The 59,624-nt window shown below is 35.2% G+C and overlaps 5 protein-coding genes and 1 pseudogene across 6 annotated transcripts; 4 read left to right on the plus strand and 2 right to left on the minus strand.

The window, feature by feature from the left end:
- Nucleotides 1-457: 457 nt before the first annotated feature.
- On the minus strand, nucleotides 458-7,552 carry LOC114745596 (glutamine-dependent NAD(+) synthetase-like; annotated as a pseudogene).
- A 1,477-nt stretch (nucleotides 7,553-9,029) lies between these two features.
- Nucleotides 9,030-17,368, plus strand: LOC114745597 (ABC transporter F family member 3). The gene is made up of 18 exons (XM_028933752.1): nucleotides 9,030-9,296; nucleotides 9,530-9,745; nucleotides 9,929-10,118; nucleotides 11,129-11,337; nucleotides 11,702-11,833; nucleotides 12,576-12,704; nucleotides 12,790-12,891; nucleotides 13,008-13,154; nucleotides 13,543-13,605; nucleotides 13,794-13,840; nucleotides 13,942-14,001; nucleotides 14,136-14,218; nucleotides 14,480-14,574; nucleotides 15,005-15,091; nucleotides 15,470-15,557; nucleotides 15,737-15,822; nucleotides 16,737-16,799; nucleotides 16,923-17,368. Exons 1-18 carry the CDS (start codon nucleotides 9,093-9,095, stop codon nucleotides 17,043-17,045), a joined length of 2,124 nt encoding a protein of 707 aa, XP_028789585.1. The 5' UTR covers nucleotides 9,030-9,092; the 3' UTR covers nucleotides 17,046-17,368.
- A 9,563-nt stretch (nucleotides 17,369-26,931) lies between these two features.
- Nucleotides 26,932-31,389, plus strand: LOC114745598 (probable trehalase). Its single transcript, XM_028933753.1, has 11 exons — nucleotides 26,932-27,540; nucleotides 27,936-28,055; nucleotides 28,522-28,637; nucleotides 28,773-28,873; nucleotides 28,959-29,068; nucleotides 29,527-29,599; nucleotides 29,679-29,843; nucleotides 29,928-30,015; nucleotides 30,380-30,479; nucleotides 30,555-30,768; nucleotides 30,963-31,389. The coding sequence occupies exons 1-11, from the start codon at nucleotides 26,939-26,941 to the stop codon at nucleotides 31,050-31,052; spliced, it is 1,779 nt and encodes a 592-aa protein (XP_028789586.1). The 5' UTR covers nucleotides 26,932-26,938; the 3' UTR covers nucleotides 31,053-31,389.
- Nucleotides 31,390-33,126: 1,737 nt separating this feature from the next.
- LOC114745600 (uncharacterized) lies at nucleotides 33,127-37,887 on the minus strand. Its single transcript, XM_028933756.1, has 2 exons — nucleotides 36,333-37,887; nucleotides 33,127-33,307 (listed from the first exon to the last, which is right to left on the minus strand). The coding sequence occupies exons 1-2, from the start codon at nucleotides 36,972-36,974 to the stop codon at nucleotides 33,170-33,172; spliced, it is 780 nt and encodes a 259-aa protein (XP_028789589.1). The 5' UTR covers nucleotides 36,975-37,887; the 3' UTR covers nucleotides 33,127-33,169.
- Nucleotides 37,888-39,967: 2,080 nt separating this feature from the next.
- Nucleotides 39,968-44,194, plus strand: LOC114745599 (probable trehalase). 2 transcript variants are annotated; one of them, XM_028933754.1, is made up of 12 exons: nucleotides 39,968-40,251; nucleotides 40,358-40,874; nucleotides 41,103-41,222; nucleotides 41,607-41,722; nucleotides 41,866-41,966; nucleotides 42,045-42,154; nucleotides 42,289-42,361; nucleotides 42,448-42,612; nucleotides 42,709-42,796; nucleotides 43,379-43,478; nucleotides 43,564-43,777; nucleotides 43,881-44,194. In XM_028933754.1, the coding sequence occupies exons 1-12, from the start codon at nucleotides 40,230-40,232 to the stop codon at nucleotides 43,998-44,000; spliced, it is 1,746 nt and encodes a 581-aa protein (XP_028789587.1). In that variant the 5' UTR covers nucleotides 39,968-40,229; the 3' UTR covers nucleotides 44,001-44,194. The 2 variants fall into 2 exon arrangements, with proteins under 2 accessions (XP_028789587.1, XP_028789588.1); XM_028933755.1 differs by having other exon boundaries at nucleotides 39,968-40,242.
- A 3,608-nt stretch (nucleotides 44,195-47,802) lies between these two features.
- LOC114745601 (short-chain dehydrogenase TIC 32, chloroplastic-like) lies at nucleotides 47,803-50,108 on the plus strand. The gene is made up of 8 exons (XM_028933757.1): nucleotides 47,803-47,988; nucleotides 48,070-48,301; nucleotides 48,398-48,477; nucleotides 48,563-48,719; nucleotides 48,872-48,953; nucleotides 49,131-49,218; nucleotides 49,317-49,363; nucleotides 49,540-50,108. The coding sequence occupies exons 1-8, from the start codon at nucleotides 47,862-47,864 to the stop codon at nucleotides 49,738-49,740; spliced, it is 1,014 nt and encodes a 337-aa protein (XP_028789590.1). The 5' UTR covers nucleotides 47,803-47,861; the 3' UTR covers nucleotides 49,741-50,108.
- Nucleotides 50,109-59,624: the final 9,516 nt, after the last annotated feature.

Raw genomic sequence — 59,624 nt, forward strand, 5'->3', positions numbered from 1 at the left:
TTTGCAGGATGGGAAAAATCGCCATTTCAGTTTTATTACTACGTCTCGGCGGCAAGTCGAAGTTCAAAATGAAATTTTCATTGAAAAGTTAAAGAAGAATTTCTCACCTGTACCGCAATCGGGTTTATTTCTTGTTTTGAAAATGAAATAAAGAGTAAAAATTGAAAATGACTCCAAACGATCCAAATTCGTATAAGAAAACTTAATAATCACTAACTCCCAGTTCCAACACGGTCTATACGCAAGTCACATAGATCTATTACCAAGAATATCATCAAATTGATTTGATGAGTACAATTGCCTTTTTGAGGATTAAATTCACGAAATAAATACAAGAATTGACATAGAAGAGTAGGATCCGTTCTTTATTCAACCCCAGCTTCCCCACCACCAAAACAATCTCAGAGATTTTTGTTCTTCCAATTTAATGGAAGATGAATGATATCATTATTATACATATAAACGTTAAAGACAAAATCTCTGCACCTAATTTGTAGCCGAATGCTCTTGTATTTGAGCGGAGGGTTAAGTATTTGATCAAATCCCAACACTGGGATTGCCTGAACCTGCTGCTATAACTCCCATCCCACCCACACCATCTGATGCAATTGCCATAGCTTCATGGTCTCTGGGTTCTTGAACAGCAACCTTGTCACCATCCAACTCACGAACAATTTCATCAATTTGCGAAATTGATATGGCCATCTTGCATTATACAGAAATTGGCGAAGATCAAACCTGTTATCCTCTGGCGAATAACTCTGCCAGTTAAATGTAGCGTTATATACTTCATACTTAGCCAACAGTTAAAATAAATAACTTGGGGCAATCAGATTATAAGAGGGAAACTGGATTCTTTTTACCCGTTTAATAGATAATAACAGCATACCTCAGCATGATAGGAGGGCGTCAATACAGTCATTTTGTGTCGATTTATAGAATAATACTTGAAAAAGTGTTTTACTTTCTCAGCCACTTGTGATGGAGTCAGTCTGGCACCCCATCTATAGCATAGATTCTGAAACAGATTAAAGAACCAGTAAGTTATGGCTGAATCATCAGATGGGCAACACTAGACCCCCCCACAATCTTTATTGATATTCTAATTTTATAGCCACCAGTTATTACTATCCATTAGGGTAAATCAAGCAAGCAGTGAAGTTATGACAATTTAGATATTGATCACAAGGGACTTGAGATAAATGGTGTGAATCTCACTTTACCTAGTAGGATTTTAGGGATGCTTCACTCACAAATTGCATTGTCTTGTCACTAGCTGTCTATCCTAAGGTAAACAATCATATCCTTCGACTTGCATTGAAGATTTAGTCTGTCAGCATAATTGTATTACAGATAGAATGTGCACACACTGTTGAGTTTAATTGCAGATCAAGTGAACTGCACTTTGGATTAAATAACTAGTCTGCTTGTAAGAGTCTATAGTAGGTGAGCAATATTTTTTCCTTAAAATAAAAAAATTTGACCATTAAAAAGTATTTTAATTCTGACTAGAAGTTAATAAAGCAAGCCTTTGCAGTTTGCACCTAGATTTTGGTTATGTCAAACTTTCATAGAATTTCAAGGTCAAGAAATTTCTGACCATGAAGTAACTTAACCAATTCGGAAGAGCTTCTGAAAGACTAGTAAGTGAAAAACCACTTACCTGCAGTCTTAGTGTATTGTCCAGAAGTCTAAATATCGAAAACACATTGTTGGCCCCAAAAAAATAAAAAATCCAAAATACATTGGGCTTGCCATCTACTCAAATAAATGGGACAGTAATCGGTCGAAAACTCAAATATCACCTGTTCATATATTTTTGGTTCCTTATCACATTTATTTAGGTGGTAAACTAAACAACTGACAGCTTATTATCTTATACCAGATCAAAAGCGAGACAAAAAAGGAGAAATACAAATTATACCTGAAACATGGAAACTGGACCACAGCGGAAAATTTTCCGTAGCCTTCCATAACAGAGAGTTCCTCGTAAGTCATTCCCATATCCACTTCATCAAGCTATTAAACAACCAATCAGGTGTTAACAATGACATATTCCCAAATATTGACCAAGTGAACATGAACAATCAATCATTTATCTTTCAATAAATATGCATAAAAACAAATGAAGAAAAGAAGTACGGTTAAGTCCAATTATTCCTCAAACAAGCCAATGCTTCACTAATTATAGTGCTTGCATTTGTTGAAATCAATAATAGAAGTATAGAAATGTTAGATTAAACGGGCAAAAGTCTCTACCAGAAATGTCAGGTCGGGTAAAGTGTTTTTGCTCTTTATATATATATATATATATATATATATATATATATAAAATCTCCCCCTATTTTTTGCATACACGATAATAATTGACCAAACAAGGCACTGCAAACTTTTGTTATGAAAAATTTGAATTTCAAATTGGTCAAGAGATTCAAGATCAAGACCAAGAGGTGCAACAGAACATTACCTGACTGTAGTTTGAACGTATAGGCTCCAGTTCAGCTGTGGGCGGAGCTGCTTCAATATCTTTCAAAGATGAATAACCAAGATGGATGGATGCCCAACGCAAGAACGTCCGCAGATCCTGTTTGCTTATACTTCCAATGGGGTTTATATCTGCTGAGCTGCAATCGTACTGTATGAATAAATAAGATTTTGATAACTAAGATGTGATTGATCACAGACGTGAGGAATTTAAGTGTAGTATTAACAAACTTAAAAGTCTTTAGATTGTGAGATTGTGGAGATACCTTTGTTAAGTAACCACACGCAACCCCTCATCCACATTGGAGCTTCCCAAAACAAGATAAAAATCCAGGTTTGCTGTGAACCCAAGGCAACAGAGACGCTAGCATGAAAGCTAGCACCATTCTGATTCGAGCTTGGATGTTTTGTAAGCTTAAATTCTCTATATTAGATCCACCATCTACCTGCAGAAACAAAACGAATGTAATTATTTATAGCTATACAATGCAACAAAAAATATGTTAAAGGCTTCCCAACTGTAATCAGTATAAACAGCAACATTCCTTAAAAAAAACGTCAGTAAGAGCTACTTTACTAGTCTGACTGAAGCTATGTTTGGATGCAGAAATCAATTATTTGACATACCACCCACACACCATACATGGTTCTGTCATTGCAAAGTCAGCCTACTACTTAAAATAAAATTTATAAAGAAGAAGCAGAAGCCAAAAGATCAAAGTAAAAAGAATGATTTGGTCAAAGACTTGTAGCCGTATTTCATGGCAACATATTTTGCAAAGATCAATAATTTCATTCCTGCAGTTTCTTCTTGTGCTAGCTATTCAGGAAATATTACTGTTATAATCAATCGTTTCATGCTTCATTTACCTTATAACGTGGTCTCTTTCCTGTAAGTGTTTGAAACAATGATAAAAAGGCAGATACAACCCCATCAATGTTAACATCAAGGTGCCATGAGCCAATTTCATCAGCCAGCATCTTGGCCCGCAATCTGGTGGCGTCAGAACTGTAAGGAGGAAATCTCTTAGTGCAGCACATATTGGGAGGGAAATACTCCTCAAATGAACTCAATAGATCATTAGAAGGCAGCCTTCTGTTGACAACAAGATGATAGAGAAGAGAAGGAACTCGTATGATGTAATTAATGTGAAACAAGTCCTAGCATTTGCAGCTAGATTTCTTTTTACTCTACCTTTCGCTGCAAAGTTGTATATATGTATGAATATACTACTCCTTAGAAGTGCTGAAAAAATCCCTTTCCACTGTGAGAACATAAATTGTTTCTCCTTTCAAGTAATGAATTGCCATATAACATGCTCAAATTTCAACTCAGGATCTTTAAACTGAAAAAGTTTATGCTTTTAAGCATCCTTCAAAATAAAAAAACGTTTTCAAATATTGAAAAGAAGATCCCAGCAGTATAGTAGCTCAACTTCTGTAATTCTATAAATATGCATCAACACTTTTTAACAGTTCGTTCAAACTCAACCTCATGAAAAACTAAATGAGAATGATGGAAAAAGAAAAGGAAAAAAAAAACCAACAAAAGGAAAATAATACCAAAACCATAAATGGGGGTAACTGGCCTTTATATAAATATTGATGGAATATTTAGTGAAGAAAATGGATGGTAATTTGTTCAAAGGATGCCAGAGTGCGAAACATAAAATTTATGCACATGCACTTACCTATTTTCAGATCCCATAAATACAGTATAGAATACTCGTTTAGCAAATTCTCTGCTGTCAGTAGGAAATTGCCCATCTTTATAATTTCCTATTCGTATAGCATCAGCTTTAACCTGTTCATCCCCATTTGCAATTTCTGCACAAAAATATGAACCACTTACCAATAACGTTCCAACAATATAATTTGACATTTTAAAGTGAAAACTAGTTTTATATTCCACCTCTGCTGTGCTTATTAAAAAAGAAGCCGTACATTATAATAGGCCATGAAATGACATTTAAGTTCCTTGCATGAAGCTGAATATTCAGCAGGAATACAAAAGGCATCCTATTATCTTCTGTGCTCAAGCAATTTTTAAGGATTCCAATATAGGAAATCACAATAAGCAGGCCTACTACTACAACTATTGCACCGTCAGCTAATTGCAAATGACCTATTAGTGGTCATGCCCTGAAGCGAGACTACTGTTTGAAGCATTTCTTCAGACCAATATAAGCAGTCATATGACATTACATATGCAATATACAGCAACTTATACAATCACAAGTTAATTGGTAGCAGAAAGGTGAAAGGTAAGCCATAATTTGATTGCAGCTGTCATTTCATTAGATCTAACCTTTCACTACAAGTTGGCACATGCAACCAACAATAGCAGCAACAGAGGAACTATCTGCCCCACCAGATAGAGGAAGCAGGAAACCAGACGCTCCACTTCTTCTCAAGTAGTCCCATAACCAGCAACCAGGCCCAAATGCTATTTCCTCTTCTGGAGAGTGATACTTGATCTATTGAACATAAATTCCATACAGTTAAGAGGCTGACTGCCTAAATTACAATGTTCCTAAGAGATGCCGGATTCGGCATTAAATAAAATAGATAACTGACTAACTCATTGAATGAAAGCAGAATATAAGACATCTACAGTTTATAAGTTTCAGGAAAGCTCGCTTCTGAACTATCAAAATTTATTGCTTTTGACAAGATACAGACCTTATGTGGAATGGAAAGCGTCACTTTCAGGTTGAAAGGCCGACAAAGATTGTATGCTACTGCCACTGAAGGAACCCTGGTTTTACAACTTGCTTGCTCTTGAAAGGTACTGATAGACCCTCTAAGGCTGGCAACCTACCAATAAACAAACAAGTTAAGCGATCAAATCTACTGTCCATAATGGAAACCTAAATTGCCCACCTATGCATTTGTACATGGAAACACAACATATAGAATAAATTCATGATTATATACCGCATCAAGATCTATTTGAGCAGCCACAATCTCAACGTCCTTCAAAGAAAATTGTGAACCCTGAGCAACAACATCTCCATTCACCACAACACAAGCACATCCATCTGTTACAAATAAATCAGAGATACAGATTGACCATCAAGTTCTTCGTTTGAAAAGTTAAATTTTATGCAACTGACAGTATACGAGTGCAACTCCCCAAAGAATTCAACAAACCAACTGCTAAGTTAAGCAAGTATTTACACTGACAAAATGTTTTAGGTATTTCACTCTAATAAACCAAGGGCAGAAGCACAGAAAAAGAGAAATATTTTCTACCATAATAAAGGCGACCACCGTCACATCCTTGGTGGTTGCTATACATGTAAACCCCTCCACGTGTATGAGTGGCACCTATAAAAGCACGGAGGCGGACATCAAGCTTTCTGAGTTGGTGGTGACTTCCACTTGCATTCAGAAATACTTCAACACCATTTAATGCAAGCTCAGCATGAGGGGCAATTGGAGAAAAGAGTTCCTCACAAATTTCAGCTGCTATTGCCCTGTGAAGTAAATTGTAGCACTGGTAAGCATTTGACTAGACGTTGGACGAAGCCAAAACATGAAGGAATGCTATAATCGATATCTGCTGCCCCAACATTGATCTAAAAGCTTATTAGCTTATAAGTGTATTAAAGTGTAGATAAGTATGGAGCTTGCATGGTTGCTTTGTTGATTTACACGCCAGATTAAAAAGCCAAAAAAAGTGAAAGAAAGTAATATACAGAGACAAAATTCTTATGAGGATCAAAGCAAACCAAATACAGGTCTCGTGCATTACAGAGAATAATGAGTTGCACTATTCTTGACTATATTTTGCCATTAGTTTTATTTTTCATATTGATTAGAGTCCAACCAGAGTTGGGAAGGTGCATCTCAAACCCCATTTAATACTCATTTATCAATCACTCAATACTTCCACATTAGCTGCCGATTGGCCTTTACATAAAAACGACAAGCATGATTTCACTAGCTCCGACAACTGCGTATCTTTTTAAAACATATAAAAACAATGGAGGAGGAGAACGAGAGAAAACAGGAGTTGTTCAAAATTTTTGACAGAAATATATGTAACTAAACTAATGGAAATAGAGCTTGTGACTTGCTAAAACTTACGTGTCTTTAAACTGAATGAATCCGTAGCCAAAAGGAACTGACTCTTGACCCAATGCCTCAGCAATTTCGTTGGGAAGCTGAAATTCCTCAAGTTGATCTCTTCGCTTCCATGCCGTAAACCATCTAAGCTCTCTATAGTTGCCATCATTTGCGAGGGACATCTTTGGTCGTATCATAATAATCTTTCGATTCAAACATAAAACCTGACAATTGTACCGCTCCGACCCTTTGATGATCGGCATACCAATGCTACAAAATATGTCATCTGTCCAATCACCGAGCAAGATGTCTTTTAAGCATTCCCATCTGCAACCAAATCAAATTCACTCCCGGCATTAATAAAGACAGACGTAAAAGCTTTCCGTGGGACAAAAGTTTGAGATTTTCTTGCATAATCCTTGAGGATTAAGGGTAAGAGTGGGTGGAATTTCAGCCATTGCAGTTCAGACCCAATAAGCAGTACTTATACTGTAATAACGGAAGAAACATACGCAGTGACCTCAAAATTTCAATAATTTCGGAGCAAATTTCAGTAAAGGAATCACTTACGCATGGGTGACAGTGTCGAGCTCCAAGAAATGATCTTCACAGCCATAACCAGTAACCTCCAGCTCAGGTCCGAGCCTAATGACAGCGCCGGCTTCTTTAGCCTTGGCTATGGACTCTTTAATGTGCTTAGTGTTACAGTCGAAGTCCATAGCCCATTGATTGAGATTGCAAGTTGCCACCTTCAACAGCCTCATCCTCGATGGAAACGAGATATCTGAAATGGTGAAAGATATGGTTTTCTCAAAAGAATTGGAGCACGCGAGACGGATGAATATTGCGATGTAAAGGATTAGTTTGGATTCCTTATATATCGTTTTCTTTCTCCTTTGCTTTCATCCCACGAAGTTCTAATGGAACCAAAGCCTTTTGGAGCTCCTGGACCCTTGGACGGGTTTTGATTCATGTCGTTCCACACGCGCGCCCTTGGACTTTGACACTGGTGATCATACACTTGACACGTGTCCATGACCGGATCTCGGTCGTGTGCCCGTGTCAATAACGGATTAAGCGTATAGGTCTCTTCGCTGATTTTTTTTTTTTTGGTGAAGGAGGGCTGATTTTTTCCAAAAGATAAATGACTTTTAGTCTTTTAGATTAAAAAATGATTTGTACATAATCTAAAAATTGCATGAAGGGTAATTTCTTGCTTACAATTTTATAAAATTAAAAACTGTTTTATATTTGTTTGTCATTATAAAAGTAATTTATTATCTACTTACTCGGAACTTTATGATATATTTATGCATTTTAATATTAAAATTATCTAATATTTTGCATTAGATGAATTTTCTCCAAATTTTTTCATATAGAATTAAGGGAATGGAGGTGAGGGATTAAAGATAAACATAATCAACACGAAGATACGGTTTAATGAAGATAATTTTAAGATGTCCCCATAATTTTTAAAGTAAAAAAATTTCAATAATTTTGGGAAAATTTTTTAGTGGGCCTAAAGCGTATTAAAATGGAGGATACATACAATTTAGAATATAAACAGTAGTCAAGATTCAAATCATCGTATGATTCACGCATTGCTGTGGTGGTAAAAATATTTTGGGTATGGAGAAGGTCGTAGTCTCCTCGTGCAAACTGGTTTACACCCATTTTTAATTAAAAAAACTTTAAATCATTCTCAAATATATATAAAAAAAACTCTTGCAAGATATACAAGAATGCGTGAAATTAATATCACTAATAAAAAAAACTCTTGCAAGGTACATATGAAATTGTGGGAATTATATTTATTATAAGGAAAGACTCAATGCATTTCTTGGCACCGTTTCTTACTTCTCTCTTCTCATCTCTTATCAGAAAGAGAAATGCATTGAAATTTCGATGTAACTGTTTGGGCGACAAATTTGAATTCACACCTAATTTCCGTGGAAATAGTTAATATTGTTGTAATTTTTCATTCAATCAAATGAACGATATAAATTTGAAATTTTATTAATTTTAATTTTTATTCTAGAAAGTGAACATGAATTCAAATAAAGTTCATTAAAAATTACCACATTTCTTCTATAAAAATTAAAAAATTATTCTAGTTTAACATCACCCAAACCAATCAAACCAACTCCAAAACCAAATCAAACTTTTTTTGCGAAAACATACGTATCTTCTTATTAGAGTAATACTATTCGAGTTATTGTCGGTCACTAAATATGAGCACTTCTCTCAGCGGGGATTCAAACCTTGATTCGTCACATTGTGAGGGACTAGTCCCTTCCGCTAGACCTAACTCCCGTTAGTTAAACCAAACCAAACTAACTTCATCTTAAACTGAATAGGCCTAAAGGCCCATCATGCACTATCGTTAGAGAAGCCCAAAACATGGGAGAGAACTTTACCCAAAAAAAAGAAAATCCCCCACACCGGGAGAGAGTGGCTCATAGTCGTACCCGCGCATTGCCTCCGAAACCGTTGGCGCTGTGGGCGTGGTAGCGGGACATCTCGAACCGCCTAAGAAGATGACAGAAGTAGCGAGCTCAGTGGTGCACGAGGTGCTGGGACGACGGGTTCAGGATGTGGATCAGCCGATTGTTGATTACATTATCAACGTCCTCGCAGATGATGACTTTGATTTTGGAGATGATGGAGAAGGCGTCTTCGATTTTCTTGGGGAGCTACTTGTGGGTGCCGGCTGTGTCGACGACTTCTCTGAGTGTCGCACTGTAATTTCTGCACTCACATACACTCCATTTAGTTGCTTATAAATTGTAGCATGATATATTATCTTGAAAACTTCGAGCCGGGGCGGTGAGCTAATGGGCTATTATTGAGAAATTTAAAGCGTTTTGGCCTCTCTGCTTTATCTTTGAAGCTGGGTTGCGCTAGCCTTATTACTTCTTTTACCTGGCCGTCTTCCGGTTTCTTAGTTCCCCTACAAATTGCTGAATTGCTCTAGGTATGTAGCAAAATGTCTGAAAAATTTGGAAAGCATGGGTTGGTCAAAGCCAAACCAACCGTGCGAAGCCTTGCAGCACCCTTCAGAATGAATGACGGAATGGATGATGGGGTAGCTCCTAAGAAGAAGCGTGAGCCTACTGATGGTCCTTTGCTAACTGAACGTGACCGTGTGAAGCTAGAAAGAAGAAAGAGGAAGGAGGAACGCCAAAGGGAGGTAAACTTTTAAATTAGAACCTGGCCTATTAGCATTGTTTGGCATTTTTTGGTATAATCATAGACAATTAGAGAAGCAGATTTTGACTGAAATTGAACTGGATCACTTTATAAACTGATGCTATAGATTACCTCTATTGTTGGCTAATTCTGCTGTTGTTTATAATGTCGTTTACTTACACAGGCACAGTACCAAATGCATCTAGCAGAAATGGAAGCAGCACGAGAAGGGATGCCCGTTGTATGTGTTAGGCATGATAACAGTGGTGGACCCGCTGTCAAGGACATTCACATGGAGAACTTCAATATTTCTGTTGGTGGCCGTGATCTCATTGAGGAGGGTTCAATCACACTCTCATTCGGAAGACATTATGGTAAATTTTTCAGCCTTCCTTGCGTCAATAATTGTGTACTAAGAACAACAAGAAATAGATATGCTTTACAGTCTACACGGAAAGTTTAAATACCTGGTTTCTGCTTTCTGAGTTTTATTTACACTTTGATATCTACAGTTTCTTATGTATGTAAGGTTTACCTTTTTCTTCTTGCTGTCGACTTAATTATGCAGATTAGTTTCATTATATATCCCTTGCTGGCAGTGACAAAGTCTTACCAACTACACCTTTTGATGTTATTTCTTTAATGTTTAAGTCTAAATATCTGGTTAAAACTGGCGTGTTCAATTGGACTATCTATTTAATTGCAGCATGTTGAAGTCTACAGTGATTTTCAAACTAAATTAGATTGAAGCAAACATAAAAAATTTCTTGTGAATGTCAATAATTATACGGAGTTATTTGGGATTTAATCACAAGAGTTCTTTTTTTTTTTTGAGTATAACTCCTCCGGTGTCCAGCACCTTTTGGGTAACTGACTAATCCGGAGTCGCCCTAGTGAAGGGACTTCCCAGGATTCAAGCCCTAGACCTGGTGGGTACGCGGCGCCTTGCCCTCCCCTTATCGAACCAGTCGGACCAACCCTCCTGGGCTCACAAGAGTTCATTTGTCTCAACGTGTATACTCAGAGATACATTCATTTAGGTCTTTTAAGTATTAATAGCCATTTAAAATTTAAACTTATGAAATTTTCTTTGTATCAAACATTGCACAGAACTTCCATAGGTACTTGGACACTTCAGGACTTTTACTGTATTGCCAATTTGCCATGTTCATATCCATGTAAATTGTCTGTGCTTCTTGGCTATCTATCATCTCTGCCAGAGCCAGACTTGAAAGAATTTTATTATTGGCGTAATATCATTCCCAAGTCCCAGCTAACTTGATGTATGCAAGTTGACAAATGCATAACTACTTTTCATTGTTATGTGATTGAGTGACTATGAAGACTTGCTTTTGTTTTTTTTATACGCTGCTCAAATATGCAGGTCTTATTGGAAGAAACGGTACTGGGAAAACAACATTCCTCAGGCATATGGCTATGCATGCCATTGATGGCATACCTTATAATTGTCAGATATTGCATGTGGAACAAGAGGTAGTTGGTGATGATACAACAGCGTTGCAGTGTGTTCTCAATTCTGATATTGAGAGAACTCAACTTCTGGAAGAAGAAGCTCGATTACTTGCCCAACAGGTTGTGTACATTCTTTTCCTTCTTGGTATGAGCTATGAAGACTCTACATAAACATTGCTCAATAGAAATTCATTGGAGAGATTCGGCAGCAGCCTTCTGAACTCTTCTGGCTCATACTTAAACCAATCTGAAATAATAGAGGGACTCTCAGTAACATGCAGTTAAACTTCTAACTGAAGCCTGACCAACTAAATCCTAAAGCAATGGCTAAGTAACTAGTAACAGCAAACAAGCAATTACTTATTTATTATTACTCCTAAAAGCACATAAATCATCAGTTGAGCTTTTTTTTAAAAATAATTTAAAACTTCCGTATGCCCTGAAAATTGCAGCAACTGACAACGTTGTGTTTTTTCCCTGCCAGAGAGAGTTGGAATCCGGGGATGTGGCTGTCAAGAGCAATGATGCCATTTCACAGAGACTTGAGGAAATCTACAAGAGGCTTGAGTTAATTGATGCTTACTCTGCAGAGTCACGTGCAGCTTCAATACTTGCAGTGAGTTCTTAAATGGCTTGATTTATTAATTGGTTGAAGTTTCCAATTCAACTACTGACCAGCTCTGCTTATCAGCAACTAAGAAATTGATATTTTTTAAAAATATTGTTGCAAAAAGTATGATTTCAATATAAAGGAAACAAGAATCAAAGGGCAACAAAAAGAAATGGGCGTGATATTTCAAGCAATTAACAAGGACTGATCAATCTCTCCACTTGTCTGGAAGAGACATTAGCTTAACTGTTATGTGCCATACATCAAAGATTAAGATTGATCACATTTCAAAGTATGTATCCTTTTTGTTGATTTTATATAAAACTAGATTTATTGTTGTTACTTTGCGCATGCACAATCCCAGACTAATTAATGGATGATCCACAGTTATTTGGAATGATGCGGATTATGATAATAGGCATCGTATTACTAATTCTCTTCTATGCAATAAAATCTGTCCTGTCTTCATTGATTAGGATTATGTGATTAGAAGAAGTGGCAGTGTTTGGTCATGTTATTACCATTTGTAATGCTAATCTTCCTGCATGAAACTGTAAATGTTCACCTTCCTTTGGTTTTCATAATTACTGAAGCAAAATAATTGGTATTGTGCCTCTCAAGTACAAAATGAAATACCAGGGTTATGGAGAAGTGCATACGTACAGTTGAAATGAAAAATTAATATTTATGTTTATCTGCCTTTTGTGTTGCTTGAATTTATTATCTCGCTGATGAAGAATATTGTTAGGGCCTAAGCTTCTCTCCTGAGATGCAAAAGAGGGCGACAAAAACTTTCTCTGGAGGATGGCGGATGCGAATAGCTCTTGCTCGTGCACTATTTATAGAACCTGACTTGTTGCTTCTTGATGAACCTACGGTGAACTCTGCCATCTGTATATACTGCTTCATGCCATAATTAATTGATCTTGAGAAAAATTTAATATAATTCAATTTTATTTCAGAACCATCTTGATCTTCATGCTGTCTTATGGCTGGAGTCTTACTTGGTTAAGTGGCCAAAAACGTTCATAGTTGTTTCTCATGCTAGAGAATTTTTGAACACGGTAATATGCTTCTGCATCTTACTTTGATCATTTGTTGCTTGGTTGATCAATGTATTTTCTCTGGACTTGACTAGATCAATCGTTTTGCATTTCTTGTGATCAAAACTGTATCTTAGGTGGTGACTGACATAATTCACCTACAAGCTAAGAAGTTGACTACTTATAAAGGGGATTATGATAACTTTGAGAAGACTCGAGAAGAACAGCTTAAAAACCAGCAAAAAGCAGTGGAGGCAAATGAACGTGCAAGATCTCATATGCAGGTTTCCCTCTCCCTCTCTCTCTCCATATTCTTTTTCCTTCTAGTATTTGTCCTTAAAAAAATTTGTGAAACCAAGTCGTTATATCTGTTAGACAGCTTGTGATTTAGAAGTTAAAATTTGTTTTTGTGCAGCAGTAATGTTGGAATATATAATTCTGCGGTGATGGCGTGATTGCCTTTCTGATTTCTTCTGTCCATTATTGTTTATTCATAGAATAGAAGAATGTGATATTGCATTAGGTTCTCTTTCTATGATCTTAACTAAAGGTTGCTTAACCTTTGTATGCAGAACAATTTTTTTTTGGGTGATATGCAGCAGAACTTGTTGTGCATGCCTGTCATTTTTTTCTAGTTTGTATTTGACATGTGGTATTTTGCTTTGCTGCCAGTCTTTCATTGACAAGTTCCGTTATAATGCCAAGAGAGCATCGCTTGTTCAATCAAGAATCAAGGTAACATTTTGTTATTATCTGTTTAACTACCTATAGTATAAAAATAAAATGCTAGAAAGTCATAAGTTGATGTCTCTCCCATGCCTCATTTTCCCCAGCTTCATGGTTTAGTTTATTCTAAGTTTTTAATTAGACAATCATTTATATTCAAGCATCTGAAATGCTTTCTCTTTTTACAACTTTTGCAGGCTTTAGACCGGATGGGTCGTGTGGATGAAATTATCAATGATCCTGAGTATGAACTGCCATTATTTTCTTGCTCATTGTAGCAAAACATGCTTCCTTATTATCTTTCTTTCAGTTTTATTACAACGTTCTTTGTCTGGTGGGTTGCAGCTACAAGTTTGAGTTCCCAACGCCAGATGATAGACCTGGTGCACCAATAATAAGTTTTAGGTAGGATGTAATTCCCTTCCTCTCTCTCACTTATGCGTATGCATGACATGAATCCAGCTGTAATGTTTGACAATGCTTTTTGCCTTATTAATTTCCAATGGAAACTTATTTTCAACTTTCACATGTAATTGCAGTGATGCATCATTTGGTTACCCTGGGGGCCCAATTCTATTTAAGAATTTGAATTTTGGGATTGATCTTGACAGCCGTATTGCAAGTAAGATAGCTTATCCTAGGAAAGCTTTAGCGCTATGAAATTTTGAATACTCTGTTCATTTGAGATATTCTATGCTATTCATATTAGCACTTGCCAGTGTTCATGTTTATGATTGCATGACTTCATATGCTGTATTGTATTTCTTGACAAACTAGTAGTAAGTAGATTTGTGGTATAGGAGAATGTTTCTATATAATAATAGGACAGCTTCTTCATTTTGTTTTTTCAATATTATAGATTGTGTTCTATTTGCTTATGCAGTGGTTGGGCCCAATGGTATTGGAAAATCTACCATACTCAAGTTAATTGCAGGGGAACTACAACCCATTTCTGGGACAGTTTTTCGCTCTGCCAAGGTATTATATGACATGGGCAATTGTTAGCGCATATCTTTTCTAGTGATAAATATTGCTTATTTATATCATGTCCAAAAAATTGCAACACTCCCATTAGACATTGTTGGCTTAACTTTCATTTTGGCTCTGAGCAAGTCAGCATGAAGTTCAAGTCTATATTTGGTTTATAACAATCAGACATAAGTTGTGTATAATGATCCAAGAAGAGGTAAATTTGAGGAAAATTAATAATCTAGTGATTTTGTCTTTTCCTATTTCTCTCTTTTGATTGGGCAGGACCATATTGTACTGTTCTCACTTCTCAATTTTTATAGTAAAAAGAGTTGCTGAACGTTTGTCTGGACAGCAAGAGTCTCTTCTTGCTCTGCTAAGCTGTCTTTTCTTCCCTTAAACTTATTTATTGGCATTCACATGCTTTTCCTGGCCACAGGTTCGCATAGCAGTCTTCAGTCAGCATCACGTTGATGGACTAGACTTGTCTTCAAATCCCCTTCTGTATATGATGCGCTGCTATCCTGTAAGTTCTTGCCGTATGGAATAATTAAATCTAAGATTGTTTCTTTGGGCATCTCTTCTATGTTCTAGAAGTTGACTACAGCCGCAGCCTCTTCTCTTCTAATCAGTATTTATTTCATGGGACAAGCACAAAGATGGTTGAAATAATTTGGTTAGAGCAATAGAAAACATCATTCTCTCAATTTTTCCCATAAAGAAATGCATAAGTGCCTATTTTGGTTGCATATTTTGTTGTTTTGTAGACAGTTTACCTATTTGTAGGGCTCAGATCAAATCTACATGGCCTTTGGGCTGATAAAATGGCGGTTTTTATGCTACGTAGTACCTGCGCTTCTGACTTGAGGGTGTCAATGAATTCTTTTATATGGACTTTCTCCAGGGTGTTCCTGAACAGAAGCTTCGAGCTCACTTGGGCTCTTTTGGTGTAACTGGAAATCTTGCGCTTCAGCCAATGTATACACTGTCAGGTCCTGCGTGCATAGGACTAGTCTTGTATCATGATTCTTTCTCCTTTGAAATGTTCTATTGATATTTGATAATTGTGATAAGTGTTAGGGCAGCTGAATTAATTGTTGCAGGGCATTACTGATATTCGGAGGTGTCATTTTGTTTTTATTGCTGAGTATATTTCTTAATGCTATACTAGGGGGACAAAAAAGCAGGGTTGCATTTGCAAAGATAACTTTCAAGAAACCACACATAATATTGCTTGATGAACCTTCCAATCACCTGGTACGTTACAGCCTCTCCAATCTTCCCTTGTTTGTTTGCTTCTTGGTAGGTCACTTTTTCAGCTAAGATAAAAAGGCAACTAGTTGTCTCTTACGTCTTGTTGGAGCGAAATTTACGGATTCTAGAGTGAGTTTTCAGGCTTTTTCCCATTTAGCGTCATTATTATTCAGCTTGATCGGGTTGAATTTAAGAGATGGAACGAGCAGAATGTTGTCTATTGGAAGTGTTTAATGCCAGAATCTGGAAAAAAATCAGTTACTCGAATAAACCATTGGAGGAAGTCCTGCAAAAAGACAAATGTATCAAAAGGTCACCCACTATTACAACACCCTACATCTATTTATACGGGAAATGTATAGCTGAACCAAATAAACTCCTAAGCACTATCTGAAATAACTACCCATTACGTAATTGTGGAATAAGAGGTGATCACCTCATTCTCCCACCATGTCCACTATTGCTTGGACCATTGTCTTCCGCTCACTCACTCTATATCTTCTATCCTTGTTCTTCTCTGTTGCTGTTTGTGTTTAATGTTTGTTGGGGTTGTGTGACATGTGGAAATCCCATGTAAATGTTATATGTTTATAAGATCCATGCGCTCTTGTCAAGGAGGATCTACTCGGCTGCCTTTGAAAACTTAGGTTGAACTTGAGATTAGACTGATGAACTGAAGCGATCATGAAACCATATAGTTATGATACCGTTAATAAGTATTGTAAACAATTTTTTTCAATCTTTAAAGTACTTGATTGTGACGGTGGGGTGCTGTGGCACCTCATCAGATGACAAGATAAAAATACTATTAAGATATTGATTCTTGGAAAGAAACTAATAAAATCCGGATTGCGACTTCTGTATTAAGAAAACATAACTTGTACAACCCACAAATTGACTGAAAATGTGTTATGTAGGACTTGGATGCTGTTGAGGCGCTAATTCAAGGTCTTGTGATGTTCCAAGGAGGCATTCTAATGGTATGTATATGGTCGTCAGTTCTCCTCAGACTCCCAATTGTGTTAATTGCAATCGATGATTCACTATCATTTAGACTGCCACTGACAATTTTGCCGCGCAAATCAATGTCTGCTTTTTGGCAGGTGAGTCACGATGAGCACCTAATATCGGGAAGTGTGGAGGAGCTATGGGCTGTCTCCCAAGGAAGAGTTAGCCCATTCCAAGGCACTTTCCAAGATTATAAGAGGATACTCCAGTCATCATAGGAGAGTGAGTTGGTAAACAATTTTTGTGGCGTGCAGCCATTTACAAATATTTATGGTGTGATCTCACATTGCCGTAGATGGGAAATGGTAACATGACACATTCAGTTGAGTTTCCCATTTTATATATTTTTGTCATTACCTTTTCACTTTTGATAATGTTCACAGCCATAGGTTGAGTTTTGAACAGCTGCAACCTATTCATCCCAGGAAGAAAAGTTTTTGTAATACTGTAATTTTGCTCTGTTTGGCGTTACGACGATGATAATGGGTGGTGATTTGCCAGATAAAATTCATATTAGTGGAAACTTTAAATTAACTGTTGAGCTGACGGATGTTGGTATTATAATTTATGGCGACATGCTTAATAATCGATGTGATGTGACTTAATTCCTCCGTGAGGATTGAAAGATGAAAGGCATGTCTTGTTCTCAAATTTAATGGCTGCTTATCTCCAATGCTATGAAAATCAGACTAAGAATAGACAGTCTGTTTGGCATGGCATTTTGGAGGGAAAAATTAAGTTACAAGTGTAATAAGTCAGTCTGTAAACTTGAGAGTTGTTTGTTATAGCATTTGGCCAATGTGACTTATGGGTTAAAAGCTGTTTTTTAAAACACTATTATGAAAGCACCTAAAACTTATTTAAGACTTGTGTAAAAATAGTTTTTTGAAATTAAAAGACATTTTTGTCCTTATTGTTCTTATACTTTTTATATGTTCTTTGTTTAGTTATTTTTTTCAATATTCTAAAATTAACGGTTGTTATAATATTTTTAATTTTTAATATTATTTTTCATTTTATATTTACATAAATTATATAGAATATATCATCCAATTAATTATGTAATATTATTTGGTTAAAAATTTTCACATTAATATTATTTCTAATTTAAATATATTTTATTAATTGAATATAACCTTTTCATTTATCCATTTTGATCGTTTTGTAAAATAAACTTACTTATTTAATTATAATCCAAATAATTTTTTTACTTTACAAACTATTTTTTATAAAAGTCAATTCATCTATAAATCACATTATCCAATGTAATTTTTACCTAATCTTATTTGTTTAAAAGTCAGATTAGAAATAAATTATTTTTTCTATTGCTAATTTAAAAGAGCCAGAATTGGTCAAACTACTAATTATGATTAGATCATGATAGAGCTGTGATCATGCTAGTTGTTAATATATTAATTCATATATTTTAAATATTATGTCCTCAAAATGAAACAAATAATCTTCCATAATCATAAAAAATCACTAATAAATATAAATAAAGATATATAATAAAAAGGAATATTAATAATTACCTCAGACTATTGATGTATGAGCTTAGGGGAAATCTTGATTCTAAGTTATATTTATTAATTATTTTTAAAATTACTCTTATTGATACCTTTTTAACAAAGGAAAGTGAGGATATTAAAAAAGATAATTAGAGTATTTTATAAAAATAATATCATATTTATTCTAATTAAATAACTTATCTAAATTTTTTAATCTATTTAACTAAATAGGTCTTATATTAAATATCAGAAGAATATTTATGATTTTAGAATATACATATACGCATATCACTTGCCTATTGGTCTATTGTTCCTTGTTTGCCATTGCTTGTTAGCTGTAAATATGTACTAGTTCTTAATATAAAAACTAGTTGACTAATTTAAGTAAATTAATTAAATTAGTTATTTGTAATAAATATATACTGTCTTTCCTTAAAATATTCTTATTAATCAAGTGCATTCACTATAACTACTATTATTACAAGGACTATTTTAAAAAAAAATAGATAAATATAAAAGACAAAGTGAATTGAGATCTTTTATTTAAAACCAAAATAAAAGTCAAACGAGGTCTTATATTAATAATACGAGGTAGTATAAATTATCTTCGGTTTTCTCAGCGTTCCAAACCCGACATGTGACCCCCTTCTCTTTTTTTTTCAGTCGAACTTCTTGGTCGAGTCTGTTCCTCGTAACAGCTCTAAATTGTTTACTCCATTAAATTAAGTAGAAGGAATCAAATTAAGACAGGCGTGATGGGTGTCTTCCTTTCTAGCTAAGAATGCTATTATGGCGTGCAGGGTTTTTTTTTTCCATATCTTTTCTCGAGAAAAGTTTCAGGAGGGAGGTTGAAGTCTTGAAGATGAGGGATGGTGACTTGGCAGCCAAAAGATGACTGAGTTATGAGTTGGAGAAGGATTATTTTCTGAAAAATGAGAAAAAAAATAAGGGTTGAATTTTAATTAAGTAAAAAATTTAAGAATTGAATTGCACTAAGTTAGCTTATAAATGGTTAAAAGTTAAAAGACTAAAAAGATTAAAAGATTAATTTTTAAAAAAATGCAGGAAGCGGACGCCAATATGGGACGAGATGAATGAGTAGTTGGTTGGTGAGGCAGGAATGAGGGGAAAAAAAAAAGAAAGAGTTGGGAAAGATAAAATGGAATGAATGAGTACGACAGGCCTGGGCAAAGGAGTAATTTACTAATTTAGTACACACCAGATCTTGCTTCATTTTCGGCCGACACAAGAAAACTTAGCTTCGAAGAAGATTGGATCAATTTCGATCTGATTCCGTGGCGAAGGATGGAGAATACCAACAACAGCATCATGTCGAGGGAGAAGATCGATCAGATGACTCTCTGGTTGGGTTCCACACTTTCGTCGGCTTTCTTCTCCTCCCTGGAACGCTTCTCCTGCGTCAACGTCTCCACCCATGATGCCGACTGTGATGCCGATGATGACGATGCTGTTGAGATCCAAAATTCCGCCTCCGCCGCCAAATCTACTGGTCCTCAGGTCAAGGACGTTTCTGACCTTCCCGTTTGAGACAACCTCCTCCTTCCTGTATACGTCTTTCCCTTTTATGTAGAAGTAAGGGGTCCATTCATTCTAAGCTCATCTTCTGGTGGAGTGTGAATTATAGTTATAAATACATGCATATATCCAATTCTGTGTTGTCATGTGATTATGAAGTCGATATTCCTGATTTTCGTCGTATTACCGCTGCGGATCATCATCTTGTATCTTTAATGAATCAATCGTTTATTTCATGATTGTTGCTGCTATGTACATTCATGACTATCATTCGATTCGTTCTCCATTATAGTTAATACATTTGATTTCATGATTGTTTCTGAACCTTTCCTTCCTGATCCAGCCTTGGGTTGGAACCAATGTCATGAGCCAGCGCAAGGAACTTCTATATCATTAATTTTTTTTCTTTATACTTTTTTGTGGGGTCTGTGTCTCATGAATCTAATTCTAGAACTTTACGCGTTTTAATCTATCTTCAAATGTGGACGTGGACATATGTTACGTAATTTGGGGAGTCTTTTCGCTAGGCTAGGTCACTAGAATAGAATGATATGACATGATTTATTTATTTGAATTGGACTTGTGTAATTTGCGAAGTTTGAATTTGACTAGGGATGACGAACACCAGTCTGGTAGGAATTTATTAACGAGAAATATGAAAAGCTGTTTTTCCCTCTTATATTTGTCCCCTGAAGCCATTGGGTCTGGTTTTCAAATGGTGATACTAACCATGGTGAGAATTATAGTAGAACTGGGGCGAGAAGTTTGGCTGGAGTTGCTTCAAAAGTGTGGTGGGAAAATAAACTAACTTCAAATTATTGGGCCAGCAATTTGACTCTGGTGATTGAATATCCTTTTATGATAGGAACATATCTATCTTATGATTAGTTAGCTTCACTTTGCTCGCAACAACATATTGAAAAGTGAGTAACCTGGTAAAAATGGTTTTAGTTAGAGGCTCAGGATGTTAGATCATGTACTTTTTTATATATTTGTGCTAAGTGTGCATATGAAACAGTTGGAGGCTGAAAAAGAAGTGGGCAAAAACTCAGTTCCCAAAATAGACTAAAGTTTCAGAATATGCCCTGAGATTGAAAGTTAATTCTTGGAGAAGTTGACTTTTATTCTGATTATTAGCCTAGGAAAAGTAGTCGGGCAAAATAACCTTTACTCTGGTTATGGAGTTGCTGAATTTTGGAAGCGAATGTCTCTGATGAGAGGAGGTATTTCTCTAAGATGTTGCAAATTTAGAGCATGCAATATGATTGTATTATGAGTTGATATCTTTATCCCCTTTGCTTTTTTAGGATTCATTCTAAGCCTCTTTCCTTGCTTAACCTATTACATGTGTTTAAGTGTGTGAATCACTCGATATTGTACCTTTGAATGTGTAGTTTGCTTTGCTAGGTAGGAAATCGTCACTTACTGAAACAGAAAGAGTTAGAGGAGATAAAAGATGCTACCATGCACTTGCTATTGCTAGGTGTAAATTCTTCCTTCATATTCGTCATTTAGAGCTTCTCTGGCAGGTGTAATTCCAGCGTCCTAGTTTTTTAGACAGAACTATTTTACAGCTTTATAACTACTATTAGACCCTTGAATATAACACTAGATGAAGAGTAGAAACGTAAGTGGGCGTTTTACCGGTTTGCTTAATCTCCATTCTCCTTCCAACAGAGAAGCATGACTATGCACCGTCGGATAATATAAAGCTTTGCTCTCTTCTCCTTCAAAACTCTACCCTTGGGCTCCTGAAGATGTTTGGCTTGCTTTCTTGAAGACGTAGGAGTTTCCATGATCTAGTTTCACTTGCTCAACTTCATACTCACGGAGAATTCTTCTTTCGCACGGATTATAAGAGGTTTCTCGGTAGTGGGAGGGAGGTAGGATTTGCCGGAGTTAAGTTTGAGTTTGCTTTGAAATCAGCAAAATAGTGAGAGTGAATGGGAATATTAATTCGAGTTAGCTTTTTCGGTCAACCAGGAAGCTGAATTTCTGCTTTTAGTCGCTGTCTTGGGCTTCCCTGGTCCCTACTCCTGCGTCCGGAATCCCAGGACTGCTGTTGTCTGTGCTCTGCTTCTTTATTTACTGCCTAAAGACAAATAAACCACTTAGGTCCTGTTTGTCATGAAACATTGAAAATGAGAGATAAGAATTATGATTAGGATTAAAAATATCATTAAAGAGTATTTAGTATAAGTAATTTCTTGTTATATGGGATTAAGAAATCCCATATAGGTGGAATTGAAGAATACTACTTCCTCTTATGGTATTCCTCAATCCCACGTGTATGAATTTGTCCAATCTCAAGTAATAAGCAATTATTTATACTAAAAACTCTTTTAACATACTTCTTTCAATCTCAATCATAATTTCTACTTTTTTTTCTAATGTTTCGTACTAAACATAACATTAGGCACTTAACCGAATAACTTTATGAAAACTCATTTGCCTCTACTAGAATTATAATCTTTCACTGCCACGCCATTTCTAGTCTATCTTGGTTTCTTGAACTTTTCTTGTTTTTTTTTCCCCCCCTTTTTAATTAAATATATTATCCCCATTTCGGACACTTGTGTTTTATTTGATGCCTAACTTCCAAACATTCTATACTAAGGATACACACGCATGCATGTGTATATGTATATTCGGTGAGAGGGCAAGGATATGCCTTTAGATTTGGATATCTTGGTGAGCGAGTCTGTGTTGTGGGGATGCATTTTACCACCAGTAAAACAGAGTACCCCCCGCGAGTAATATAACCTGTCTTCTATTAGGGCAAACCTGCCAGTGAGCTCCATTGTGGTAGAAAATAAAATTATTCTGGCTTCAAGTTTGAATGAGGCTGAGTAACAACACATCTCAACACCTGTTTTGCTCATCGTGCCATTGTGCTTTGTGTTTTTCCTATGAAGTTCAGTTTTATTATTCTAGTCTAGAGCGTTGGAATCTTCTTATATTATTTTATGAGGATTATATGTATCAAATATTCCGATGAGCCTAAGATTTTTTTTCCCCCAGTTTTGTTAGATTTACGTTTTTTTTTGGGAAAAAGACACTAAAATACCCTCAGAATTGCTAAATGACAAAAGATGGTAGGTAAATTTTAAAATTGCAATTCAGACCCCAAATACCATTTTGAAATTTTCAAATTTTATAAAATTACACAAATGCCCTTTATTTTTTTTTTAAATACTGCCACATCAGTAATTTCGGCCGCTGGAGCTCCGACGCCGGTGACCCTGCCGGCGACCAACCACCGGAGCTCCGGTGACCGGTTGCTGGAGTTCCGATGACTACTCTTTTTTATATATTGACTATTCTTTTTTAGCTATTGACTACATGTATTTTTAAACTCTAATGACACATTACCAGAACTCCGGTGACTGGTCAGGGGAGTTCTAGTGACTACTTTTTCTTATGTATTGACTACTCTTTTTTAGCTATTGACTACATTTATTTTGAAATTCTGATGACTACTCTTGCTAAACTATTGATTACTCTAGTAATGCGATTTACTACGCTTGTGTAGTCAATAGCTATATGGAAGTAGTCACTAACAGTAAGGACAATGTTGTCATTTTACAAGATTTAAAAATTCCAAAATGGTACCTGGGGTCTAAATTGGGATTTTAAAATTTACCTACCATAAGTTGTCATTTAGTAATTTTGAGGGTATTTTATTGTCTTTTTTTCTTCTTTTTTTTACCAGAGAGTTAGATTTACTTGGTTATTATTGCGACTGCATATATACATAAAATTAACTAATTAATTAGGTAGTCGGTGTCAATGGTATTTTAGGGAATTGAAATTTTTTAAGAATCCTTTTAATATGTGAATTGGGTTAGGTCCAAAAAACACAATAGAAAAATCTGCCAACATAACGAGAAAAGGATTCGCAAATTCTGCAGGAAAGTCTGACATACAACCAGACGGAGGGTCACTAGCAGGTTGGGTCAAAGAAATTAGTTTTCATAACGTAATAAATCAAAATTCAAATTCTGACTCGAAGATATTCTCCAATATATCTAAAAAAAATTACATGTACCTGAAAAAAATCAGGCGGAGGGTTTGGCATGTTTTGCACTTGTAGATAGTATGTCTCATAATGGATCCGGAATAATCGGGCATCCCATGGCCCTTGACGAACTGACCCGACCCATAAATCTTGTGGATTCAGAAGATTAACTTAGGTGTTCTCTGGTAAAAAAAAAAAAAAACTTCGTTGTTTTTTTCCCCTTGCAAGTGATTTTTTTTTATAACTCACATGTCACTCTTGTATTATTTTGCTCCAAAATCAATATAAAATCAAGAGTAAAATGCACTTTAGCCAATGTTTAACACTAAGAATATTTCGTTAGAAATTCTAAAATACTTAATTTATTATTTGTCATTATGTTGAAAATTTAAAAATTATCAGTTTACCCTCCTAATCGAATTCTGTTCTCTCCCCCAAAATTTAAAGAAATTTGAATAATTAAGTAGGGCGATATTTAAATAAATATGTTTTTCAAAAATTATTGTATAAAAATTAATAAGATTTAAAAAAAAGCATTAATTATATTGATTAATTTATGTCTTATTACATTAAATCCTATTTTTTTGAAATATTAGTTTAGCTGAATTATATATTTAAACATTAAAAAATAAAGATTACAAAATAAATAAGCTTAAATGAATTGGAAATTTAAGTTATCATTAAAAAATTTAAAACACAGAAATTAAAATATTTTTTTAATAAATGAATCTTAAATAATAGTATCTATGTTTAAATTGGGATATTGTAGTTTAAAATATGTAACTTAGCAATTAATTAAAGGTTAGGGTGGAGGAGAGTGGAATCTGAAAAACATAATAGGTTTTAAAAATAAAAATAAAAATCCATGGTGAAGATAAAATATAGGAGCATCTGTATATTTTACTCTAAAACCAAACATGCACGTGGTTAGTGAAAATATAGGGAATACAATGATGACTTTCATAAATTATTAATCATAAATATAAAAAAGTTGATACTACCTCCGGTCCTTAATATAAGATCCCGTTTGACTTTTTGTTTGGTCCTAATTATAAGACCCCAATCCATTTTGTCTCTCATATTTATGTATTTTTTTTCCAAGATAGTTCTTCTAATAATGATAGTTCTAGCCAATACACTTAATTAGCAAGAATATTTTAGGAATGACAATACTTATTTATTACAAATAACTAACTTAACGTACTTCCTTAATCTCCTCAAATAAGTCAACTGAGTCTTATAATTAGGAACGGAGGTAGTATTACTGTACAGTTCATAAGTTATAACAAACAGTGTAATTTGACTAGAATGCTGACCCTGTGCATTGCATAGGTGTATATTCGGTAACTAGCTTGTGCATTACGCGGACGTCTCCTGAATATTAGCTTATGTGATTTCACATGGGATATGTGACAAGTTACAATTACTTGTAAAATAAACATTTCGAAAAACTAATACAAAAAAAAAACATGCAGTGTAAGTTAAGTTATTGCCATCAAATCTCTCCAATATTTTTTTGGTAAATAAAAAATTTAGATAAATTGACTCTCGGCACTTCACCAAAACTAGAATATATCTCTAAAATTTCACCAATACTTATTTAAGAGAGTATCTCATTCAAGGTCCTTCAATACAGTTAACAAAATGAGGGGCTCCAACAACCACCGGCCGTTTAGCCTAGTGGTATGGGTGTGTGTGGGGTGTGTGTACGGGTTCGATCCCGTTTCTTGTAACCAAAAAAAAAAAAGAAGGGTCCCAACAATTCTCAAATGTCATTGCAAATCCAAGATCCTCGATCAAAATAAAATTTTGCAATGTAATCACCAAAATGGCCTTGTTTTTGTGAAAACAAAAACAAAAACAAGAGTACAAAACACTTCACAGTCGCCACCGTCACCACTGAAACCACTGTTGAAGGAGGCCGCCATCGGGCCGGGTCAACTGTGGTCGACAATGCTAAAGTGGTAAAGGGTATTTGAATTTGTGATCCATTGGCTTGCCAAAAACACTTTTCACCATTCAATAAACAAAACCACTTGGTTATCTTATAAAATAATACACACACATATTATAATTTAGTTTCCAAGTCTTTCTATGGAAGTTGTTGGTTGCGAAAGAATTTTTGTCAATTTTTCATAGTAAAGTTGTCAAAATTCAAAGAACAATTTGTCAATATTCAATGAATGAGTTGTGAATAGTGTTGTCTAAAAGTCCCTTGAGAAATTTTATCAAAATCCAAATTGCTAAAATCCGAATTTCAACTCGTCAATATTTAAAAATCACTCAAATGATCTTGTTAGAATCTGAATAATAACTTATCAATATTCAGAGAATAAGTTGTAAAATCAAATCAAAATTTAAATTACAACTTGTTAATATTCTAGAAACTAGTTGTATAATCAAATGCTTGAATTTTTATTGAAAGAAATGTTTAAATTTAGTATTCAATAATATGTTAAATATGATTGTTTTTAGTTAAAAAAAATGACTATACATAGGAAAAGTAAAAAGCCTTGCTTGTTTAATAGCAAAAAATATTTTGGGGGAACAAATGTTCATTTTCAAACCCATGACCACAGTTACCCTCATCTTTGACGACATTCGTGAGTTTCTTTCCTTTTTTTTTTAAAAAAAGGTTATTTTAGTAATTGCACGGAAGAATTTAATTTCAATTAATTAAAGACATAACTAACGCGTACCAATCCCTTTGCACGAATGCGATTCTCCCATTATTTAACCTGGCCTCCTCAAAAGAGTCATTAAACAATAATGCACTTAACTGGTCTTGCATGCGTGAAGAACCATCTGCTGCAAGCGCCAAGGCAAAAGCTTTTTCATTCGGAAATAAAGAGCAGTAGCCAATGAACATTAGACAAATGGAAGGAAACAGACAGTAAGGACACGACACACGGACACAGCATTGAAGAGAGGGACGTTGGGAGTTTTCAAGGAAGAAGCCAATTGGCGGCTTCGCAGAATTGAGACGCTTCTCTGACTCTTCAAGTCGTTAAACATGCCTGCTCCTCGCATCGCAGGTTTGCCCCCAACAATGGCTGACCTTCTATTCTTTTTTCGCAGACAAAATTTTCAACTTCATCTACTATGCTCACTAGCAATCATTGTGGCTGTCGCAGAATCTTCACCCGCTTGTTCTTTGGACCCTGACCTCGTGAAGCCCTCAACCCCACTTGTCTCCTTCCTCGAACGCGTACAGGAAACCGCTTTAGCCACTGTGGGAAAATCTAAATTCGATCCGAAAACATACGTGGATTTGCCCTTGAAGTTCAGCTTGTCGGAGACCGAGGAGGCATTTGATAAACTTGCTAGGTCTGCTAATGGCTCCGTACCAGCCGACGAGTTGAATGGTTTTATAGAAAGATACTTTGATGGTGCAGGGGACGACGTGGTATACTACGAACCAGAGGATTATGTAGAAGAGCCAGAGGGATTCCTGCCAAAAGTTGATGATCCAGAGGTGAGGGCATGGGCACTGAAGGTCCATTCCCTTTGGAAAAACCTGAGTCGCAGAGTGTCGAGTGGGGTCAAAAGCCATCCCCATTTGCATACTCTTCTTCCTCTGCCTGCTTCTTTCATCATTCCTGGCTCACGCTTTCACGAGGTTTATTACTGGGATTCCTACTGGATAATCAGGTTTCTTTATCGTCTAAGTTTTTATTCTGTAAGGATTTGCCCTCCTAATTCAATCCCAGGAAAAAAAAAAACCTTGGGAATCTGTAAAAACTAAAAAGTGAGATCAAATCAAATATTAAACGAAATACTCTGGGAAAAATGAATTACCATCACTGTATTTTGAACTATGTTACTTAAATTTTCTGAAAATTGGATCCCGAAGAAAACTATTTATCTTTCCAAGTCTACTTTCCCGAGGAGCTTGGAGAAATCTCCATTTCATACCAAGCGTAACTATATAAATTTCGCTAGTTTCTTTTAAGTAAAAAGGTATTCATTTTGTTCATTACTTTCTTATCTCATCAACATTTGGTTGAAATTGTCTCAAGGATCATTGCTTATGCTCTGAGATGCAGGGGCTTACTGGCTAGCAAAATGTACAAGACAGCCACGGGAATCGTCACTAATCTTATTTCTTTAATAGAGGAATATGGATTTGTGCTTAATGGTGCAAGAGCCTACTACACCAACAGAAGGTATTGTTATCCCATTTACTCTTCTTGCTGTTCTTGTTTGTTGTTGATCTGGAAAGTAATTTCAGAGGATTGCAAATTTCTATGTAGTTAAATTTTTTTCATATTCGCTTTCGAAATCATTATATGTTGTTGAGTGGTAAAAATCCAAACCTGGAGTTCATTTTAGGATGTTGTAGATGCTGAACATGTATTTGCATGCTAATTTTTAATGGGTTTATTCTACCATTCGTTCAATTATACGCTAATAGTTAAGTAAAGTAAATAATGATAATTATTTTACTGGTTCATTATGTAGTCTTGTAATCTTAAAATAATTCGGTGGATAAGTTGGGTAATGATTTTTACTGTGCATTCATTTTACCTAATGTTATTTTCAGATTGTATGTATCGAAACGTATTCGTTTTCTTATAATTCTTTCCCCACAAGAGGAAATAACAACTACAAGCTTCATTATGATTTTTGCAGCCAACCTCCCCTTTTAAGTTCTATGATTTATGAGATTTACAATAGCACCGATGATATAGAATTGGTCAAGAGATCGCTTCCTGCGCTATTGAAGGAATATGAATTTTGGAATTCAGGTATCATAGCACAACTGGTGCTTCAGCTCCTGGACTTGATAGTTTATTATCTGTGATTGGATTATAGTTTGTGATATAAATTTTTCTTTTTTTATCCAAAATTCATGGTTTTTTTTCTTTTTAATTATCTTGCAGACATACATAGGGTGACCATTGTGGATGTCCAAGGTTGTGCTCACACCTTAAATCGTTATTATGCAATGTGGAATAAACCTAGGCCAGAGTCTTCAACAAACGTACATGACATGCGTTACTTTATTTTGAACTGGATTATCAGTGAAATGGAATTGGTGCGTAACTGTTGGAAATCCCTTGGTGCAGGACAAGGCATTTGCTTCCAAGCTTTTGAATGTTTCAGAAAAGCAGCACTTTTACCGTGAAGTGGCTTCAGCTGCTGAATCAGGATGGGATTTTAGTACGAGATGGATGAGGTAGAATATTTGTCAGAATACATCTGTCACAAAAAGTCAGCCTGATACAAGCCTAGATTCTGAGATGTATGTAGTGATGGCACCTCATAATGCTAGTTGCAACATGTTACTACAACTAGTTCTTAATATAAGAACTAATTGGAGATTGAATTTGATCCTAGATACAAGATCTCGATCTATTCTATCTCCTAAATCTATAATTTTTCTTCAAAATATCTTTATTAATTGTAAGAGGTTCCCACCAAAGGATAGTTCCAATATACAAGATTAAAGATGATAGTTTAGGAGGGCCAACGCACATTTGTTACAAATAACCAACTTAACTAATTTTCTTAATGTTTTCAAATTAGTTTTATTTCTCTTATATTAAGCATCAAAGGTAATACCTTCTTCAAATAGTTGTTACCGGTGATAAATGACACAAACAATCATGTGAACATGATGCTGTTTTGGTGCAGAGATCCGTCAGATTTTACCACATTGGCTACAACAGCAGTAATACCTGTTGACCTAAATGCTTATATACTTGGGGTATGTTTTAGACCAATGACTAAATTGAACGAAAACTTTGGTCTGGGCCTGATTTGTGTTGTGATGCATGGTTGTTCAGATGGAACTTAATATTGCATATTTTGCTAAAGTTACCGGAGATAATAGTACTGCTCAGCACTTCCTGCAACTAGCTGATTCTAGAAAGAAGGCTTTCAACTCTGTTTTTTGGAACACAAACATGAAACAGTGGCTTGATTACTGGCTCACAAGTACTACATGTCAGGTATGTTCTATCTACTGCTGCATATACACGTTTGTCATTATGCTTACTGCAACTCTGCTGACTCATCCTTTTTTATCCTTGTAGGAAGCTCAAGTCTGGGATGCTCGCCAGCAGAATCACAATGTGTTTGCTTCCAATTTTGTCCCATTGTGGATGGAACCATTTTACTCAGGTAAATTTGATTCGTCGACTGGATGTTTAGGCCATTGTTATCATTTTAAACTTTGAGACAGGACCCAGTTGAATTTTCTACTTTGCAAGACTGTGACTCTTAGCTATGCTCCCCTTTGTTCATTCTCACCAACGGTTGTCATCAATTGCTGGGACATGTCAAAACAAACTATCAAATGGTTCCGAATGCTAACAATAAATGCTCAAGAGAAAGAAAGACAGGCTAGTAATATGTTTGGAGAAATAGTAAATTAGTGGAGACTGTAGGTTAGGCTTTAGATGTTTATTTTAGCTGGGCTTTGGAAATATACAACTACAAGACACTGTGCTTAAGTTGCTGCTTACGATGTTTCATATTTCTGAAGACTCTTCAGTTGCGAGTAGCGTTGTTGAAAGCCTCAAAACTAGTGGGCTGCTTCGTGCTGCCGGAATTGCAACCTCTTTGACGAATTCTGGCCAACAATGGTATGCTATAACTTGGGACAGCACTAGAGATTAAGGTTCGTGTTAATGTTCTGACTGGTTGGACTTTGTTTGCAGGGATTTCCCAAATGGCTGGCCCCCACTTCAACATATGATGGTACAGGGTCTGATGAAATCTGGGTTGAAAGAAGCAGCCTCGTTAGCTGAAGAAATTGCAAGGAGATGGATCACAACCAACTATATTGCCTATAAGAAATCAGGGCTGATGCATGAAAAATATAATGTGGAGCATTGTGGGAAGTTTGGAGGTGGGGGTGAATATGTGCCTCAGGTATGTGTAATATGGGATTTTAGGTCTCAGATTGAGACTGTGGGATGTCCAATAAGATATTTAATTGGGTTGGTTATCCCTTGTTTATATCTAAGTTTTGAAGCTAAGTTCTAGCCCACTTAGTCACCCACGAACTTTGCTTTTGATTTGATGGAGAGTTTTGAAATGTTTGATTGGGATTTATTGCAATGCAGACTGGTTTTGGATGGTCCAACGGAGTGGTGCTTGCTCTCTTGGAGGATTTTGGATGGCCTCGAGATCTTAATATTGACTGCTCAGATTAAAAGTACTGGCAATGGCAATTGAAGATAAGCGCGCATTAAAGCAGGCTTCATTGAGTCACTAGAACATAAGTTATGTTAATAATTATTTTTTATTTTAAAGGAAAATGGAGGCAATAAGAAGTTTTGAGTGACTCCCTGCCTTCTTCACTTGCCAATTTTTATTCCATTATAAGTTGTTATTATATCTAAATTTCTTCTTTCTTTGTTTGGTTATTGTACAAGGTTTCCACAATGCAGAGGTTAGTGCATAAACAAATTGTAATCAAAATAAAAGCATGCTCTTTCAGTTTGTTTAAAAGTTTACATTGATAAATGATATATGTTATCATTCTTCTCATTTGAGTTTTAAACATAAAAAAAATATTATTTTTCATACAAAGAGAAAACAAAAAATATTAATAATGTAACATATGAAGAAGATGATAGGATCAATTGATCATGCGATAGTAGTGAACTTGCTTGAGCTGCTTCAGTCGAGCATTAAATGAGGGGGGGGGGGGGGAGTTAACTGCAAGTGGTTTAATGTTAAATTTTAAAATGTCAGGGATTATATGTAAGTAACCTAAAATTTAGTGAAATTTTGGATATTATAGCTTAAATTTCTTAATTCATATCAGATGTCGTGTCATTCCCATTAATCTCATGTAATAGTTTTGTCAAACTTAATAACAAAATGCCAAAAATAAAGATAGAGGGTTTGGCGGAAAAAAATTAAAATTTCAAGAAGGTTAGCTGTAAATTTCAAAACGTTAGACAAGTTATATATAATTGACCTAAAGTTTAGAAAAATTTTATAGATTTTAGCCATAAGTAAATAAAAGTGTCATTGTGGAGAACTAGGTTGAGAAATCCAAACCGAATTTTGCCTGTGATTGTGGTTTGAGTGCAGAGTTAGAAAGTGATGATTAGTGGTGGATGCGCATCCTTGCATACCTTGGAAAGTTTCGTCATGTTTGGATTGGGTTGTAATGATGAATTATTAAGTGGTAGTATGATGTGTGTGTTTGTGGCATACCTATTCCTTGGAATACATCAAAGTCCTCGTGCTCCCTCCAGTTTTTATTATAAATTTTAAATAACTAATTCACAAATAACGAACTAGTATTAGTTAAAATTAGTTAGAAATAATAAATCAGTTAGAAATATAGTTTTTTGTTCAAATATGCTTTTATAATAAATGAGAAAAAAGATAAAAGAGAATGTGTGACGAAATATGATAAAAGAGAATATAATAATTATGTTTTTTTTAATCATATAGTGACTTTTTCAAAAAAAAAAAAAAGAAGAAAAAGTATACTTAGTATTATAGAATAACATTAATTTATATATAAGTGAAAGAATTATAAAAAAAGTTAAGATGTAAATTTGTTCTAAAAGTTTTTACTCAAGAGTCAAGACTAATAATATTATCCCGAAAGTTCTTTTTTTTTTGGATTCAATGTATCTAGAAGTTTTAAAATACAGCAATGATGTTTAATCCAGTTTAAAAACTAACATTAACCATTAAAATATTAACATTGATTATTAATGTTTTTAATAATAAAGGGTACTATTATTCTATTTTAACACTTTCTAAGTAATATTAGATCTTTAAAAAAAAACTCAAAAGACATTGGAACAATATATTATTCCTAAATGAAAATTTTTAAAACAAATTTATACCTCACCCGTTATAAAAATGGTGCACTTAAACTTTAACAGACAACATAAATTTATTCCTTCTGACGTCCATACAACGGTAAGATGCTAGTTTTTTTTTTGGACGGAAATATTATACTTGTATATACAACTTCAAAAGTCAAAGCAAGGTTAACCTATACCCTGCTTACAATGTTTAGTGTCAGAAAGTAACACACCCAAAAAAGGGGATGGGGGATTTAAATCCCAACCTAAAGGGCGCATCCCCTTGCATCCAGTTTTGGCCAGCCAATCTGCTGCCAAGTTACAAGATTTAGGAGCAAAAGTAAGGGACAAGGAAAGGTCATTACTAAAAAACAATCTTAAATCCTCAACAATCCTTGTGGCTTGCCATTCAGGACAAGAATTCTGGCCTTTCACAGGATAAACAAATGGCTGGCAATCAGATTCAAAAATCACTGGTCCCAGGTCTCTATCTTTTACCTTAAAAGCTGCTTCATGAAGTGCATGTGCTTCTGCTTGGAATGCTGAAGACACCGCACAAGGTTTGCAATAGAGATCCACCACTTGCCCATTTGAATTGCGTAGGATGTAACCAGTTCCGCCACTACCATTATCTGCATTAAACGCACCATCAGTATTCATTTTCAAAGAATCAGAATTGGGTGGAGTCCAATGGTTGATGGGAGCAGCTTGATCAATATTTCTATTATTGCAATTAAACAGATTCCTAGAAGTCCAAAATTCATGCACACTATTAGTTGCAGAATTAATGAGCCAAACAATGTCAGGAGCTTTGAAAGCAAAGACTTCATTGCATCTAGTTTTCCATATATACCAGCAAAGGTAACCAAGAAGGGATTGAGCTAAATCATCCATCTTTAGGTTTTTTAACATTTGAAACAACCAATTCACAAAACTAGTCACATTCAGATCATGCACTGTTAAAGAAAGAGGAGAAGCAAACCACACACGCTTAGCCCAATCACAAAGAAGCAAACAATGTTCAATAGTTTCAGGATGAGAATCACAATGGGCACAAAAAGGCGTCACCCCACAATGCCTCTTCCAAAGTGCTGCTTTAGTTGGGAGAGCTTTGGAGCAAGCTCTCCAAAGAAAATGTTTCACTTTTGGTTGCACCTTTAAGGACCAGATCATTAGCCAAAGATCCTTATCAAGAGGTTGTGAAATGCTGGGTCCCATTTCCAATTTTTGCAGCTCTAATTGTTGCAACCATTGGTACCCATGCTTAACAGAATATTTGCCACTTGCATTTCTTAACCAAATCAGATTATCCCTCACACGAAAATAAGGTAAGTCAACAGCAGAAATGCAGTCTTTAATTTGTTCAAGGAGAATGATTGTATCCAAGCACCATTTACCATCCACAATTAGATTAGAAACAGTTAAGTTCTTCTGATCATCAGGCACATTTAGTTTAGGTAGACAAAAATCAGTTAAGGAAGGAACCCAAGGATCATCCCACACATTGATAAGCTCACCGTCGCCAATCTGCCACATGATATTATCTTTTAAGACATTCCTCCCTTCAAGAAGACTATTCCAAGCCCAAGAGGCCCTTGAACCTTTTCCGGCCTTCCAAAAAGAAGAATTGAGGAAGTAGATGCCTTTAAGGATTCGAACCCAAAATTCATTTGGTTCTGTCATGATCCTCCAACATTGTTTACCTAAAAGAGCCAAATTAAAGGCCTGAAAGTCTTTAAAGCCCATTCCCCCATCTTTCTTCTTTTTAACTAAATGATTCCAAGCTCTCCAATGAATTTTCCTCCTAGAGTCATCCCCTCCCCACCAAAAATTCACAATGATTTTGTCTAGCTCCATACAGGTTTGTTTAGGAAATTGGAAGCAAGACATGGAGTAAGTTGGGATGGCATTAGCAACAGATTTGATCAAGGTTTCCCTTCCAGCTTGAGATAAAAAATTTTTATTCCACCCTAGCACTTTTTTTCTCACCTTATCCCTAACAAAAGCCAGCCTCTACTTTGGATCTACCCCAAAGAATAGGGAGTCCTAGGTAATGACCAGGGGAGCTTGGCTAATCATGACCCCCGCCTCTTCAGGAGCATTGGGTGACACAAAAATACAGGATTTATCTAAATTTATTCTTTGTCCTGAGGCCCTACAATACTTATCAAGAACACTGGTGAAGACATTGCAATTTTTTTTGGTAGCTCTAAAGAAGAAGATAGAGTCATCTGCAAAGAGGCAGTGAGAGAGCACCGGGCAAGCCTTAGCTAGGTGGATACCTTGCAAATCTCCTCTATTCACATGCTCATTAACCATTCTAGATAGGACATCAGCGACAAGGATGAAAAGATATGGGGAGATAGGATCCCCCTGTCTTAAACCACACTTAGGGACAAGCTTGTGGATAGTTCTTCCCTCGACTCTCAAGTCAAACTCCACAGTAGAGACACATTTCATGACATGTTTGATCCAAATAGGGTGAAAATTCATTTTATGAAGGACAGCTTCTAAGAAATCCCATTCAACCCTATTGTAGGCTTTATTCATGTCGAGTTTTACAGCAACTTCATGTACATTACCTTTTCTATTTTTAAGGAAATGGAAAGCCTCATGCACAATAAAAATATTGTCTTGAATCATTCTACCAGGAACAAAAGCACGCTGTTGCTCAGAGATTACTTTTTTTAGGATGGGTTTAACTCTGTTGGAAAGCAGTTTAGAGAACACGTTATAACTGAAATTACACAAGCTAATAGGTCGGAAGTGACCAACAGAATCAGGAGAGTCAATCTTAGGAATTAGCACCAAATTGGTAGAGTTTAGGTTTTGCAAATCAGCATCATTCTCAAATAACTCTCTAACCAATTGACAGATCTGGGGGCCTATTATTTCCCAAGAGTGGTGGTAGAAGAGTCCAGGAAAACCATCGGGGCCAGGTGCTTTTAAGCCCCCCAAATCAAAAGCAGCTCTTTTTATTTCCTCATCCAAAATAGGAGCCATTAATCCTAAGTTATCAGCTTCAGAAACCACAGCTTTCACATAGGAAAGGACTAGATCTAAATTGCGAGGTCCCGAACCAGCAAACAGGTTTTCATAAAAGTTGGAAAAGCAGGAGTTAATCTCTGATTGGTCATCTACCCAATTTCCAGCATCATTTTTTAAGCAAACCACTTTATTTCTTCTTCTGTGTTGGGCTGTAATATTGTGAAAAAATCTAGAATTTTCATCCCCCCAATTTAGCCAATTAATTCTAGATCGTTGAAACCAGTATTTTTCTTCCCTCCCCCAAATGGCCTCAATTTGGTTAGCTAACTCACTAGCCTTACCTGCAGAATCCTCATTCCAAACCCCTTCATAACAATTCCTGAAGTCTTCCAGAAGAGTTGCAAGTAGCTTTTGGTTATTAGGAAATTCAATCTTGCTCCATTTAGTCAGGATTTTCCTAACTCTATTTAGGTTTGAATTAAAAGCATGAACCACACCACTAGTCACCTGCTTATCCCTATTCCAATTAGACTCAATAAGCTTCTGGTAATCTTTATGCTCAATCCAGTTCAATTCAAAACGAAATTCTTTTGGGCCTTTTATACCAGAAAAATTCAAATGCAGAAGGATTGGCGAGTGATCAGAGCCTAACGGTTCCAGATTACATACCTGCGCATTTTGATGCTTCTCTCTCCAAAAAGTGTTGCAGACTGCCCGATCTAGTCTTTCTTTCACGTTTGCCTCATTGAGTCTCTTGTTTGACCATGTGAAAGCCAAGCCTTTGGCCCCCAAGTCCTCCATGTCACATTGAGTCATGAAGTTCTGAAATTCAGTCAACGAGTTTAAATCTCTAGTGTTTTCCCCTTCTTTCTCAAAATCAAACAGCAGGTCATTGAAATCTCCACAGCATAACCAAGGTACAGCATTCCCAGGATTAAGGTTCTTCAGTCTTCCCCACCACTTTCTTCGGTCTTGCTCTTTGGGAGGTCCATAAACTAATGTTAGAAAGCCAAACTCCATCTCCAAACCTTTGAGAACCTTCAAGTAGATCATGTTTTTATCTGATTTGATAAAATTCAGTTGTAGATCATCATTCCACCATACTGCCAAGCCACCTCCTATTCCTACTAGTTCCACATAAATCTTGTTCTGAAAATTTAGTCGCCTGCGCCATTTCTCAATTTTTTCCATCTTGACTCTAGTTTCCATCAGAAAAACTAGAGAAGGTCTAAACTTAGAACACAAGAACTGCAAGTTCTTGCCTGTCAGGGACGACCCCAATCCCTGACAGTTCCAGCTTAAAATACTCATGGCGACTTGGTGGCCATTTGAGGCTGACCACCAAGCCCTACTATTGTCGAATCACATCTTGAATCTTGTTTTTCCATTCCTTCAAAAATATTTGTAGAGATTGCTTCCAGCACTGGAACTTCTACCAAGTTACCCTCACTCACTTCAATAGATTTCTTGCCTTTTTTATTTCTTATTTTTGGAGGTGAGTTCCTTCCTATAACAAATGGTTTTTCATTTTCTTTGTTCTGGAATATTTCCGCAGCTTTCTCAAACTGATTTGCAACTTCAACCCTTGCTTTTTTTGATAATGATGACTCCCATGTTTCATCTAGAGCTCTTTTGAGGTTAACCTTTTCCATCTTTTCTACTAAAGTCCCTTCATATGTTATCTGTAGTAGGCCTTGCTGTGGCATATTTGTATATCCTTCCTCACTATCCTCAGGCAATTCAACAATATACAGCACACTGGGTTCTGGTCTGTAGGATTTAGCCTCTTTAATAGGTGCCCCCATATCAATTTTGCCTTCTTTTCCGTCAACAAAGTCTTTTCTAGCAACTGCAGTAATTTCCAATGCCTTTTTAGGTTCTGCTCGCTTTGGTTCATTTATTTTTAAGGGCCCATTGTTGAACAAGGCCCTTCTACAATCCTTTGGAGTGGACTCCCCTTTAGCTTTTCCTTTTTTCAGATGTTTTGGTGGGATGTTTACCTCATCCATGTCTAGATCCAACATCGGCTCATTATCATCATCAATTTTCCCTTCAGTAGATTTACCAACAGGGCTATTTACACTCCCCACACCTTCCTGCCATATCGATTGTTTTGCCCCTATCACTCCTATACTACTATCTCCACCAAAGCTTACCTGTACACCAGTGACATTCACACTCTTCTTTGAAGATGAGGATTCGCGTGCTGTCCCCATCTGTACTGAGTCACATTTACCCTCTCAAATCATGATTATCGGTGCCACTGCCCTTAACGGATTCACCTTTAAATCTGCGGTATACATCGGTTGAGATGGTTCTTCCTCTGACATGACTTTTTGGTGTTCACAAATCCTATGCTCATGCCCCACCTTTCCACAGTTATAACAGAAATTTTGGAGTTTTTCAAATCTAGTGTATGCCCATACCTAGTCCAGGTTAGGCCGTGGTACCCAGAAACCAGCTACTAAAGGCTTTGACAGATCCACTTCAATTCTAATACGAACAAAGCTACGGATATGGCAGTCATCTGGTCTTGGATCTTCAAAACAGACAACCTCGCCTATTCTACTTCCCATCTTTACAATATTCTTCTTAGTCATTGCTGCCCTCGGGATATTATGGATTTGAACCCAATACATACACCTATTCATTAAGACTTCCTTTATCGTCAAGAAAGGTTCCCAAGGTTGAAAATTCAATAGATACCCATCAAAAGCCCAAGGACTATCTCGTAAGATCCGTTCATAATCCTCTTTTATACTAAAATGAAACACAAAGGCATTGTCCTTAGAATCACTAATTTCAACCTTACCTTTCAATCTCCAGATACGCACAATCATTTTCCGAAAAGTTGGAAGGTTCACTTGCTTGGAGGAAACCAGCTTCCCTACCAGTGAGAATCCCCCCTTCTTGCAGTCTTCATCCTCCCAATCGAGTTCACATTCATTCCTATCCTCCATTACTACCTCCATTGTGCGGAAGAGAAATGAGTTGTTCAGCAACCCACTGCGAACTAACAAACAGCAATACTCGAAAGAAGCCTTAGCTTGAGGTCTTGCAACGACACTGAAACAAAGGTGGAACAGAGCACTTAAGGTGGAAAAAGAAGGGAGAAGGGATCGGGAGAATTTAGAGACGAAGATGATAGCTACAGTGAAAAGCCCTAACGTAGGGGCTTTTCATTGAGTTGCTAAGAAGCTGGGGTTAAGGCGAAACACGGGTGAGAGAAGGTGTAGAGGAGAGAGCAGGAAGCACGGTGAAGATGGCCTGTGACAGTGATTGTAAAGGCACTCACTTGATGGAGCGAAGAGGGGCGCTCACTTTGTCGGAGCGATGGGTCGCTCTCACGAAGACGGAGAGATGTCAGAATGCACGGTAAGATGCTAGTTTGCAGACAAGTGTTGTCTCTGCAGGCGCCAACAATGGCCGACTCTCTATTCCTCTGATCACAATTTCTGTGAATATCATAGAATTTTCATCTGCTTCATCGAACATTTCTTCAATCATCAAATCATAATCAGTTCAGTTTTATAAATTTAACAGCAATTCAATCTCTATAAACTTTTTTCACTCATAACAAGTCAATTCCATAATTTTTTAAAAAAAACTTGAAACATCTTCATTTCTATCATTCTTTAACCCAATGAATTGAGACTAACTAAATTGCTGTGAATTAAATTTTTTAAAAAAATAATTATTTGGTTCTTATAACTCTGCCTTAATTATAACTCATTTTTTAAATTTTAACTTGGTAAAACTTTATATCCCTATAATTTTAACTTGATTGTAATTCAATTTTTAAATTTTAATTTGATACAACTCAATACATATACTTTAACCATTTAAAACATAAATCCCTACCTTTTTTTAAAAAAAATTTGGTTCTTATAATTTTATTTTCTAAAATGCAAAGACGAACACTTTAAATAGTAAAAATTATAAAGATTAGAGTGAGATTCAATGGAATCAAAATTCATGGGATTGAGATGCGTCTAACATTCAAAGATCGAAGGGTTGAGATATAATAACCGAACCACAAATAGAAAGACCAAATGATTATTTTTTCCTAAAATTTAAGGGGTAAATGCCTCAGCATTATTCAAAGTTAGTTAGATGTCGATTTTGTTGGCTATCAACTTCCAATGGTTGTCAAAGTCAGAACCCATGCACTTGTGCAGGGGGCAAAAAGTTTTTGTACTTGAAAGCCGCTCGTGAATCTGAACAGAACAGTTTATTGATTTCCTTAAAACCTTCAAGTTAAAAAACTATACAATATCGCTGGTTCACCGTGTCTCCTTGTAAGCTTTGGCTGAAACGCACATGGACATGAGTTCGAGTTGGTAGCTAGCTCCTGTGAAACTTCGATTCTTCCAAGAAAAAAATTATACAATATCAGTCAGAAAATTGACCCAAACATAAATTTATTACTCTTGACGTCCTATGTTGGACGAGCCGAGTTTAAAGAGAGTGGAGAGCAGAGGTACACAGCGCCGTGAAGAAGGTTGGTAATTTTCCAACAAGGCTTCGTGAAACTGTGATTCTGCTCTGACTCTGCATTCCTATATCATGTCTGCTTCAGGTATCGCAGGTTGCCAGTAATGGCGGATTCTCTATTCCATTTTTTCCCTTCCCTCACAAATCATGTTTTCAACTTCATCTACTGTGCTCGCTAACATTTTCTATGGCTGTCACAGAATCTTCATCAGCTTCCCCTTTGGACCCAGGGCTTGTGAAACCCTCAATCCCTCTCGTCTCCTTTCTCGAACGCCTCCAAGAAACAGCAGTTAACACCTTTGGCAGATCTAACGTCGACCCAAAAAACTACGTTGACATGTCGTTGAAGTTCAGCTTGTCTGAGACAGAGGAGGCATTTGATAAGCTTGCTAGGTCTGCAAATGGCTTTGTACCAGCAAAAGAGTTGAATGATTTTATAGAAAAATACTTGGATGGAGCAGATGACGATATGGAGTACTACGAACCAGAGGATTACGTGGAAGAGCCAGAGGGATTCTTGCCCAAAGTTGAGCATCCAGAGGTGAGGGCATGGGCATTGAAAGTCCATTCCCTTTGGAAGAACTTGAGTCGCAGAGTTTCAAGTAGGGTCAAAAGTCATCCCCATTTGCATACTCTTCTTCCTCTGCCTGCTTCTTTCATCATCCCTGGTTCACGCTTTCGTGAGGTTTATTACTGGGATTCCTACTGGATAATCAGGTTTTGTTTATTAGCTTTGATGTTACATTAGCAGAAAACTGAAACCAAACAAGATACTTTTTAGCTTTTCAAGTCTACGTTCCACTAAATCTTGAAGAAATCTCCATATCATACCAAAGCAACTTTAGATTTGGTTTAGCTAGATCTTTTCAGTATATCTCTTGGACATTGCCATTTGGGTACGAAATTGTCAAAAAGGATCATTATTCTTTATACTTTGAGGTGCAGGGGCTTACTGGTGAGTAAAATGTACAAGACAGCCACTGGAATGATGACTAATCTTATTTCTTTGATAGAAGAATACGGGTTTGTGCCTAATGGTGCAAGAGCCTACTACACCCACAGGAGGTATCATTTTCCCATCCGCTCTTCTTGTTTTTCTGCTGTTTGTGCTTCATGGAACCTTAAGAGTGTAATGCCAGAGGACTGTTTGTGTCTCATATGCTGAACCAGTGTTTTCAGACTGATTCATACTGGAATTATTCAACCTCTCCTTGAATTGTATGCTAATAGTTTAGCAACGTAAAGAAAATGACGAATACTTTCTTTGTTGTTTTATTATACAGTTTCATTATCTTAAAATAATATGGTGGGAAGGTTTGAAAAGAATATATTGCGGCATGACTTTTACTGTGTTCATTTTACGCTAACGTCATGTTCGTATGTATATTTTGAAATGCATTCATATGGTGATAGCAACTACATCTACAATTTTGTTTTGGATTTTTGCAGCCAGCCTCCCCTTTTAAGTGCTATGATTTATGAGATCTACAATGCCACTGGTGATATAGAGCTGGTCAAAAGATCGCTTCCTGCACTGAGGAAAGAGTATGAGTTTTGGAATTCAGGTATTATAATGAGCACAACTTATGCCTCAAATGCTGGACTTCATGGTTCATTATGGGTGATTGAACCATGTTTTATGATATAAAATTTTTCTTTATTTGGCTTGCCTCAAACTTTTTGGTTTTACCTTTTATTTATCTTGTAGAAATACATACGGTGACCATTGTGGACCCTCAAGGTTGTACTCACACCTTAAATCGTTACTATGCAATGTGGAATAAACCCAGGCCAGAGGGTTCAGTAAAGGTATGCCTTACTGTTTTGGGACTGGCTTATAAATGGCATGGAATTAGAATTGCAACTTATGGCTATTGCATGGTGCAGGACAAGAGATTTGCTTCCAAGTTCTCGGATGCTTCAGAAAAACAACACTTTTACCATGAAGTGGCTTCAACTTGTGAATCAGGATGGGATTTCAGCACAAGATGGTTGAGGTAATTGCTCTATTGTATTTCACAGTGTTTATGAGGCTCACATGTAACCTTCAAAGTGGTCAGTTCTACTCATAGCTTACTAAATGATGCAAATTGCGAACAATCATGTGATTGTGATGCTGTTTTTGGTGCAGAGATCCGTTAGAATTTACATCAGTGGCTGCAACTTCTGTAATACCTGTTGACCTAAATGCATTTATTCTTGGGGTATGTCTTAGACCAATGAGTAAAACAAAATCCTGCATCTATGGTTTTTAACCGCCTGATTTATGCTGTGATGCATGTTTGTTCAGATGGAACTTAATATTGCATTTTTTGCAAAAGTTACTGGAGATAATAGCACTGCTCAGCACTTCCTGCAACTTTCTGATAGTAGAAAGAAGGCACTCAACTCTGTTTTCTGGAACGCAAACATGAAACAATGGCTTGATTACTGGCTCACAAATAGTACATGCCAGGTATTTCGTCAATCTGATTTTGCATGGACACATCTGTCATTGTGTGATTTCTCTACCCTCTGTAATTCTTCTGAGTTGTACTTTTTGTACTTCTAGGGAGTTCAAGTCTGGGAAGATCAGCAGCAGAATCACAATGTATTTGCTTCCAACTTTGCTCCTTTATGGATGGAACCATTTTACTCAGGTAAATTTGATTTCATGTGACTGAATTTTGTACTACATATTCTCCATTGTATGGTTGAGATAAATTAAGAACGGCTTTAAGACTTGACTCGACATTGTTATCCCCATCATGTCATTTTTTATAGAATGTCATTTTGGTTACTGACCTTGCATGCCAAATTTTAACAAACACAGAATGGACATTTGAGTCTCGCAAATGAGTGAAGAACAGTTTCAGTCTTTTAGATTAGCATATCATAAAAACAAGAGGTCTTGATGTTGAAGATGTTTTCAACCTTTGCTTTTTCTGCCGTTGCGTTAAATGAGACGTTGGATACAAAAGTGAAAAGATATGAAGGGACAGGACAATAAAGGAGAATAGATTCAACCAAAGATGATGATTGCTTTAATTGAACTTATGGCGAGATGGGGTAACTCATGTTGTCTATATATTCGTTCTGGTGTTTTACTAAAATGAGATGTTTGAAAAATGTGAGAAGATGAAGGCAAAGGATAATAACTTTCTGGGAAGGGAATCACAAAATAAGGTCATAGAATTGCAAGAACATTGGCTTACCCTTTGTTTAAAAATATATTTCTTAAGATTCTTCGATCGTGGGTAGCGTTGTTGAAAGTCTCAAAACCTGTGGGCTGGTTCGTGCTGCTGGGGTTGCGACATCTTTGACAAATTCAGGACAACAATGGTAAGTTAGTTAGAACTTAGGACAGCATCAAAGATTAAGGTTCTCGCATGTTAAGGTTATGACTGTTGAGACTTTGTTAATACAGGGACTTCCCAAATGGCTGGCCCCAAATTCAACATATGATAGTTGAAGGTCTGGTGAAATCTGGGTTGAAAGAAGCAGCTTCCCTGGGGGAAGAAATTGCAAGGAGATGGATCACAACCAACTATATGGCCTACAAGAAAACAGGTGTGATGCATGAAAAATATAATGTGGAGCATTGTGGAGAGTTTGGAGGTGGTGGACTATATGTGCCCCAGGTATGTGTATCCATATATATACAGAAAACTCAAAATCTTAAATTTTGCTTTGGGTTCAAGAGAACTATTTCAAATGTTTGATTGGGATTTGGATGCAATGCAGACTGGTTTTGGGTGGTCAAATGGAGTGGTGCTTGCTTTCTTGGAGGAGTTTGGATGGCCTCAAGATCGCGATATTGACTGTTCATTGATTTCCTCAGAAATTGACAACATTGGCAATTGAAACTGACCAAACATTCTATTCTGCTTGTCTTGTTTTGATTACGCTCATGCTAGCTACTATGCAATATAATTGAAGCTCTGTCCTAATTCCTTAGCTCCTTATAATAAGGTTGTGGATGATTAAAGATGCAAAATAGACCAAGCTACGTCTCTTGTGTTTTGGTAAGGATGGGCACTGTTTTGGTCCCTTAGTGATCATACTTGTAACTTTCACAGAATCACTAAACACCGAGTGCTACGTAGTTTTCACAACACTATATCGTCCCCTTCCATTTTTAAGTCTCTGGCTTAACACACTACAGCCAGACCAAGTGCTGTCTTTAACACCACTTCCCAAAAAAAATTAAATGAATGTTCAGAATTCAGAAAGTTGTTTCATATTAAAGAAAACAAATCTATAATAAGGCGGAAAGTATTTCTGTTTCTGGTGCTTCAGTGAAAAGATCATCGAAGGAACTAGGAAGGCACTATTTAAGTGAATATATATATATATAGGCACACACATACTTAAGCTTAGGTTCTAAAGCTAGAGTGGTAATGGTGGGTCTCTATCATGATCTTGTGCAGTACAGTAGAAAAATGGCGTGATCCCCGTTGGGGCAGTATCTAGGCTCTCTCACTTTTTTTTGCTCTGCAAAACACTACCGCATATGACATGGATGAAATTGAAATCTTTGGAAACAAATTTGGATTCTTTTAATTATTTAATGCGATTGTTAGGCTCCTCTCCTTTATATATGTTTTTTAATTTCAATTACTCATACCCTTGCTTTTTCTTTCTCTTTTCTTTTGTCCATTTTCTGGTGGAGATAGATGCGTCCAACCCCGTCTTACCAATCAACAATTGTCAGATGAATCATGAAACGAGGAAGAATATGATAAACAAATCACAAGGGAAGAAGAGGTGGAAGGATGATTAGTATCACTGAATGATATTTAATGAGTCATTTAAGAAACTGGAAAAGCTTTAAGCTCTAAATCTAAGGATGCGGGTCCTCTAAGATTCGACCCAAAAACAAAAGAAAAAGAGAGGCAATCATTGGAGAATTGTAGCATTCAAATGACGCCACACTCCCAATCACAAATTATAATTAATACAAACCAAATGTTGAAGAGTCTTTACACTATAGGATACACATACAGCCACCCTATATAGAATGAGTGAGTGGCAAGTAAATGGCATATCCCATTCCCCATATATGCAATTTTTTAAGCAACTTGATTGATTCATGGAATTTAATCGTCCTCTTGATTCCAAACTGGTCAAATAAAGTTGGCAAACTAATCAACCCAAAGCAAAGCTCAGGATATGATTGATGATTGGGATTGCTATAAAAATGGCTTTATATATATATATATATATATATGTATATATATATATCAGATGGGTTTGTGTTTACAAGCAGGAGACAAAAAATAAAAAATAAAGAGAAAGCAACTTTTAGCGACTGGGAGAGGTTATATGCGTATATTATATATAAACTTAAAATACCCCTCATTATCTTGTACTCCTTAATTATACTCAAGGGTAATAAATGGAGTACCATATCATTTAGGTAAAAGTCATGAAGAATTTAATTTTTTGACGGGTAAAAGTTTCTGATTCTTGATTTGGAAAAAGTTACTATAAAATAATTAGTTGTTGGTTGTTGTTATACTACCTCCTAACACTACTAAATATAATATTTAATTTATAATATAAATTGCTCTAAATCTTATACTCCCTCCGTTCCTTATTATAAGAGACAAATAACCGAAGTACGTTGATCAAAAAACAGTTAAAGTTAGTTAAGAACAATTAATGTATAAAAAGTATAATTTTTTTTCAAAAATACCCTCATTAATAAGGAGAGAGAGCATGAGAGAGAACAATTAAATTATTAAAAGAAAGAGAAGTGGGAGAGAGAGAGTGTGTGAGTTGGAGATAATAAATATGGGTAAAATAGTAAATCAACACAAAAAAGTAGAGACAACTTGTAAGTGTCTCTTATATATAGGAACATGGCATAAGCATCAAGTGTCTCTTATAATAAGGAACGGAGGGAGTATTTAACACCGGATGGTAAGAAATCAGTTTTAGTGCTCATCACCTTGATGAGCACTCTAAACTTATTAGATCTTAATGAGATAATCTTGTTGATGAAATTCAACACTTAATTTTTGGGTGGGAATGGGATATTTAGATAATTGTCATATGATGTTTCCAAATATAAACATTAATTAGTCCTTCCTTGCTAAATATCATATTTACTATTCAAATTTTATTTATAAGAAACATTTAACATATTTTATTGAAATTAAAAAACCCTCAAAAGTTAGAAAAAAATTGGTAAAAAATCCCTGTTTGAAAATTTAATTGTCCAAAAGGACCTGAATTTGAGTATGTGCAAGTGTGATTCGTGAATACAACATATCTTCTACTGTATGCAACATATCTTCCGTTGTATGCAAATAACTTCTGTATTGATAATTGTTGCACATCATTGATGATATATTGCACACAACGGAAGATATGTTGCACTCACAGATCATAGTTGCACTTGCTCAAATTCAAGTCCTTTTAGCCAATTAAATTTTCAACTAGGGATTTTTTTTACCAATTTTCCCTAAAAGTTATGAATTCTATCTTAAAATTTAATATTTTTCAATTTCACTCTTATTTAATATATATACTTTCTTTAAAAAAAATCACAGCTTACCAAACAATAAATTGGGATAAATTTGTATATTATACAATAATTTTAATGATGTGAGTTATACACTTTCTCTCTATCTTATAATTATGACCTAGAAAGAAGTACTAATTAATTATATAGTTCAAAAACAGTAAGAAAATGATTAAATTTGTTATATATTATTATTGTGGAAAATAATGTGTATCGCTCTTTTTAAAATATATCCTAAAATGAGATAACATTACATGTGAGAGGAACAAAAAAGTGAAATGAATGAGAACAATTTGGAGAAAAAATAGGAAATGAAAGAGATAAAGAAGATTGATCAAAACAAATATTTTGACTACATCTTATATTTAGTTATAAAAGGAGTTCAATTAAGTGAGGGAAGGTAGAGGTGGATTAAGAAATGAATGAGAAAAAGAAAGTCATAAATGTGAAGAGAGAGAACGAGGGGAAAGAACGAAGTGAAGTGGATTCCGATGAACACGAGAATCGAGCATTGACCGATAATAAATGTGTAATTAAGTGATTAAGAGCTGGTCAAAACAGATTAAACAGTAAGAAGAAAAACTGAAAAAGAAACTCAACCCAACGCACGTGAGATTCAGGTAAACAGCCCACCGGTTTTTACAGGGATTCTTTCTGATCAATCGTGGGACTTCGAACGATATAAAATCAAAAGTGTAATGAAGAATTACAATAAAATAGAGAAGAAGGAGGGGGAGAGAGAGAGAGAGAGAAGATAATTGGAACCTGAAAGTGGGTTAGGGATGAAGCACAAAGAAGAAGTTGGAGAGCTTTTTGTATTATTTGAAGGAGAGGGTGACACAAATGCGTATAATTGAGTAGAGCTTGGAGGAGGAGAAAGTATAATAATGGGGCTAATTAGCAACTCAGGAGAGGTGGAAAACGAGAGAGAGCTGGGAAAAAAGCCATGAAAGCGGCTTTCATGAGAGATTAATTATTAATTAATTAAATTAATAACTGAAAAAGAAACAGCGCATCGGAATCGGATCTGAATAAAATGAATCAAGTGTTATCCTATAATTAGAGAGCTGGACAAGGTCAAATCGCTCGACTCTCCAACTTTTTTAACACTTATTTAATGCACACGGTTAGGTGCATCCATCCTTATACACTACTTCAATTCATCTCTCTCTTGCTTCTCCCACTCGGAATCGGCTATGGTGGACACTCTCAAGTACCTATTCGGCTCGCCGGGACCTTCCGGGTTCGGCTCCAGCTCCACCGCCGAACACGTCACAGAAAGCACCTCCGCCCATTGTTCCACTCTCACCGCCATCATTACTGGTACTTTCCTAAAACCTCTCTCTCTATCGTTCGTTCTCCTTTCTTTGCGTCAAATACTGATGAGTATTGATTTTAACGCAGGCGCGACGTCGGGAATCGGAGCTGAAACGGCGAGGGTTCTGGCGAAGCGAGGAGTGAGATTAATTCTGCCGGCTCGAACTCTGAAAGCCGCCGAGGACACCAAAGCTCGCATCCTCTCCGAGTCTCCGAACGCAGACATCATTGTGATGCCTCTCGATCTTAGTTCTCTCAGCTCTGTTCGCTCCTTCGTTTCTCACTTCCATTCCCTCCATTTACCTCTCAACCTTCTTATGTAATACCACTCTCTCTATATATCTCTTCTTTTTTCCCTTCCTTCTTCCTTTTTATTTATTACTCACTGTATACTCCATTTTCTTCTTCGCCCTAGAAACAACGCCGGAAAGTTCGCGCACCATCACGCAATCTCCGAAGATGGATTTGAGATGACCTTCGCCACTAATTATCTAGGTAATTAAATCAAAAACTACATATCTGTCAAATAATGTAATTAAACGTATGTTGTATTATTCATTCATGGTGGCGGTGGGCACAGGTCATTTTCTGTTGACGGACTTGTTGTTGAAGACGATGTTGGAAACGGCGGAGAAGACGGGGATCCAAGGGCGGATCGTGAACGTGTCTTCCAACGTACATGGCTGGTTTTCCGGCGACATTATCCGATATCTAGCTCTTATAACCCTGGACAGCAGGTAATTAACTAATCACAATTAAGTGCTCGCAGAACAAGACTAGTCAGTAGTTAGTTTGTGGAAGACTAATAATTGGCAAAACAAAAAAACAAAAACAAAAACAAATCGGGTTTGACTTCTCTTTGTTTCATTTGGCCTTTGTCTTCCGCCAGCCATTACGACGCCACACGTGCTTATGCTCTGTCTAAGCTCGCCAACATCTTACACACCAAGCATCTTGCTCTCAAACTCCAGGTCCGTCCATCATCAATCTATCTATTAATAAATCAACCCTCAATTATTGATTGATATTATTATATTAAAAAAAGGGTCTCTTCTTGTTATTTTTTCCTGCTCATCTTCCTCCGTCTGGTTACTTACTAATTATTTGATCATTACATCTGATCTTATGACATCTCTCATCTTGTGCAGCAAATGGGAGTCAACGTGACAGTGAATTGCGTGCATCCGGGGATTGTCAGGACCAGGCTCACCAGGGAACGTGAAGGCTTACTTACAGGTTTATTACACTACTTATTGATTACATCCGATCCTTTTATTTGCTATTATTTCAAAATCTGTGTCCATGGTTCATTGGAAGTTTTTTGTATACTGCAGATATAGCGTTCTTGCTGACTTCGAAATTCTTGAAAACCATTCCCCAGGTAACACTTCAAATCTGTAATCCTATAGTCCGTCCAAGTTAGATATATATAAATATATATATATATATATATATATATATATAAGCCGTAGAAAATGACAAAACGCAGTACAGGCATTAATATTGTTTATCATATCATATGATATGAGACTGAGGGTCGTGTCAAATCAAATGTAGGCTGCAGCAACGACATGTTACTTGGCGACGCATCCGAGGCTGTTAAATGTGTCCGGCAAGTACTTTGCTGACTGCAACGAAGCTTCCATGTCAAAACTAGGATCCAGTTCAACCGAAGCTGCTAGGCTCTGGGCAACTTCAGAATCCATGATCTCTGACGGCCCCAAATCTCTTCTCCATCTCCTCGACAGCGATGAATGAAATTAATCTATGGATATATAGGGGAGCTAACCAGCCAGCTATATATATATATATATATATATAGCTCATGATCTCTCTTGGTTTTAGTTGGCTTTTAGTATAGAAAAGTAGTATAAATACAAGTACATATATTAGTAAGTGGTTCGGCTTTAGCGTTGAAGCAAGTGTGTAGCCAGGGTGCAAACTGAGACGAACTGTAAATTACTTAGAGTAAACGTCAGATTAAAGTGTATGTGTGGGGTAATATAGTTAACATAAAATATTTGTGCTTTAGTTGGATTAGATTGCCATAATGATGAGATGATTGTATGGTGGTTTAGGCTGTACATGTACATATATATATAGTATAATATTAAATACTCGGGAGGATTGGGGCAAAGTGCTCGAAAAACTCCAACTGTACATTTTTCTTTTCTATGTCACCAAACTTTGATTAGATATTGCGAATACTGTAATATGATTCAGGAAAAATAAAGAAAGCTTGATTGATGACTAGTGGACAGTATTATACATATATACATATATATATAGAGAGAGAGAGAGAAGAGGAGGAGGAGGAAGAAGAAGAAGAAGTCGGTGATGGGCACGTGGTGGTGGGTGTTGAGGAAGAGTATCTTTCTCATGTATAGTGGATGGGACCTACTAACATGCGGCAGAGGAAGGAGGGACGAAGAGGCGTGCGTTTAAAGAAACAAAAACTTGTTGACGTTAAGTCATAATCATAAATTCGTACTCCTATTCCACAGCTCTATACACTTATTAAATGCATATGAACAGTTAGGTTATGTTGTACGATCTTTCTCTCGTCAACTTTAGTTTGCATTAATCTTTTCCAGTAATGTTTGTTTATTTGAACGGTGAGTTAATATCGGTCCCCTCCCTCCTCAGTCCCCAGAAAATGGAATTGTTGGAAACAACCTGTTAGGAAACACACGGATGCTCCTCTGGTATTATTTATTGAATAAAAAGAAAATACTTTTTAATCCTATTTATAAGGTATTAATAAAAAAATTTTTATGAATGTGCAATTTTACTCCTTATTTATTAATATGTTGATTTTGTTTGCATAAGGTATAATATATATTAAGGGTGTGTTTGGATGACACCCCAAACCATGGTTTGGGGAATAAATCACCCAAACAACCCCTCCAAAAACCAAAACCATGGTTTTGGGTCAAAACCATGGTTTTGGAAAAAGCAAAAAAATTTTGCTTTTGGAGAAAAAAGGGAGAGTGTGAGGGCCTATATGATATGTATCTTGTTATTTTTTTATAAACATATTTAATCTTATATTTTATAAATATATATACACATTAATTATTTATTAATTATATTATCTTATGTATTATTAATTATGTTGGTAAAAAACATATTATTGACAATTTTATTCCTTCAAATTAAAATATATCATAAAATCTATTTTTTCTGTAATTATCATATTAACTTATGTCTTTTTTTTAGTAATTTGTATATATAAAAAGTGCTTCTGATAACAACTATCCAAACGCTCTCACTTCTCAAAATCACTTTTTTACAAAATCTATTCTTCACAGAATCTATTTTCTCCAGAATCTATTTTTCAGAATCACTTTTCCAAACCACGGTTTGGTTTCATCCAAACACACCCTAAATAAACATAAAATTGAAAAGTAGTTAAATTTTAAATAAGAATTAGTAAAGTTTAATATTTTTGTTGATTGGCTTGAAACAGGCTGAAAGTGGATTAGGATTATAAATAGGACTGAAGGAGTGCTATATATTATTTGGATCTTAATTAAATCAACTTATGAAACCCAAAGTAGGAAGTATTCGAAGAATGTTTGGATTGAAGAGATTCGTCGGCTGGGAAACTCAAGAGCTTATTAATTTTGATAAGAAAAAAAGGTGCAAAATTAAGTTGGAGATGGAGGAGAGGTGAAGAAACTTTTAATGTTGTCAACTGCTATGCATGCATGGGAAATTACATGCCTTTTGAATTGACTGCTCAAACAAATGAAAGGCTTTTTATATTTTATATAGTACGAGTTGAAATCATTTTTCAGCTTTATCAGTACTTTTGACTCTGAATGTTAATCCTCTGTCCTACCTTTCTGGGCCCACTTGTTTCTGACACCCAGAAAAGAGCATTAGCAAGAGCTCGGTTAGACTTAGACTCCGGGCATCGCCTATCGGAGACCTAATTCTGGCGAAAGGAGAGCAAGAGTAAGACTCTGTTCAGTCCCATCAAAGTGCTTTTGAAGAGTAGCGTAGAAGTGAAAGGGGAGCTGGAAATAGAGATGAGAGTAAAGTTTAAATACAGGACGGGTCCAACAGAAAATTGCCCCCAGTAATAGTGCCAGTCACTCTATTGGATGAGGTCCCATCTATGTCTGTCTGCATGCTGCATCTATATGTTTAAGGAAGAAAGACAGAAAAAAATTATAGTTAAATAATAAAATTTAAATAGTAACCTAGATAAGTAAAGTTTTAGTTTAGGTATAACTTATAAGTGACTAAATTAGAATTTGTAAATTTACTAAAATGACCATATTACTTTCTATTTTTTTAAAAGGAAAAAAAATATCAAACACCCTTTGGTCGCCGGAGCTCTGATGCTTGTGGCGGCTATTGGAGTTTAGGTCACTGAAGCTCTGATGGTTAGTTATGTAACAATATTAACAATTATCATAATGTCATAAACAACTCTAATAACAAGTCATATAATGATATTAACAACTCTCTTAATTATAGTGACAGCCTAATAAATATAAAATTTTTGTTATACGGGCTTTATTGAGAATGAATATTAAAAATATTGACCTTCATAGGAAAATTTTGTTAATGACACTATGAGAGTTGTTACTATCATTACAAGACTTGTTAACTGTATTGCTAAAGTTATAAAAATGTTACTTTTTAAATTTATGGAAAAGCTTGTTATTAACTGCTATGCTGAACTTGTTAATAATGTTAAAGAACTCGTTAATCATATTAGTAGACTTAAAATAATTCCTAAAAAAATAGTTCTGACAACTGAAGCTCCGGTGACCAACAGCCCACCTAAACTTTGACGACCACTGTCAACACTAGATGTCTCGCTAACAACCCACTGGTGAGGATGTTTGATTTTTCTTTTTAAAAAAAATAATAAAGAGCACTATGGTTATTTCAGTAATTTTGCAAATCTCAGCTTGATCACCTATATCTAAATTAGAATTTTTCTTATACAGGTGACCATATGTGGATTTTGACATTTATGAATCAGTTTTTCGTCAATTTCCCTATGTTTAATCGTATAATTTTTTGCACAAGAAAATTGTATAAAATTTTTTTTTTAAAAAAAAAAAAGGCAAACGGGCATAATATTAAACAACAACTCCTAAACACCCAAGTCCAATAACAAACCATGGATCCCGGTTTTCTTAATTGGGCCGAACGTCTATTATACTGTAGAAATCCACTTAATTTTCACCCCCGCATAGGAGCTGCCTAGGAAGTATTCTGCAAAATTCAAAAATTGGGTTTGGGCCATTTAGGTTGAAGCGACACTCTTATGAGACGCAGGCCGTTCAGGAGGCGTTTTGTATGATGAAAAAGTATTTTTAAAAAATACTTTCACATAAATCAAAATAAAAAAATTCCGTAAAATTATTTTTAAAATCATGATTTAATTTTTACTTAAACACTCAATTCTAATCCATAAAGTTTTTTTTTTTTTTTAATTCGACTGTGGCTACTACTCATGTGTGACACTTAAATAAGGAAAAATTCCGTCAAAAGAATCTTGAAATTATTATTTCCCAATTCAAACATCTCAAAGTTGAGAATGACAGAGAAGGAGGTAGTGCCTAATTTGATATTTGGACAATATAGTTAAATAACTAAAATGACCTTATATTAAAAAGTTTATTACTCCCTCCTATCCTAAATATACACTACAAAATGAGTCTTATATTTAGAACTGGAAGAGTGACAAGTTTTGAACTGATAATAACAAGTGTTAAATAATAAATGACAAGATATATACTGCTAATAACAAGTTTGATCATTTTTTTAAAAAATATGATATAAAGACATTTTATTCATTTAACTATATTTACAAAATACCATATTAGACATTACTTCCTTCTTTGTCATTTTCAACTCTTAAGTGCCTAATTTGGAATATTGCATTTTCCAACTTCTTTATTTGTCATTTTCCCTTAAATAATGAAGCTTCCTTATTTTATAATTTTATAAAAGGTTAATATAATCTTTGATCCTATAAATTTGCCCTTATTTTGGTAATGATAGCTATAATCTAATAAAAACTTGGATTATTTTATCCCTTAAAAGACCAAAATTTATAGTTTAAAACTTGAAAGACCAAAATCAAAATGAGGGCAAATTTAAAAGACCCAAATTTGTATTAACTTTTTTATAAATTAAGAAAAAGCAAATATGTCACCCAAGGCCACTCAAGCAACAACGATGAAGAGTAAGGTCCGGATTATGTAATGGTCAAGAGTTTGCTGGTCAAAAAAGGAAAAAAGATAATGGTCAAGAGTTCTAATTCTCCTATATAACGCTAGCTCCACTCAAAATTTTGATAGGCTTAAGCTTAACACCCAAGACTGATGTTGCAATTGGTCAGTGGTTATGATTATAATCTATGCCATCTGTTTTCCCTTAAATAAAAAAATATGCTTCCTCAATGTAAGAGTCACTTAATTAATTTAGATAGATTAAGAAAATCAAATCAATCAATTAATTAATTATAATAAACATAACATGACTTTTCAAAATATATTACATAATATTAGATTATATATCAATTTATAAGTTAATAAATCAGCATAAAAATAATGATTATAAGAGATAAAATAAATTTAGATCTTATATTTAAAATCAAATTTAACTTTTTAACTGGCTTCTGAAAAAAAATGTTTATGGTGATGAGTCATAATTATGCAGGCTAGGCTGAGGGTGGGAAGGACGAGGACACTCCCCGTTTGCGTATAATATATAATCTTGCAAGCCGGATTTGCATAATCAATAATTCGCCACCTCTATAAGACCATCTATATTTCCCCATTAAATTCATCCAATTTATTGGTCAAATGTGATCTTATAATTTGTAAACAAGCACAAAAGAGACTCAAAATCTGACAAGTGACCCAATTAGGCCCCTTCGCGTGTAAATACAACACCCCTTCTTAGCTCCATTGCCGGGCGAATTAAAAATTTGCAAATTGGCTTCAGATTCTCTTTGCTGGTAAGCCGAAAGTAATTAAAGATGCAAAAATATGGATAATTTGAATTTTGGAAACATAAGATCTAATTTATACTACTTTCAGTTATTAATATAAGAATTACTTGACTAGTTCAAGTAAATTAAAAAAAACTAACTAAGTTAGTTATTTGTAATAAATAAATATTTTATTTTTTAAAATATCCTAACTAATTAAGTGTATTGGATAGAATTATTATTATTATTATAAAGACTATCTTGAAAAAAATAAATAATTATGAGAGATAATTGAATTAGGATCTTATATTTAGGACCAAAATAAAAAACAAACAAATTCTTATATTAAAAACCAAATCTAGTATGTATAAATTTTTATATTAAAAACCTGAGATAGTATGTATAGAAGGAGGATGCACATGATATGTTCATTTTAGTCTGCAGATCTCAGATGGTTATTGTTTCAGTTGCTATATATTCAGCACTAACCCAACACCGTTGGTTGAGAATTTTGAAGAATAATACTACCTCCAGGCTTCAAAATAAAAGCTACTCTTCCGGTTCTAAATATAATATCCTAATACATATTAGTATAGGGGTCTTATATTTAGGACGGGAAGAGTAATTAACTAATTTGACTATAGTAACAAAACTAGTTAAGTTAGTTATTTGTAATAAGTAAGTGTTGTTTTTCGTAAAATATTCTTGCTAATTAAGCATATTGGCTAGATCTACCATTATACAAGAACTATTTTAAGAAACAATAAATAAATATAAAAAACAAAATAAATTAGGGTCTTATATTTTGAAACTAAAATAAAAATCAAATGAGTCTTTTTATTAAAAACTCGAGTAGAGTTAAATTTGGTCACATGAAGATATATATATACTCCTCCGGTCCTTAATATAGGATCCAATTATTGAGTTAGTTTTGGTCCTAAATATAAGAACCATTTCTCATATTTATCAATTTTTTCTAAATTACCCCTATAGATACTCCCTCAACCATAGTCAAATAGAAGAGAGAGAATGTATTAAGAAAGATGATTATGGTATTTTAGGAAAAACATGTCATATTTCTTATAATTAACTAACTTACCTAACTTCCTTAATCTAATCAAATTAATTAAATGGGTTTTATATTAAGGACCGGAGGAGTATATATATATGTGATGATAAAGTGACGCAGATGGTGCTAGCTACTCACTCAACATTACTTAAAAAAAAAAAAAAACTTTTTAGGTTATTATGGTTTGTTGGACAACTAACGTTGTTTCTATTACCCAAGTTGATTTCTGTAATAGTCCCGATTCCTTTTTCTCTTAAGTATTCCTAGTCAACCCTCCATTTCAGCCAAACTCTACGCAACCTTCGACACGGTCGCAGCCTTTATTCCTTTTCCTTTCAAAATTTGAAGCAGTGTATAAAACATGGAATTGAGAATGAATAATAGTGCTTGACAAAGCAAGAAATTTAGATGTGAGTGGAATGTAAGTAATGATGATAACTTAAAATTGTACTCCTCCGGTCCTTATTATAAGACTCAATTTGACTTTTTATTTGGTCCTAATTATAAGACCCAATCCATTTTCTCTCTTATATTTATGCATTTTTTTCTAAGATAATCCTTCTAATAATGATAGTTTTAGCCAATACACTTAATTAGCAAGGATATTTTAGGAATAACAACACTTATTTATTATAAATAACCAACTTAACTTACTTCCTTAATCTCCTCAAATAAGTCAATTGGATCTTATAATTAGGACCGGAGGAGTATCTAGGTAAAAAGGGAACAAAAATGTTCCTTATCCACACACACATTCTTGATCATCTCGACCTTGCGTTGCATAGTCATAGCTTATCCATATAGTATAATTTTCTTATTTGGTATCACTTCGTTTATTAACATGTTTTACTTAAATCGAGATAAAATTCTTCTCACATATTCATATCGTATTTCGTTATTCTGTAAATTATTATTGAAGAACTGTTTGTAAGTTTGGTTTTGATTAACACCTTAATTTTGCAAGTAGCTGAAAATGACTTATGTTTAGATTTTTAAATAAAACCCATCACATTCCCTTTTCAATTTTTAAGTCAAATGCTACGGGTTCCTCATATATAAAGGAGAAAACAAAAACAAAAAAAAAAGGGAGAAAACAGAACAGGCAGGAAAAGAAAAATAAAAATTGTTACTTTTCCTGTCTTTAATATAGGATCTAATTATTAAGTTAATTTTTGTTCTAAATATAAAACTCATTTTTCATATTTATCAGTTTTTCCTAAATTATCCATATTGAATTATTGATACTCCCCCAATCATAATGAAGATATTAAGAAAGATAATTATAGTGTTTTAGGAGAAATATTTGATATTTCTTATAATTAATTAACTTACCTAACTTTTTTGATCTAATCAAATTAGTTAAATATATCTTGTATTAAGGATAAGAAGAATATTTTTCAAGTTTTTGGTTTTTGGGTAAGATCGGACTTTGCGAGCAAACAATTCAAAATTATATAATCATCCATGAGAAGTGTTAATAACATTCACGCCGGAAGAGTGGGGCCAAGCCGCAAGGGATTTTTTTTTTTTTTTTTGCTATGCATAAGAATTCTTCTAAGTTTCGTTCTCGATCTCGGGACTCGGGAGAATGTAAATATGAACATAATACTAGTATTAGTGATGGCGTGGAAATGGCGATGACTGGGCCGAAGCGGGCTGACCATTGATCCCCCACCAAAAACCAACTTAAGCTCGGTACCCAAATCAAATCACACCCGGCCCGACCCGGGTTGCGCAGCTCAGAATTTTACGCCATTGTTGCTTTGCCTGCATAATTCTTCTGCACATCGTTGCTCTGTTTACCACCTCTTTCGTTACGTACTATCCCCTCCGTTTTATTTGAAGATTTGGGTTTGATTCTCAATAAATATAAGGTTTCACACTCTTAGCTCTAATTAAATTATTATTTCTTATAATAAGCTTATTTATCGGAGTATTATCTCTACAGGTTAAATTTTAATTATTAAATAATATGTAATTAAAAAAGTGTGTATATTCTTTCTTTATTATATCAGCAAGCCGTACTCCTTCCTAAAAAGGGAAAAAGAAAAGGAAGAAATTCACAATATGTGTTGTGTGAGAAAATGAGAAAGGCTGAAACAAGGAGGCGGGGGAGGCACGCGAAGTGCCAACCAAAAGTGAGCTCTTTTTTTGTTTTTTGGTGTGGCTTTATATCATTAGTGGTTGCAGCTTTGTGTATCCAATAATCGGACTCTTTGTGGCAAAGGAGCCCGACACCCATATGACCCAATTGCTTTGCTGTTCCACTTTTTGTCGACAATCTTTGCCCTGGGCCCCTCTGTGGGCCCCTTGCTCAAATCCAATCCCTTTCATTTCATCGCATCTCCATTTCCAATTCATCCTAATTACTACCAACAAGATAAGAGCTGATTCAGTTGGTAAGGAATTGACTCATAACTTATAAAATCATGAGTCTGAATCCTATTACCGATATAAAGATTTTATTGATGAGTAATTTGTAAGTACCTCTATAAGTTTTTTTTGAGTTTGGAGGCATACCCTGACCTTGGTGAGTTCCCAGGATCTAACTCACCTAAACTTTTTTGTACTAAAAAAAATTATCCTCATTACTCTTACTGAATATAAATTTAATAAACTATTTAAGTAATTAAATTTTTAGTTAAATTAATTAATATATATATTTTTTCTAAACACTATAATTATCTTTCTTAATTTTTTGTTTCCTCTCTTACTTGATTATTATTAAAAGGAATATTATAAAATTAATTTAATACAAAAGTGATAAACCTGTGATATGGATCTTACATATAAGATTAATATCAACTCTTTAATTAGATTATATATTAAGAATCGGAGGAATATCACATTTAACGTTGGGCTCAAATTTAGAATCATAATGGATGGCATTAGGACAATTTCCTGTTGACAACTAAAGATTAATAAACTTATACATATTTGGGAACCTATCTTTTAAAATCCGATTTGTTGCTGCATCTACTGAAATAGCCGTTTTCTTCTAAATTTGATTTTATTGTTAGCATTATTAGAAGATTAAATTTTGCATGATATCATGGTTCTCTTTTTATTTGTTGCGAGATGAAAGTTGTGACGAATGATCAATATTTTTGACTGTAATAATGAGAGCGATCCATATAAGACGTAAAAATTTAATAAATGAGAAGAGAACGATCATGAGATTTCAAGAAAACAAAATTATTATAAAAAAATTCCAATAACAAATGATAAGTTATATTTTTTATTTTAAAATTTGTCGTTACATGCTGGCGCTATTGTTATTAAAACTTTTTAATGATTGCGTATTCTTTATTTAGGATTTTATAACAATTCAATCTCGCGAACAAAATCATACTGATAATTGATTTCAGGTAACTTAATTGGTGTGTATATGTTGTTAACAATACATTAGTCACGCTGGCAGAAAAAGAAAAAGCACTGCATTATTCGCAGATTTTTTTAACGGATGAATGTCAAATAACTTGTTAAAAGACTCGACAACACACCATTATTATACGGTGTTGATTATACAAAAGTAAACAAGCTTGATCTGGAGGAGTCTGATGGCGAAGAATATTCTTTGGTCTTGTTAAAAATGTTACTCCTCCTGGT

Source organism: Neltuma alba, unplaced genomic scaffold (genome assembly GCF_004799145.2).
Source record: "Neltuma alba isolate B1F8T4 unplaced genomic scaffold, ASM479914v2 tig00004725_pilon, whole genome shotgun sequence".
Classification (NCBI taxonomy): domain Eukaryota; kingdom Viridiplantae; phylum Streptophyta; class Magnoliopsida; order Fabales; family Fabaceae; genus Neltuma; species Neltuma alba.

Coding starts and splice junctions, on each gene's coding strand:
- LOC114745597 (XM_028933752.1), top strand. CDS start 9,093: ATGACAGAAGTAGCGAGCTCAGTGGTGCACGAGGTGCTGGGACGACGG. Junction 14,002..14,135: donor GCACCAATAATAAGTTTTAG/GTAGGATGTAAT, acceptor ATGTAATTGCAG/TGATGCATCATTTGGTTACC. Junction 16,800..16,922: donor TCCAAGGAGGCATTCTAATG/GTATGTATATGG, acceptor GCTTTTTGGCAG/GTGAGTCACGATGAGCACCT.
- LOC114745598 (XM_028933753.1), top strand. CDS start 26,939: ATGGCTGACCTTCTATTCTTTTTTCGCAGACAAAATTTTCAACTTCAT. Junction 28,056..28,521: donor GCCTACTACACCAACAGAAG/GTATTGTTATCC, acceptor TGATTTTTGCAG/CCAACCTCCCCTTTTAAGTT. Junction 28,638..28,772: donor ATATGAATTTTGGAATTCAG/GTATCATAGCAC, acceptor ATTATCTTGCAG/ACATACATAGGGTGACCATT.
- LOC114745600 (XM_028933756.1), bottom strand. CDS start 36,974: ATGAGTATTTTAAGCTGGAACTGTCAGGGATTGGGGTCGTCCCTGACA. Junction 33,308..36,332: donor AGAAGCATCAAAATGCGCAG/GTATGTAATCTG, acceptor CGTTTAATGCAG/ATAATGGTAGTGGCGGAACT.
- LOC114745599 (XM_028933754.1), top strand. CDS start 40,230: ATGTCTGCTTCAGGTATCGCAG. Junction 41,967..42,044: donor GGCCAGAGGGTTCAGTAAAG/GTATGCCTTACT, acceptor TGCATGGTGCAG/GACAAGAGATTTGCTTCCAA. Junction 43,479..43,563: donor ACAAATTCAGGACAACAATG/GTAAGTTAGTTA, acceptor TTGTTAATACAG/GGACTTCCCAAATGGCTGGC.
- LOC114745601 (XM_028933757.1), top strand. CDS start 47,862: ATGGTGGACACTCTCAAGTACCTATTCGGCTCGCCGGGACCTTCCGGG. Junction 49,219..49,316: donor ACGTGAAGGCTTACTTACAG/GTTTATTACACT, acceptor TGTATACTGCAG/ATATAGCGTTCTTGCTGACT. Junction 49,364..49,539: donor TCTTGAAAACCATTCCCCAG/GTAACACTTCAA, acceptor AATCAAATGTAG/GCTGCAGCAACGACATGTTA.